Genomic DNA, 72,089 nt, shown 5'->3' on the forward strand with positions numbered 1-72,089 from the left:
TGTTACATGTTCTCAATCAATATAATATATAGATAGATGGGGGTTTTCAGCTGTATGCTTTCCCCGTGATATACTGTGTTGATATGTGTGATTGATGCTTCAATGTGCGCATGCGATTGTTTCTGAATACTGCAAATTGATGATCAATAGTAGAGGAGGTTATGTATTATGCATGCATTCCACAAATAGTGTATAATCGGGATAATCTCTGTGAATAAGTGTCATATTATTCAAAATTTATACACAAACATGAATTACAAACATCCACATAATAGTCTTACAAATATTCATAATCCTTGCACGAAGAACATGTTGGCGATAAGACTTTTGATATTAAGTAAAAGTTCCAAGACACATGTATGCATTGAATACCACTAGCTCCAAGTTCCAAGACACATGTATACAATGAACACCACTAGCTCCAATAATGGAGTGTTAGAGCCACTCCTTACTCCCCAAAAGAACTAGCTTATCTCTTTAATGCCTTGTGGGAGGAGCCAAGGTGAAAATTCCTTTGCTCATACAATGAGAGTGTATATATAACCAATGAGGTGACGCTTCACATTTCTTGTGACTCTTTTGCTACCCTCATAACTCTTTGACTTCCTACAACTTTTTGACTTTACATGACTCTTCATATTCTGAATGTGTCCCTTGGACTTCCACTTTACAATACATTTTTAATAAGTAATTACATAATCCATAATAACGATGTGGCACATGATGATTCATGACATAACATGGCATGGCACTGCTAACATGGACTACATGATGACATGGCTATGTCAAACCATTCTTGTTGTTGCTTGTTATGTGTCTTCTTCAGTACGCTATTCTGTTCACCTCCATATGGCTTAGAGGCATGAAGTCTTCAATGATATCAAGTCTTGAGTTGTGGTCGCAAACTAGTGTCCCTTAGTTTTTACTTGACTGATCAACTTGCATAATCAACTACACATGTGCCTTTCAACATGTTTCCCTTCTTCATCACCCTGTCATGGTATGATAAAGTACCTACATATGCAATTCATTCATGACAAGACAACATCTGTCCAATAAACCACTAGTCTAAGATGGCACATTTTGATCCATTGACTGAGCCGAAATCAAGTTGCAGGATAGGAAAGAGGCTCAATGGTTGTTTAATTGCGCATCTCAGGAGCTCAAGGGTGAAGCTTGAGCCTTGAGACTGCTTAATGTGCAATTCAGGCTGGACTAAGGAATGAAACTGTGCAGTTTGGGAGGTCAGTGTGACAGGCTGAGGGGATGGGCACTGGTTCAGCCTATTACACAGTTCGAGAAGGTAAAAGGAGGTTGGGTGATTGCGCAATTTTTGGGGCCAAGGTTTGGGCTTGAGCACTGGAACTGAATAGTGCGCAGTCATGGGAGGCAAGAACTGCACATTGCCAGTGTTAAGGAACAAGGCTACAACTTGAGGGTTGAAACTGCGTAGCTGGGGAAAGCCATATGAGGTTAGGTTGTTGGGAAATTTTTGAAAATTAGCTAAGTGTAGGGTCAATGAACTAATGTGATCAATGACATTACTTAACTGTGACCACACACTTAGAACACTTGACGACAAAAAATCATAGATCATCTATGACAAATGAACCACACATTTCCCTCAGTGCGACAACATTGCGATGGCTTACGAGAAGTGCGACACTAACGATACGCTTTGCGACGGCCATGACAACATTTGTGTGACAATGCTTAAAACTTTGGGAATGAGTGCGACAAATGTTTACATGGTTAGATCAACTAATTAACACAAAGATAACCCCTTGAAACCACCAAAACAAGCTCATACATATTATGCAACAACTAACATGTGGAAAAAAAAGATGACATTTTGCCTTTCTTACATTATGAGTTTGTTGTAGTTCCATTTGGTTTAACTAATGCTCCAACTAATTTTATGTGCTTAATGAATAATGTGGTGCGTCCTTATTTGGACAAGTTTGTTATTGTGTTCATTGATGACATATTGATATATTTTAAGAATGAGGAAGAGCATGCCAAATATTTAGCAGTAGTACTAAGGTTGCTAAGAGAGTATCAGTGGTATGCCAAGCTTATAAAATGCAGTTTCTTTCAGACATAGGTACATTGTTAGGACATGTTGTTTCCAAGAAAGGCATAACAGTGGATCCATAAAAGATAAGGGTTATCATGGAGTGGGGATTCCTAAAAATGTGGATGGAGTCAGATCATTCATGGGGTTAGCGGGTTACTATAGGAGGTTCATCATGAAATTCTCACAAATTACTTATCCTATTACATCATTGCAAAGGAAAGGTAAGAAATTTGAATGGACAAAGGAATGTGCAACAAGTTTTGAATAGTTGAAGTAGTTGTTGACAAATGCTCAAGTTCTTAAGATTGTAGATATAGATAAAGAGTTTGTGATGTGCACCGATGCTTGCAAGAGAGAACTTGATGGAGTCTTGATGCAGGAGGGATAGGTTGTATGTTTCAAATCAAGGAAACTAAATGAGCATGAGTAGAATTTTGTTACACATGATCTTGAGTTGACAACGATCATCCATGCTTTGAAGATGTGGAGGTACTATCTTCTTGGCAGGAGGTTTGTATTGATGAGAAATCACAGTGGATTGAGATATGTGTTTGACCAACCAAATCTAAATGCCAAGCAAGCTAGATGGTTGGCCATGATTGGTGAGTTCAAATTTGAGATAAGGTACATTAAGGGAGAGGAAAAAAAGGTTGCAGATGCTCTTAGCAAAAGAAGCAATAGGTGAATCATGTTGCAACTATGAGTTCATACAAGACAGATCTACAAGATCAGATCTTACTAGCAGGACAACAAGATGACATGTCTAGGGAGCTTATGCACAGGTTATAGCAGGGTACATGTGAACAAGATGTGGACTATCATCTTACAACAAATGGTTTGATCAGATTTAGGGACAAGATCTATGTGCTGGAAACCAGTGAGCTCAAGAAGATTATCTTGAAGGAATTTCATGTTAAAACCGTATTCAGGTCACTCGGGCTATCATAAAACATTGACAGTTATGAACAAGTTCTACTATTAGCTGAATCTGAAGAAGGAAGTGGCAGAGTTTGTGGTGAGATGCTTGGATTGTCAACAGGTAAAAGTAGAGTGTAAGCATCCAAGTGGATTACTACAACTAATTCTGATTCCAAAGTGGAAATGGGGGTCATTTCTATGGATTTCATTACAGGTTTGTCAAGGACATCTAGACAACATGATTCCATCATGGTTGTGGTGGACATGTTGACAAAGGTAGCACACTTCATTCCAGTGAAGTCTACTTATTCAACTAATGATGTGGCACAAGTATTCATTAGAGATGTAGTGAAGTTGCATGGTGTTTTGAATAAGATTGTGCTAGATAGGGATGCCAAGTTCACTTCTAGATTCTGAAAAGAGTTGTTTGCAGGTTTGGGTATAGAGTTGACCTTCATAACAACTTATCATCCGCAGATAGATGGACAAACAGAGACGGTCAGCAAGATTTTAAAGGGCATGTTGAGAATGAATGTCATGCATCAACAATGAAAGTGGGAAGAGTACCTTCCACTGGTGAGCTATTGTTGAATGTTAGTTTTGTTGTGCTAATTTCAACTTCAAAATTAAAAACAAATGCTTGTCAATTGCTTCATGTACATAGGTTCCCTTATGGTGTTTGTGAATGAAAATAGGTAAATTCTATCAAGTTTTATGTTAAGTTCAGGAGAAAAATAAAATGAAAATTAAGTGTCGAACAACAACAATCAAATGTACAACAAGCCATCAAAATGAACACTTAACACAATGTTTTGATGAAGGAGTTCACCCCTCTTGGGCTACATCTCCTTGGTCCAGCTTCCATAGCTTGGGCCTCTGTATTAGCTCAATAATGGAAGAAGTTCTATTTATAATGCTCTATTGCTCCTAAAACATGCTTCAATGTGCTCAGAACCTCCAAATCAGCTAGGAACACCCTTTCCTAATCCCAATTTGGTTGAAATTTGCAAAAGTTATGACCAAAACTATTTCTCCTAGTAAACCTCCACTAAAATTGGAGGAACTTCAGTTAGTCCCGCTAAAACTGGAGGAATCCCCGAATTTATCGAACCGCCAAAAGTCCGCCAACTTAATCCGCAGTTCACTGTGCATTAATTAAGGGATAAGTGTGGATTAATTAAGGTTTCATCTGCAGTTAATTCGGTGGTTAACGCTAATCGCGTGGTTACATTGATCGTTAGCTGGCGGTTAACGTGGTGTGTTCACATGGGAGCATAAAATGTCACAGTTTGTGGTTACCGTTTGAGTTGGTCGCTAGCCGTTACCACCAGATGGAGTGTTCACATGGGAGGGGGTTGGCTCCCTCCTAACCCCCAACCACAAAATGTTAACACATTAAAATTAACGTGAAACCATAGTCTTGTAAGAACTACGGCGATGGTGTAACACTATGACATGTGGCTTGTTCGGTGCAGGTCCTGGGTTCAACCCCTCAGCTTGCCATAAAATTTTATTGCACGCCGATATATGTGGTCCTTTTGGGAGGGACACATGGCAGCATTCGGGCTTGCCACTTATCCCCTCCTCATTGGTCCATTCCTGAACCAATAAAATCGAGCCACGTCACCACTCCTGTAGAACAATAAAAACATGACACTTGGCAAAACATAATTGGACATTGATCATCCCGTTGACCTACCCAGTCACCTGCCACGTCAGTAGTACGGACCGCTGAATGTGCAACGACTGTACTTTTTTTTGCGTGTGTGTGCAAAATTCCACTGTTTGGAAAAGCAGACAGAACACGATATCTTTCTCATACGAGCTTGGTTTTCAATGAAACAAGTTGCATTGGGATCGTATCGTCGAGAAAATGCGGTCATTCAGGTTTCGAGCAATTTTGAGAACTTTGATTTTTGAGCTAAATACTAAGCACCTGATCAATTGGTAGAGTTAGCTTACAACAATGGGTATCAGGAGTCACTGAGGATAAGTCTGTTTGAGGCACTGTATGGGCGGAGTTGTAATACTCTTATTAGTTGGAGTCATCCAGTGAACAAGGTATTGATAAGACCAGACATGTTAGCAGAGATGTAACATGAAATGCAGGTTATCAAAAAGAATCTAAAGGTAGCACAAGAAATGCAAACAACTTATGCAAATCAACGTAGGTTGTTTAAGGAGTTTTAGGTTGGGGAACATGTGTACTTCCGCATCAAGCCCAATAAGAGCTCCTTGAGGATTGGGTCATGTGCGAAGTTGGCACCTCGATATTATGGGCCTTTCAAGATCCTCGAGAGGATTGGACTAGTGGCCTACAGACTTGCACTGTCTCCGATAGTGAAAGTCCATGATGTTTTCCATGTTTCATTGCTTAAAAGATATGTAAAGGATGTTGATCATGTTATTGATTGGTGTGTATTGCAAGTGGAGCCAAAAGGAGAATTCCAGTTGGAAACTCAGTCTATTTTAGAGAGAAAAATTCTCATGCTCTGGAATCAAGCCATCGAGCAGGTTAAAGTGCAGTAGAGGCACTTTGGGCCTGATGAAGCTACATGGGAGATGGCTAATCAGATGCGGGCTATGTATCCTTCTGTATTCATTAGTTGAGCGAATGCCTTTTGGTATATGTTTTGACATGGTGTTTTGGTTTATGTATATATGTATATGGATGTAAATACCGCCATGAGTTGTGTTCTAAAGCTCCAATAAGCGATATGGGTGTTATGTTGGTTTTCTTTTCAATGGGTTGATCATTGTAAATACTGCATTTAACTAAGTTATAAAGCTCCATGGGCAGTATGTTTTGCTTTTCAGTGGTATTGTTGGTTGTAGGTGTCATTGAACACCGAGGATAGTGTTCCCCTAAGGGGGAGGGGTTTGTAACAACATCGGGTTAAAAATCTATGTAATAAAGTTAATAAATTCAAAAATAAGACCAAGGTCATGGGACACTTAATCCAAGCTGAACGTTGGGCAAAACTAACTAGTGTGGGTGTTCATTTGGTTTATTATGGCCAGGGAAATAGGCAAAGGCAATGACAAAGACTTTGAAAAGTCAAGAGGCATTTATTGGCATTGTATTTATGAAAATAAGGGAAATTAGGAGGAAAGGAAGGTGAAAGGTCACAGGTTGCATGTGAGGAGGAAAATGAAGGAAAATAATGGAAAATTGAAGAAAATAGAGGTCTCATTAATAAAAAGGTTTATGAGGATCAGTTCACAACCTTTTGTTAGTTCAATTTTGGAGCTCTCTCTCTATTCTCTCTACTCTCTCATACTCTTGCACACTTAGAGTATTCTTGGAGCACTCTAGCATTGGAGGAAGAAAGGAAAAAGAAGGACAAGAAAGCAAAGGGAAGCAAACATCAAGCAAGGAAGAGCGGGGTCAAGCAGCAACAATGGGATTACTTGCAGGTATTGAGTTGCATGTATGATTTACTTGCTATTTTTGGCATGCATGGTACATGCATGTGTGTATTTGGTTATCTTCCTATCTTTGGCATGGGTTTTTCCAAGTGTGGTCGTGGTTTTCAGCCTCACCTTACCATTTCCAGATAGTGATGGTGTGATGGGGTTTTTCTTATTTGGTTGAGCTGGATTGCCAGATGGTTTCAAAATTGAATGGGGTGGTCGCAACGGAGAAACACAAGGCCTACAAATTCCTGGACCGGTGAAGTTGGGATTGCGGTAAAGCCTGATTGTGTATACCCTCATTCAGCGTAGGAATCCTCGACCGATGAATGGTGGGATACACAGTAAAGCCTAGATGTTGGAGCCTTGTTGGGCCTAGGAATCCACGACTGGTGAATGAAGGGATATACGATAAAGCCTAGAGGTGGAGACAAACAAATTCCTCACGGTTTAGGTGGAGAGACCCGGAGGCATCCATGCTTGTATAGGCCTAGTGGTACTTGGACAGATATAGGTGGGATTGTGGTAAAACCTGGTAGTGTATGTTTTTGGTTTGGGCCTAGGAATCCCTTGGCAGAAATGCAGTAAAGCCTAGTTGTATAAATGAGGGCTTGGGCCTAAGAATCCCTTGGTGGATTGTGGTAAATCCCGAGGAATCCCTGGTTGTTTTATTGTAAGTCTCACATTCATGGTTGGAATATGGCACGAGGGTGATTGGCTGAAAGAAAGATTTGGTTCAACCCAATCTATGGTCGGGTGGTACGTGGAAGTCCTTGACCTAGTTGCATTTTGCATATGTTAATAAGATCTCTTTTCCTCTTGTGTATTATGTGTAAATGTGTTTGTTATTATGTGGTTATAATGGTTGTTCTATCATTGTTATTATGTAGTTATAATGGTTGTTCTATCATTGTTATTATGTGATTATAATGGTTGTTCTATCATTGTTATTATGTTGGTTATAAGTATAGTTTATGACAAACTTGAGTTATGGCTCTCATATTGTTTTGTTTCGTAAATGAAATGTTAATGAATGTATGACCTAATAGATGATATTACAACTATTATGAGAGGGCATTAGGCCTTCTTGACAAATCTCAGATAAGTATGAAGTCCCTATGTTCAGATATGTTGTTATGACCTGTAGATTACATGTTCATGATGTGTTTTGACAAAATGTCTATCGTGGCTAGGCCTTGTTAGGTCAGGTCCTTGTTTAAGTTTTGCACTAGAGGCCTTGTCATCTTGTTAGTTATCATCTATGGAAGTTTCATGAAGTTTTGGGCAGAGCCCGGAGTCTTGGCCTTGAAAAAGTGGCTCAAAATCTAGGGTCGCTGGCACAAAATTGCTTGAAAAAGGTCACAGTCGCATGGGGGCCTTGCTGTGGGAGCGACTGGAGGGTCCAAGTTGCATGGAAAGCTTGTCATGGGAGTGATTAGGGGTCTAGTTCAACTAAGAAGCAAGTTCTCTCAGGGGTTGGACACCTAGAGGGGTTGGTTGACTCCTAAAGGTTTTGTAGCTCCCGAGGACGGCCAGTTTGGTTTTGGTTTGTCAATTCCACTTCCTTAACTGTACTTGGGGAGTTGAAACGTATCATAGTAACTATTCAACACATGTTTACCTTGATAGATCGGTTAGTTTGGGTAAATGTGGGAGGAGGGTGTTACACTTCTTCCACCCTTCATGGAAATGGGCTTGCTTTGACTATCTACCATCATTAACCCTTCCTCACTAAATGCTTCTATAGTCAACATTTCCTCATCGATTTAAATCTCCCTTTTTTGGATCAAGCAATTGTATCTTATGGTGTATTAGCTTCATTCATATTCACACTTTTGTCAACATTCATAACCACTCAAAGGAAGCTTCAACACAAGCATGTGAGAGACAAGGTAATTCATCGAGGGTATTTGATTCGTAAACTACTGTGGATATTCCACTAGACAATTTATCATAGCAGATATGATAAAATTATACTTAAAAATCCAAAAATATACACTATTACAATTTTATATCTCTTTAGATTTATAGATTTGTAAATGATTGCTAATAGCGTATGCATGTGAACCAATATTATGCAACAAATAGAGAATATTGAAATAAATCTCACACACACATTTGACACAAGATATGACTTGGGAAACCCTTGCAAGAGAAAAAGCTAGCTGGAAGGTGAGGTTCCTCTGCTCTCTTTCTCTGAATAGAAAATGTCTGCAAGTACAAAGAAATATGGCTTGTGGGCTACGGGTTACTACACTACACAAATCCTCTGTGTGTGTTCTATTTCCTATCCTTGTTGGTTATTTTTGCCCAAATATGGAATAAATGCACTTAAAAGGATGAAACCTCTTTTCCTCCTAGTGGTTTGATTATAACACAACCCGATAGCATACTAATGGTTAGGTTGGACTACCTCGATTCTTATCGAGAGTTACAATATAGACTCTTTTAGAGTATTCTTCATCATAATCACGTGGCTAACAACCTCTTTTTTCATGAATAATGGGGGCTAACATGGCATTCCCTCAAATTATGGCAGTGAAAACACGAAGGTCAACTTCTAAGTGACATAACTTTTGCATATGAACTTTGATTGATGCGATTCTTTCACCAGGAAGGTCAACTTTTGAGTGACATAACTTTCGCATACAAATTCTGATTCACACTAAAGTGACAAAGTTTTACCCCCAAAAACATCGCTTGATATCTCAAAACACTCCCGTAAGGTTTCAGACCCTATGTTGCCAAACTCGGTCCCGTTAGTAAAAAGGGTCATGTGAGACGATTCCTCCACTTTTTCCACTCTGAAAGCATCGAGATGGATGACAAATAATATAATGATCCAATTCAGATGAATATTATGGGCCATACTTGCATTTCATAGTTAGATTCTTTTACTTTTTTGGCTTGCTTATTGTTCTCTTACTTTAACTATTGGAGTTTGATTATCCTTTGCTTGATTTTACCAGGGAAGATGAACTCTTGGCTGTTCACTATTTTTTCTCTTCACGAGGGATGAGTAATTGTCTCATATTAGTTCGGTGTAGGTTACAATATCTCAAAATCTTGTGAAGGGTTTGCATCCACCTATGAAGGAAATATAGTGTAGGATCTCTTCCCATTTGCTCTTATTTTGAAATTGCACTTTCTTTTCAAAAAATTAATTAGATCACCAAAGTTAAAGAGATAGTAAATCAATATTGTTTTTCTTGCATTATCAATTATTGATTAGTTTATTTGTAACTATTAAACATCCTAATTCTACCCACATTTAAGTGTCCAATCAATTATATGTCATCAAAACAATTAATCCCCTTAACCTTAATTAACTTAGTGGCTAACCCCTTCTACCAACTTTGTTTTTTAATTCCCAAAGTTTAAGTGCCCACTCCAATCCATTGAGTCTAATATTCTTAACTCAATATGCCGTAGTTTAATAGTGTGTTGGCATTCCCTCTAAATCTAGGTTCTCTTCTCATTTGCTAAATACCATTAGCCTTTTAATTAAAATATATTGATCTCACCTTTTCGTTTCAAAACTTATGTTTCATCCCTCATTTGGGACACTCTCTTTATTGCAACAATCTATAATCAATCGAAAGAAAACTAAAGTAATTTCAAATCATAAGTTACCTACAATCAAAACCAAGAAAAAATAACTATCAAAACTAAGAAAAAATAACTATCAAAACTAAGAAAAAATTAAGAAAATTAAAAAACATACATTTCCAATAAAAATAATATAAACTAAACTTTAAAATCTAAAATTTATTTCAAACCACACATGACCATTCATTGTAAATAAAATTGTTCTACACAAAATAATTTAATTTTATATTATAGAAAGAATTAAAAAACACACAAATATTAGAAATATCCCACTCAGCTTTAGATTAAAACATGGATCCCACCTATACACCTAAGAGGCCCATGTACACACCTACGAGCTGAAAGTAATTCAGATTTAGTATTTTCCTATTTATGGCGCGGTCAAATTTAAGCTTTTACCAATCACGTTCCTGTGGCCGCCAAACAAGGGATTGCATTTCCACATGGATTACATATTGAAATGAATAACAAATGGCCAAAGCAACCAAAAACCTCGGGCAACTCATGGGGCCTATAACAATATCTACGCCAGACAGCTCCTTCAAGTTTCTTTAAAAATAAAATCCAATAAAACGTTGCGATGCCGGCAAAAATAAACCGGCCGGCGATAACGAGGGTTTGTCTTTCGTTTTTCAGAATGCGTGTCAGGGCGCAGCAGCTCGGAGATCTTTGATTGTGAGATATTTGTCCCAAATCCGCCCATGGATCGATCAACCTGTGCATATGGAGATGCATAAGCGGGGACGCAATTTGCTGTTTTCTGCAATGAAGAAGGGATAAAGATCTTCAACCTTCGCAGCTTTCAATTTGTCCGCGGATTGCGAATTTGCGGCACATCTACGTCCACAGTTTGAAGCTCGGGAGATCCACGGTTTTCAGATGTCAATCCGGTATTTGGTGGCTGTCTGCCTGAGATCTCTCTTCGAGTAGAGCATAAAAGCGCGAAAATCGCGATATTGGGCGTGAGTTTGAGTTTTTATGTTTTGTTTGGGTGAGTTACAATTTTTAGGAAATTTTCAAGGTTACGGAGAAATTGTTTTCGAAGGCTTTTGGAATGCTTATTGTATAAAGAATTGGTTAGATCTATGATTTTTGGTCTTTTAGCTTATGGATCTGAAGATTTATGTGTATTTGAGCTGGAATTTAGTAGCCGTGCTGGTGGGCAATGCTAATAACTGAATTTGATGGGGTAATTTTTGGGCAATTTAGGAACCGCGGGGCAGCTATTAGGTTAAATAATCGAACGAATAGGGAGGGTTTTGATTTCGTTTGCATTTGGCTGTCGGATTGCAGAGCGTTGTTGAATTCCCTAGAGCGGTTGTTAGAAGTAAATAAAAAATAGTTTTTGGAGAGTGAGGCTGGGGATTCCGACTGCAACGACAGTTTTGTCGATTTGCTTTTTATGTCTGATGGCCACGTCTCCATTTGATATGGATGGTCAATCGGATGAAGATTTTTTCGACAAACTCGTTGATGATGATTACACGATCACAAAATCCGATTATTCAGAGGATAAGACTAACAGTTTTCAGCTGGAATCGGCTCATTCTACACAGATTGCTGAAGATGAGGAAAGTTCTACTAGCGATGCGCTGGCAAAACTGGTTTTAGATGAAAGTGAAACGAATTTGGTAGCTTATAATGGTAGTGGAAAAGCTTCAGGAATAAATGAGCTTTGCCGGGTTGAAAGTGTCCCTGCCGAGGAGCAGAAAGCCGAAGATGGTCCTGCAGAGGGTTTGTTGTCGATGTCAGGACAGGAATTGGCCTTTGCATTCGTTGCAAAGGGGGGAGTTGTTGACGGATCTGCAGAATTCGATGCCCTCAATACAACTATAAAGCCTGTTGAAGCCGAAAAGGTGGAAGTTTCTAATGGTGACGGTGACGATGGAAACTACAAGAACCAAGATTTGGGGGATTCATTATCAAGGCAATCTTCTCATAAATCAGAAAGTGGTAAAATTTGTACAAACGTAAGAGAAGTGCAATGGAGTAATTTTAACTCGTTATCCACACAGGGTGACCTAGGTGGCTTTGGCTCTTATTCAGATTTTTTCAAGGATTTGCCTAGTAATTCTATGGAACAAGCTGGAGAGTCTGGCCTGGATTTTTTTTCAATGGTGCCTCAGGTTGAAGACAACTCGGTCTCATTGGGGCAGCCTATTACTGATCTGACAACTTATCAATTATCACAAGCCTGGGAAGAGGGAACCCTGGAAGCAACAGCTACTGCTGTTACTCAACCAGAACTGAGAAGCTTTTCGGAAATTCAGACATTTAATGGACAGACAAATGATATGCAAAATTATTACAAGAATGGGCAGCTTGAAGAGCATTTTGCAGGTTCTACTTATGCAGATCAGTCTCATGGCACAAATTTGGAGCTGCCCTCAGCAGGAGATAATCAGCATGCGTACTACAGTCAAGATTGGGAGAATGCTTATCCAGGTTGGAAGTATGATCATACAACAGGAGAATGGCATCAAGTGATGGAGGGGTATGAAGCAATGCCAGTTGGGGAAGTTGGCAATGGGGAAGTTGTATCAGAGGGCAACTCACAGTCCACTCAGAGTACTGTTAGTTATTCTAGCTGGCAGGCACAGGGTAGCCAAAGTTACAATGGTGGGAATGCAGGAGATTCTGTTCACCATGTTGAATCAATAATTGGAGAAGTGCCTCATTTACTTCAAACTGGCAGCACCAACAGTAGTTTAGCACAGGTATCTACAGGGCAAGCTGTTTCTACAGAGCAAGCTGTCCCTGGGTGGGAGCAGTTCTCGCAGAATGTTGCTCAAGATCAGCAGAACATTTATTTTGATCCTCAGTATCCTGGATGGTACTATGACTTAGTTGCACAAGAATGGCGTCAGGTGTCAGATAATGGTGGGAATTCTTATACCAGTGGAGCTTCAATAGCATCATTTGAGCAACCTGAAGTAACAAAACTCTCAAACAGCGCTTATGCTTATGATGATCTCAGTTCATATAGCCAGAGTAATCAATTTCATAGCGTCCACACACAAAGCCCTGTGACACAGTTGTCAGAGTCTTCAAATGATTATGCTATGAGTAATGGAAAATGGGAAGTATCTGCTCCTCAAGACAATATGTATGGTACTATTCAGCATCATGGAGGAGTTTTTAATAATAATCTCAGTGGGCAGAATCTCAAGGATGGATTCATTGGAAATCAAAGTAAACTATACCATCCATCTGCAGGCATACAGGGTGAGCTAGATCAGTCAACCAATTTTCAGAGTCCAAGTTCTGTGTTTCCGTATGACCAAGTGAATCACAGTTTCTCTAGCCATCAGAATGATTTTAGTATCCCAAGTTCAGACTCTGGTCAGAACGTTTACTCATACAGTTCTCCACAGGTCAGTCAGAGTCATGGTTTTGAGGCCAGCCATAATTATTATGGAAATGTACAGACGGTAGGTTATCCTCATCAGATTAATAAGTTTGGGCAACATGCAAATCATACAACCCCCTTCCTTGACTCTTTTATGGAAGGTAGGTCATCTGCAGGTCATCCTCCACATGCCTTGGTGACATTTGGCTTTGGTGGAAAACTCGTGGTTTTCAATCCAAATGATAGGCTCAATGTTACTCAGGTGAGGTGTGGACTTGCATAGAATTTTAAATCTATAAATTATGTTTTGTATACATGAATGGACATAAGAAAACTCATGCCAAACATTTGTTTAGCAGGATCATAGTGGAGTTCTTAGGGTGCATAGCTTGGGCCAGCTGGTCACAGAAAAATCGGGTAATGAAAGTGGAGGCACTGAAAGTGGTTACTTCCACTCTCTCTGTCGGCAAGCATTTTCAAGTCCTCTTGCTGGTGGGAATGTGTCAAATAAAGAAATGTTCAAGTGGATCGATGAGAGGATTGCAAGCTGCGAATTTGCAACACCAGCCTGTAGCAATCCAGAGCTTATGCACATGCTCCTCTGCTCACTAAAGATATTCTGTAAGCATTATGGAAAGCTTCGTTCCACGTTCAGTGTTGGTGGGGCTTCACAGGTAATCTTAATTTTTCTGTTCTAGCTACAGATGGTATTTCCAAATATCCTCTTTTGAGATTCACTGGTTTCAGTTGCAAATTCATGTGGTACCCATTTCAATTTTTTTAAGCATGCCTGAAAAATTATGTTAGGTAGATTAGAGTCCTGAAGATGGACCTGGGTTTGGGCTCCACAATGTCAACAGAAACTTATCATTCCGTGGAACATGATTAAAAGCCAACACCACAGAAGTCTTAAGATTAGAGTCTTATTTTCTGAAGATAATTGGCTATTGAGCATGGTATTAAAAAAACTGTTCTGCTACCACTAGTTTGACTTATTCGGTTCTTCCAGACCTAGATTTAGGGCCTTTTCTATTACTAAATTGAAATCTTTTAATGGATTTTTGGTTGGGGATTCTTGCAGCGATTTCTCAATAATTACCGTTTTTTAACTACCAATGCTAATCTCCTCAGTTGTCTACCTGACTAGGAACATTATTATGCTGTCTTTTCTGCCTTGTAAATATGGTATTTCAGTTTCCAATGTTTCTCTTGTGATAACTTACTATGCTTAGATATTTCTGATATGCAGGAAACTGATGGACCTGAGGTAGATCTTACCAAACTTTTCGCTTCTGCAAAATCATATGGTTCTGGATTGAATAAGTTCAGTGCTAGCACACAGTGTCTGCAAGCAATGCCATCGGCAAATGAATTTCAGGTTGTTAGCTAAAGCCTAATTCTGAATCTTAGCAATGACGCTGTATCAATCCTTTATTTATATTAAGGGTTTGCAGCTGGTTGCATGTTTATTGTTATTCAGGTAACTGCACTTGAAATGAAGAATCTCTTAGTTGCTGGGAAAAGGAAGGAGGCCCTTTTGCATGCACAGCAAGGTCAACTATGGGGTCCTGCTCTCGTTCTTGCTTGGCAGCTTGGTGAGAAGGTTTGTGACTCTTCTTAGGTGGTTCTTTTATATTTCTGCTCATATCTGTTATATTATAAGTTCAAGCTTGAAAGTTTGAAGTGTGTTAGGAGTCAGACACATTGTTTTCTTTCACTTCAGATTGACATATTGAGTCTTAACAACATATGAAAATCTATTTTTGGTTGCCAGGCATTAATATTATAGTTCTTGTTGTAATTTTTTTTTTTTTCATAAAACAAGGAAAGAAAGTGACACAGTAAAACTATGAATGAACCAATGTTCCAAACATCGGCATCAGGATACAATTAATAAGGGTCCAAAAAATGGAAAATCTGTAAAAATTTGGAAAAAATCGGTAAAATTTGACAAATATTGGCAAAATTAAAAAGTCCAAAAATATTCTTTTTTTTTTCAATTTTTTTAGCATCTAAAGCATCCACAACATTAAATAAATGCATTACGAATAAATATGAAAATAAAACTAATACATAAGATGTCATCACACATCAACAATGAATCATGTCCTGAATCTTGAGTCCTATCTCAACCTCAACAAAAAATATAATAAATGCATCTCATCATCATGAGTCATCTACAATGAAATTAGATACGTAAATTACTAACTATTAACTATTAGATACGTGTTGGCATTGGACTCTGATTTCATCTAGAAGAAGAAGTAGGAGGTAAACTATGTGCTAGGCGGTGTCACCTCCTCCTCTGTTGCACCTCCTCCGCCTCTCTACCCCCTGAAGTTGCTACCTCGTCCTCTACCTCTCTCTCCCCTATAACTGCTACCTCCAATTCCTCCTCTAACCAATTAGGGGCTGATTCCATGACAGGTCGCTCGGCCTCAACACTCCATGCAACAGTGGTGTCAATCCCATCCAATGAGATGGCCTCCATTTTAGGTGTTTTTTCGAAGTTGCCTCACCCACAAATTGGAAATTGTAGTAGATGTACACCATGTCATTAAGTTGCTGGACTCCAATCATATGAGGGTCATAAATTATCAATTAATAATTAGAAAAATAATAAATTATAATTTATAATGAATTCAAAATTTTAATTTGAAACTTTTTAATTTGATGTGCTTCTTGGTGTGTATTTTTTCAAATACACTTCAATGGTGATTGCATCCAAAGGAGCTACATGTTTCACTGAGCATTGGATGGCAAGTTTTTGGAGATTGTGTACTCTGTCACCATAGCTTGTCCACCACACATCTAGAAGAAATACAAGGAACATAAGAAAAAACATTGAAATTTGAAAGTTGAAGCAAAGTATGAATAGACAATGAAATGTGAAGCAAACTAAAGCTTACTTGACATTTTGGTCTTCCTATCATGGATGGCCATCTCAAAGCTAATTGTGCCACCTACCATCCTATATATGCCCATTTCCTTAGAAACTCTTGCATGTCTTCTGGAGATAGCACCATCTTAGAAACACAACTAAAAAATCCATACATCACATCAACATCAAATTTGAAACTAGAGGTGTAAGAAAATGTGGGGTTGACATAGATCCCTGTAACTTGAATGAGTTGATGGAGTGTATTGTTCCATTGCTCATAAATCACTCTCCATATGAACTGTTGTTTTTCGAACCCCTCATCCCCTCCTCATAATAGCTATGGATGACTTCTTTGGTCCTATCTATGGCCTCATACAAGTAGTCCATTGTTGGCATGATGTCTCCATCAACAATCGAAGAACTCTTACCGAAGGATCAGTAACGGCACACACCTCCTCCACTCTTGCCCCTCCACTCTTGCCCAAAAGCTTGCCTGATATCAAACTAGCTTGCATATGGCCTCTCCCTCTGGTTTGCGACTAAAAGATAAAACATGCCACTCCTCTGAAAGAAACATTCTTTTCACATCCCACATAGAATTCAAGAGAGATTGAAGAGATATGAAGTTTGTGGCAAACAGTGTAATGGGAAGATGCAATAACTCCTTGTTATTGGTGAATCCTCTCATCAAATTAGGTCCATGTCCATGATTATATGCAAATTTTATTATGGCAAGATGCAATAACTCCTTGTTATTGGTGAATCCTCTCATCAAATTAGGCCCATGTGCATGATTATGTGCAATTTTGTTATGTTTTTGGATGATTCAACAATATACTTGACATAAGGAATTTTCCCTATATCCTCTATCATTAAATCAATAGAATGTCCAACATAAGGTGTCCAAAACAAGTTAGGATACCTTTCCATAAGCAACTTTCCAGCAACAACATAATTTGTAGTATTGTCTATTATGACTTGGACAACATTATCTAGACCTACCTTTTGAATGAGCACACACAACAAATCACCTAATAAATATGCGTCTCTGATATGTGCAAATGCATCAATAGATTTCATAAATAGTGTCCCCTTCGGATAATTACCCAAGAATTTAATAAGGGTTCTACCCTCTGTTACATGGGAACCGCTCCCTATAGGTGGGAAACCCGTTCCAGTGGTTCCTGCGCTCTCAGAAGCTTTGGAATTGTATGGGAATGTTCCCTTTTCTGTGGGAGCTGCAATTGGAGCTTGGGAAAGTTCTGGGAGCTTTAAATACTATTTTTTTTTGGAGTTCCTGCATTCCCTGGGGTTGGGGAATACAAAGCATGTAGACAAATATGTTGAACTGCCCACAAAACATGAGGCTTTGTTGAAAGATATCCTTAACACCGATATCCTTAATTAAGAAACTGGAGCAATCTCTTGATGGGTTAAGGAAGTGTGTAACACCTCAATATAAGGGCGACATCTGGGATGTCATGTTGATGAGTATTTTTTTTTTTTTTGTTTATGTATATGTATCGCAGAAGATTGTGTGCATATTGTATGTGGTAGTGAATGCTTAACCATTAGAGTCGCTTTACTTTTTCTCATAAGAATAACTAGAGAAACATAGGTAAAATTGTTCCTTTGTATTTTTAAGGCAGATTGTTTGAAATACTGGTTATGTGTCAGAGAACTGATAATGAACATGACATTTTAATATTTTATATATATAAAAGGGAGAGCCTGGAGAGACTCAGGAAGAGAGACACCCAGAGAATATATTTATATATAAGAGAGATTATATATTTAAATTGATTTTAATATTTTGATTTAATATTATTATTATTATTATTATTATTATTTTATTTTTTTTTTTTCTGAGTAAAGACTAATTCTATTAAGAAAAGAAGAGTATAGTACAATCAAGCTTGCAAGCAAGCGAAGCAGAAAAGCAAGGGAGCCCAAGGAGATAGGCTCCACCTTGCTCCTTGGCGAAGAATCAGGAGAGGGCTATAGAGAGCATGGAATAACAAAGAACTGGAACTAAGCAGAGAGAACTACCCTGAGGGGGTTGTTACTGTCACACGACTTTTTTTTCCTTTTTTCTTGCTTACTTTGACCCATTCAGTGGAGTTTGGCTGAGCCGAAACAAGTTGAAGACTGTTCTGCTCTGGCGGCGGAATATCCTTCTCAGAGTCTGAGGATGAAGTGAAATGAGAACGTTTCTGGGATATCTGAGAGACCGAGGGGTTTGCCGGATCGTCCAAGGGAGCATCCAGCGGAATCTCAACATTCTGCCCATCTGCAACAATTTCCTCCTCATCCGAACTGGAGGAATCTGAATCGTCCATAGGGGGAGGGGGCGCACAGGGGTTCCAACTTTTGGACTTGGGCTTGCGCTTTGGAATCTTCTTTTTGTCGAGGTACTGGGGACAGGAACTTTGGAGGTGTCCTGTCTGATGACAATGGCGGCAACGGAAGGCTGTATTCTCGTAATCCAAGGTTTGAGTCCAATGGAAATCTCCATACTTGAGATTAATCTGATCCGGCAGTCCTCTGCTTATATCTATTTCTGCACAGATTCTACCATATGTGTAGAGCCCATTTTCCCTCCGAGAAGAATCTACAGCCAGGTAGCGTCCTAAAGTTTCTGCAATTGCTATGAAGACCGAGATATGCCATAGATGCGCCGGAAGGTTCGGGAGCCTGACCCAAATGGGAATCTTGGTGATAACAGCTGTAGAAGGGTCGAAGTCTGGAAACCAAGGAGTAAGAAAAAGCCCAGCCGAGCCCCAAAACCAAGGGCCTCCCGTTAAGGCCTTCTGGTAATCTTCATTTCGGTCAAAAACCACAATGAAGAATCCTTTTGAACATAAGTATATCTGGCTTTTTTTAGTCCAATTGGTATGAATCCATTGGTATAGATCTGATGTGCGCGGCCATAGCCCATTGAATCTGCAAACAAGTGCGGATTCTGCAAAAAGTTGATAGCGCTCATCAATCCCAGGATGGGAGAGATTGATGGAAGGAATGTCCTCTGATTTGTCTACCAGAAAAGGCTTTGGAGCCTCAAATGGATGGCCTGCTGATGAAGAGGGCTGTGAATGGGCAGCATCTTTGCGGACAGCATCTTTAAAAGAGAAAGAAGGGGCAGAGGAGGTTTGCCTGAAGGAACCCCCTCTCAAACGAAAAGTAGCTACAATAGAGGCGTCCCTCTGAATGCTGTAATAAGAGAGAGGAAGGGTATTCATGAGTTGCTTACCCTTGTATATCAGTCTGAGGCAAGATGAGGGGATCCCTAGCCGACCTTCAAGATTTTGCAAAAGGTCCTGCACAAGATCCGTTGCGCGTGCCCATTGCATTGTTGTCTTGCCCGAGAGGTTGACTTGGATCTGGAAAACCTGTGAATCTTCATGCAAATCTGGTTCAGATCTGGCTCCTCCTACCCGGCTCCAACACTTACAAATCTCAGATGAGAGAGAGCTGGAGCTTTGAAGGGCCTTCTCCTCCTGAACTTGCCGCAGGGGAATGAGAGGAGAAGAGGGGAGGGTCCAAAGATTAATGAGTCTGTCAATGCGCTCCGCCCAGGAGGGCTTCCGGGTGATCCGTCCAGGCAGATCCAGGAAGCTTGAAAAATTTTGCAGATCTAGAACAGGGTAATGGCTGTTCTGGGGGAACAGATAGAGCGCTGCCAAGAATGGGCTTCCTTCCAGAGCGGAGAAATTCTTCCTGGGGGCCGCTGCCTGAGGATGGACAAGAGAATACTCTGCGCGTTCTTCCTTAGCCGCTGCACCTTCATTCTGATGGGGTTAGTTGGCGCGAGAAGCGACTGCACAGGTCCACGATCTGTCGGCTATAGGGCCGAGGGCTAAACAACTGAGGGGGGCTTTCCGAATATGATGGAAAGCAAGCGTATTAGAGCTGGAAAAAACCAGAAATTCGTGGATGGAACGCGCCTCTCCGAAGGCAGGTGTAACAGAAGTGAGGTTAACCAGAAGCTCGTGGGAGGAACACTCATTCCCTGCGTCGACAGAGCCGTCTCGAGGCCAGACGGCGGCCAAAATCGTGGAGGCGGCGACATTATTAGGGTTCATCTTTCCGCTCTCCCCAACTCAGTTTGATGCCAATAATGCAATAAACCACCAATATGTTCGATTTAATATTAATTTTGATTATTATATAATTATATATTTTTTTATTTTTTTATTATTTAATATTACCGTTCCCGATCATCCATTTCCTGTAAATTTTGGGGAAACCTCTAGCCGTTCCGGACACCCATATCCAAGTTCCCAATGTTCCCATGTTCCAGAAACTCATGCAACATAGGTTCTACCCCTTTGATCAATCCAACCATTCGACACTATAGTGCATCCAATGTGTTCACATGATGCCCTAAATTCCTCCAATCTAGCAGTGTAACCGATCTTTTCATTTTGAAGAATGGGCCCTCTCAACTCATCATAAGGAGGGGCTTTGTACCTTGGGCCAACAATAGCAATAGCATCAAACATTCCCTGGAAAAATGAATTGTTCTTGACAACAGAATGTCACTCCATAGAAAACGTCTACCCATCAACTTGTTAGCTTCTTTCTTTTCCTTCCTTTTTAGCATTGGTCTGATAGAAGGTCATTCACCATGTTTGGTTCCAGGGACAAAAAATAATGAGGTAGATGGGGGCTGGCCATTGTGGAAGGTGATGCTGAAGAACCACTCTCACTTATACCCACTACGCTTGCAATTTGACATTTCACAACTGCCTTGTTACTTTGTTAGAATCTTCATCTTCTAGTGTTTTGATCACAGTATAGATGATTTTTGGAGATGCATCTGGGTAAAGTTGTATGTGATGTCTCGGAATTTGTGCAAGGTGGTATTTCAATTAGAATATTCGCCTTGTCATATGTTTCCCACACAACTGGCAACTCAAATTTTCAGCATATTCCCACTAGGTTAAAAAATTCTTGTTTTTTTTATTTTCCAATGTAAGATTGAACCTAGGGCACAAGAAAAAATTAAAAGATAAAAATCAACATTTTTACAATCAAGAAACCCTCTCCATTCATTGAAATGATAATGGCAAAAAAATACTCTTCCCCCTAGCAAAATCATGGAAAATAAATGGGTGACTGAAAATGAAAAATTAAGGAAAAACAAAAAACAAGGCTGAATTTAATGCCCATACCTACAAGTGCACAACTTGTTGAGGAAAATTGGTCCACAATGCAAAATATTTCGGGTTTGACTCCTAAAAATTGTTGTTTTTCTTCTCCTTCACCCTGGTAAATTTGTTCTACTGCGTTTCTGCTCTCTAACTGTTGGACTCTGTTTGCAAAATGAGGCAAACAAATCTTAAAAATCAATTTATAAATCGACTTGGGCGCAACTCAGCATTTTGTTTGCTTGACTCATGATTTTTTGCAGACTTATAATATTATCACGATAATATTGGCGTTAAAAAATTGCTATTTTTATTGGCTGATATTATCGCTGCACTCAAAATATCACAATACCTTGATGTTTTCGCAAAAATATCACATTGTTGGCAACACTGGAATGAACTAATGTATGCTGGGATCCCCAAGTCAGATAAACTGAATGATTGGAACTTAGAAGACAACTAATTAAAGATGTGATGTAGAGGATTCATAGGTTTATTGATTTGATTAAAAGTCTGTATGGGCCCGTAAAAAAGGGTCATCAACAATTATTTAATTGTATTTACTAAAAGATAATGTTGTCATTTTAAACTATAAACCTGATTTAGAGTCAACACTATGAAAATGAGAAAGCTTGAACTCCAAAGATGATATTGGTGATAAAAATGGCATATGACCGCCATCTCTGTTAGGTGTGGGAACTTCCAATGTAGGGCCCTTGAGTCTTTGTGTAATTGCTTTGCTGTTGCATTATGTTAATTTTACATGCATGGCTACACACTAAGTCACCTGGTTCGAATTTGAAATCAAGTTTGACGACCTTGAAATTCAACAAAAGTTTGCCATTATTATTTTTTCTTCTTTTTTATAAACAAAATGGTTAGATTTTTATTATATAAACTGGATTAAATGGCCAGAACCATTTACATAGATAACCACAAAACTTACTTCTGTTATCTCTGTTGTTCAACATTCCCGTAAATCCATAGCAATGTCTTTTTGCCTCTACGGGCCCTCTGAACTATGATTCTACATTGAAACCTACCATATATTCTGAAAAACTGACCCAAAAACAAAACAAACTTACAGTACATAGACAATCAGAATTTAAACAGGCTTTTAAGGTCTGGTTTCCTATGGTCCAGATCGAAACACCTCTTTTCGTTTGCCCATTGCTGTTCCTGTTGCTACACTGCCAGAATGCTCTTGCCACTCCTCAGCACCAGTGCTTGCCTTGCTGAACACGAGCTCCTGAACATCTGGGAAGAGATCGAGGCTTGTAAACTCTACATTACCGGAAATTAGCTTCTAACCCTTCAAACTTTGCCTCTGTCAAGCTGGCTCTCGTGCTCACTCATCGTCCATGAGGTCTAGCCTTCTGAAGAGGAGTTCCATCCTCCCCACCGTACTGGTCTGGTTGAAGGCTGTGAAATAATAATGGCCAAATCTATATTTGAATTGGCCATAAAACCAAAGAAACCAACGAGTTCCATATGGAATCATGCAACTGGCAATGGGGACCACTTAAACTCAATTATTTTAGAAAAGGATCCACCAATGGGTTGTGGGGACTCAGAGAGTAACATTTAACAATGATGATGCATCTTGGATGGAGTTGGATCCACTTCCATAGCTAGAGGATGTGACATTGTTGTTAATTGGGTACCTTAATGGCCAAGGAAATCACACTAGATTCCCATTTTTGAGTTTAGTTATGTTGAGGATGTAGATGATGAAAATTTGGATGATTCTTTCATATTATTAGATTGTAGTGTCTAGAATTTAGACTATAGTTTTTAATTAGTACTATGCTTATTTTTAGATTGTAGAGGCCATTTAGAGCCTCTTTGTTATATGTTTTGGTTTAGATACATATTGTACTCGGTGTTATTTTGATTATATGCTTCTATACTTGATATATGAGAAACTTTATATATGTGTGTAGTGGTTTGGATACACATGAATATATGTATGTATATTCCTTTTTTTTTCCTCTATTTTCTTTTCAAAATTTGAATATTTAATTTAATTTTGGGTCGATTAGTTTATGGTTCTTGTTTGATTTTAGTTTTTGGGGTTGATCATTGTGATGATTGGTCTAGTTTTTATTGCTTTTCTTTCAACAATTCAATGTATCTAGCACATTGCCAATATTTATATAGATAAAGAAATTGAAAATGTTCCAATTGTGTAATTGCAAGAAGGTGAAATAGTTCAACTTCAAATAACAATCATCAAATGTTGTTGTATTGACTATTTATTTGCCATGTCAACACAATCAGGTTGGGTTAGATATTGATATTAGTTGTTGGTCAGGACTAATATTCATGTCATTCAATCAAGCCAGAGTTGATGTTGATTGATCAATGTCGTTGTTGATCATAGACTTGAAAAAAATTGTAACAATGGTGATCTCAGTAGATGTCAATGTTGAATTTTGATCATTTGTTCCTCTTTGGTGGCTCTTTGCTTTTCGATTATCTTAATTTGCTTCAAATTGTACCAATTAGATTGATTCACATATTTTGTTTTTTTGATAATTTAGAGTGAAGGCATGCCAATTTGGCATGTATGCATGATTTGTATTTCAATCTATTTTGTTAGATGAGATGCCATAAGAGGAGGTTGGAACAATGGAAATGTATACGGTTTTGCAAGTTCAATAACAACATTGGACGCATGTTGAGATATGTTAGAAATTTGAGGCGGATGCATGATACTTGTTGCTTTGGTGGATTGTATACAGACCATATAGGGATGTCTTCGACTTTCCATTTAGTGCTTTAAACGTTTCTTTGTACAAATAGAGCCAAACTCTTCCCCAACTCTAAATCGATCATTGTGAGAGGAGCAAGGTTCCCTTATGACTGAGAGTAGAAGGGATGTCAAGCATGCCATTTGTGTCACTTGTGTAATGCTCATACCCAAAAACGAAAAAGACCAACATTTGAGGAAAAATAAGAAAGAATCAAGAAAGACTTAAACATGAGAAAGCTTATTGGTTTGGATTCACATGAATGCTTTTGCTTCTAGTTTTTGCTCGGTTTTGTTTTTTGGGTTGATTGGTTCATTGATTGGTCTCGTTTTGATAACATTGATTTCATCAACTCAAAGAAGTTAGCACATAACCATTGAACAATATTTATATAGACAGAGAAATTGAAAATGTTCCAACTGTGTAATTGCTAGAAGGTAAAATACTTCAATAGCAATCATCAAATTTTGTTGTGTTGCCTATTTATTTGCCATTGCAACACAGTGAGGTTGGGTCAAATGTTAATGTTAGTTGTTGGCTAGGACTAATGTTGGTGCTGTTCTATCAATGTCAGAGTTGATGTTGATTGTTCAATGTTTATATTGATTGAAGACTTGAAAAATTCTAACAATGTTAATCTTAGTAGCGGTCAATGTTGAATTTTGATTATTTGTTCCTTTTTGGAGGGTCAGCTTTTTGATTGTCTTAATTTGCTTCAAATTGTACAAATAAGATTGGTTCACATATTTTGCTCCATTGATTTTAGAGTTAAGGAATGCCAATTTGGCATGTATGCTCATTGCTTGATTTTCATTTCATTGTGGTTGGTACCATGTGATTATGATTTGAGTTTGTTATACGAGATGCAATAGGAGGTTGGAGTAGTGGAAATGTATACGGTTTTAGAAGTTTAGTAACAATATTGGATGCATGTTGAGATATGTTGGAATTAAGGATGAATGCATGATACTTGTTGCTTTGGTGCTTGTGTATGGATCTTATAGGGTTTCTTGAACTTTCCATGTAGTGCTTTAAACCTTTCTTTGTACAAATGGAACCAAATTCTTCACCATCTTTAAATTAATCACCCTAAGAGAAGCAAGGTCTCCTTTGAATCGAGAGAAGAAGAGATGTCAAACTTGTCATTTGTGTCACTTGTGTAATGCTTATGCACAAAAATGAAAAATAAGCCAACATTTGAGAAAAAGACAAGAAAGAGCGAACAACGACTTAACATGAGAAAGCATAAATTAGGATGGTTCCATCTTAACATTGGTCTTTTAAGTAGTAAGAGATTTGCAATTGGGTTTTTTTATTCCTCTTGGTGGTTAATGGTTAAGAGGTTAAGATGGAATTATGCTAATGAAGGGGCATCTTGTCATTTGTTATACTTCTGTTGTTTTTAGGTAAGAATGTCTTGATCTTGTTTATTGTATTGGTAGGTTCGATATAAAATGATATAGTTTATCATATTCATGCACTTTTTGAGGCATCATTGATGTCCAAAGTGTTTGCAAAGCAATGTCAAGGGGGACTAAAGGATAAAATCATGACATGCATGAAAAGTAACATGCCAAAGAGAACTTTTAGTATCTTTTTGTAGGCATTTACTCATCTCAACTATGAGGATGGGCATGGTAATGCATACAAATGTCAACAAGGGCGTAATCAACCTCCATTTGATCACCATTTTAAGAGTGAAAGTTTGTGGACCTCTAAAGCTTGGTATCAAGCATTTTTAAAGGGATTTCCAATTGTAACTTATGAACATGTTTTGTGGTTGAAAATGATAGATGTCTATAACCAAAAATGAGACCAAAACATAGATTGCAAAGTTGAGAGTACATTCAAAGGTTATGATAGGGGTATGCTACATGGGATTGTTATATATTAATAATCTCTTATAAGAATGATCAACTATGAAAAAAACATAATCACATTAATGTTGGGTTAGAGGAAAACATGAAATCCATGTTGATGGACTCTCATGATTGTAAAGGGGCAAGTGAAGGACATTAGATGCAAAGTTTTGTAGATGTTGAAATGTCTTGTTGTGTTAATTCACTTCAAGGTATTGCTTGTGGAATGCAAAGGCTTCTAACATTAAAGTGTGGCCATACAATATGATGCTTTTATTTGTTGTCATTGTAAAATGGTGGCATAGATTGGTGCAAAGGTGGTATAATGATAATTGATTTTGTGAGTCGTCCTTGTGTGGCAAGTACAATTAAGAATGCTATTGTAAGGGGTCTATTTAGACAATTTGCTGCTTTATTACTGCACCCTTTCCAATGTTTGGTAATTGGTTGAAACCACCATAGGAAGGTCATGGTCTTCATAAGTTGATATCTCCAACAAATGTTAATTTTGGAAGAAATGCAATCGCTTGTGATTGAAGTCACTGGAAATCTCTTTATTTAGTATATAAGGTTGCTAATGTCACACTGGTTGTAACTACATATAACTTCTTGTTAGATGTTGATGTAATGTTGTTAATTTTAGTTAACAATGGTATGTTCTATGCTAGTATGCTTAGCACAATTACTTCAATGTTCCTTTTGCAGCCTAATGACTTCCAATTTAGTTTTCCAATAGCAATCATATTAACCATAAATCACATTGACAATAATTGTAGATAGAACATAAAATAAAATGCAGAAGAGAAGCCAAGACGAGAGGACACCAGATTTGGCGGATGCTAGGGAAAAACCCCGATGTGGGGATAACCCTTTGATCAATTCTTCTTATTATATCAAATGTTCAACAAAGAGAGTACAAAAGTCAAAATTGACTTACCAAATCAAAGTCAAAACAACCCTATCAAATCTGCAGTGAACTTCAGTTAAACTCAACTCTAACTAGAAAGCCAAATATGGTCAATGCAACAGTCAAACAATCCTCTTGAAGCTTGGTTAAACCTAGTCAAATTTGGCTCGATAAGGTGGTCAAATTAAACCCAAAACAGTCTTGAAAATTGCGGTCAAACTTGGTCAACTTTGTGGTCAACTCTATGGTGAACCCTGCAGTCAAAGTGCCCAAAAATTCTCGGTTCTTGTGCCAAACTGTATGGCCTGCCAAAAACAATTTTTCCCACAAAAATCATTGTCAAAGGATGAGTCAAAGTGCTTGGTCAACACTGGTCAAACTTGCAACAATCTTGAAATTTGGCCTTGCAATTTTCCCAGAAAATTCGTCCTTCTACCACACGTGTGAGAGAGAGAAGATCTGCCCAATAGCTGTACGAACCAATGAGAGAAGGAGAGAGAAAAAATTTGTGTGATGATGATGCCAAATGAGGTGAGAGGGCACTTGTATTTATACAAGTCGTTGAGGGTGAAGAGTCACGTCCATTGGGCTTCATGAGCTTACTTGATGATGTGGCCGACCTAAACAATTTGCACATGTGTGGGCATAAATTCAAAAACACACTTCTGCTTGTCCAAATTTGATGATATTTATATCAATTTTGGTCCCAAGGTGGAATTTGGTCCTAGTTGCCAATTTAGACAATTTGCAACTTTATTACTGCACTTTTTCCATTGTTTTGTAATTGATTGAAACCACTATAGGAAGGTCATGGCCTTCATAAGTTGATATCTCCAACAAATGTTAATATTGGAGGAAATGCAATTGCTTGTGATTGAAGTCATTGGAAATCTATTTTTTTAGTATGTAAGGTTGCCAATGTCACACTAGTTGTAACTGCATATAGCTTCTTGTTAGATGTTGATGTAATGTCCTATTCAAATTGAGAATTAAGGAGAGACAAAGTAGGCTATCTATCCTTGTAGGCTATAGTCCTCAATAAAGGGGAAAACCCCAAAATACCCAATGTTTGGGCGTGTTTTGGGGCAGTTGGGCAAAGAAACCCAAAATTGGGGATTTGAAGTAAAATTTACTCAATAAGTTAAGAAGAAAAGACCCCTCTAGGAAATCTATAAATACAAGAGGGTTGAATTCATTTTGGATCATCAAGTGTGGATCAATTCATTTGTTTCTTGAGCATTAGCTCTGAGGGTTTTAAGACCCCTTCTCCCTTGTCAATTTTGGTGGTGAAAGATTCCACCCTAGTTGACACTAATCTATCATCTCTCGATTTTGTTTTGGCACAGGAATAGGTCTGGAAAGGCAGTGAATTCTATTGGTTCTTGATATTTGCTTGGCACATAAAACATCATCTGGAGGGTAGCATATTCTCTGTTGGTTTTGGTTCTTTGTTTTGGCATAGTAACATCATCCAGGAGATAAGATAGCGCGGGTTATTGAAGCTTGTTCTGGCACATTGTTCCTCTTCCAATTGGAGTAGCGAAGTTGTCTCATATTTTGGAGTAGATTGATCTATTCTTAGGATCTAGGCAATTCGTTAGAATCTTGTGGAATAGGATGTGGGTCCTAAAACAAGTGGATTGCTGAAGTTGGACAAACTACAAAAACTTGAAGCCAGGTGGATTACAGTAGTTTGAGATGATGCGAGTTTCAATAGCTGGAGATCATACACATGAAGGTAGATAAGGGTCCTGAAATTAAAGTGAGGATTTAATTTATAGGCAAGTTTTTAACTTTGAAAAGTAAGGGTTCCTAGAATATATCTGCACTCAATGACATCTGACAACTTGAACAAGTCTGTGATTGAATCTCCTATAATGTTCATCTTGTGGCGGCTCCTGTAATGGTCAGAGGTTACCAACATCCTGAAACAATAATTCACGCTGTTTATACGTGATCCCTATAGAAGACTTTTTTCATGAATGGTTGCCTTCACTTGAGCCAACATTCTACATAAGTCTCAGACTTCTAGAGGACTAGGAGAATATATGTTAGTGTAATGAATAACCTTTATTATAAGGCATAAGAATGGCACCAAATAGCCACAATTTGTTCACTAATCATTATTCTCATGAATGGATGCCTTCACTTGACCCAACATGCTACCAAAAGTCTTATAGATTTCACCAAGACTAGGAGAGTCCGTGTCAATGTAGTGAATGACTTCATTTATAGAGTATAAGAATGACAGAAATAATGACAATTTGTCCACTAATCATTATCCAATATTCGAAGCTTGATTTCTTTCTCCGCATCTGTCTGGGGATTTCTCCACTTGTTCCCAATTCAGAGTCACAACCATGGCTTTCAATATTGATTGCATCTCCAACATCCTCTCTAGTAAGAGAAAGTAGCAGGGATATCTAGTCTTTGTGGGCTTAAGGAATTCCTTCCTTGAGTGAAACTTGTACATGGCTAAGGAGGTGTGGTGGTTGCAAATAAACACTTGCACATCTCTGCTAATTGTCACTAAGTTGGATGCCAACTCAATCTTGCCAATGTTTTTCAATGAATTGTTGAGTGCATTCACAACAAGGGATCCAAGAAACATGCCTATATTTGCTCCAAATTAATAACCCAATTGATTTGCACATTGTTGTTGCATATGTTACAACCTGCACAAGATTGGTAGGCCCAACCTCCTCTTTAGCATCTCGAACAAGTTCAAATTGGAAAGCTGCACCTTTTTACATTTCGACAACAATCAATAGCTCTAAGAAAGAAGGGTCTGTTGCTGCAAAATCTAGCAGGGCTTGTGGAGGGGTACCCTACAAGGCAATCACTAGACCAAGTGACAACAATGAGTTAGTAACCCACTGTCACGAAAACTACTACCCCTTGCTTTTATGGATTTTCACCAATGGGAGGAGTCTTGGTAGGTAGGTCACCTAGGAGATATTTTATGCTTAAAAGTATAAGGTGACTAAAAGGCCTCTAAGTTAAGTTGCACGATACGGGGAAATGGCATAGGTACGAAATGAGACTCCCCAAATTTTGGAAACGGCGAAACACGATATATATATATATATATATTGTTGGGTGTGGAGCTTGATTATCTTCTTGATTCAGAGGTCATGTTTTAGTCGCGTTTGGATCCCATTCTTTGACTGGGGGTGTGGGGGGGCTTCCCCCACCCATTAGTGCCGCCAGGGGGTGGCAACAATTCTTTGGACCCCCCAGTAGGAATTCGGGGCCAGTGCCCCCGAAGCAAAAAATTAGAGAAAAATTGCCTTGCAAAATATTGCAATTTCGTAATCAATGTTGGCCGTTCATCAGGTGGAAGATCTGAGGTAGAAGTTATGTTAATTTAGGGTTTTTTTCCCTAAAGAAAATGAGGTGAGAGTCTTTTCATAACTTGTGAGAGATATCTAGAAACATCCACAAGTTAATTTAATCGGCAAATAAAAAAGTTAAAGAAAAAAAGAAAAAGAAGCGAAAAAAACACATTTTTTGTCAGAAACACGACCATATGGGTACGAGCCGCGTTTTTGCCTCCGGAAACACATCTGTATGACTTGAAATGTGTTTCAAGCCCGTACCATACGTGTTTCAATGTTTCGTCCTAGTTTTTGGGAGGAAATGCCCCCTTGGCCCACATTTCCTGCAACATAGCTTCTAAGGGAGGACTCAAGTTATGGAGAAGGCTTGAGCAGTGGAAAAGGGGGAACACACTTCCCTAAAACAAGCCAAAATAAGGCATTCTAGACCTAGGGTTTGAATAATAGCTTGGAAAAAGGGAACATCCCAAGGTCAAGTTGTAATTAAAAAGTTTCCAATAATGATCATTAGCAAGGTAAATGCACATGAAACCTTCAATAAGCCCTCAAGTTTAAGCTTTAACCAAACTAGGGTTTTATCCTTGGGTAAATAACTAGGGAAAGATAAATTATGGATGCAAATGGAAAGAATGGCCACCAAGGGGAATGATTTTAGGCAATCATTACAACCCTCGATGTTGAGACCCAAAATTCCTCTTCCTAGCCAATTCGCACTAACCCCTAGTTTGGTCGCTTGGCCTTAAGAGGGCCGAATTAGAGAAGAGAGAGAAAAGTGATTTCAATTTATGGATAAAATGTGACTTGATCATCAACATGACAAAGCTAGTGCCTAGTCCTTGGGTGGATGGAGTCTATGAATTCTCAAGATAAGCTATAACTTGTGAGGGAGTAAGGATGTTTGATGCCCTAACACAAACCCTAACTATTGCCTTTGTGAGGGATGAAGGTCACTTGGGAGAGCTAAAATCCAGATACACCAAGGGGATCATCATTCACATATCATACATGAGTAGTGCATACAATAATGAGACCTAGTTTCTATGTAATTGATTTTCAACAAATTAGGGTTCAATAGAAAAACCATCGATCACCAATTTGTTCCATAAAATTTTCAATAAACAAGCTCACTTACAAGACAATGTTCAAGAACAATCCTTTATTGATCCAAGACAACTTCTCCAAAGTCAAGTGAATAGCTCCAATGGACAAGAATAATCCATAGATTAGATCTTCACCAAGAAACAAGAGGTCGAAATCTCTCTAAGTAGAGCCAAAATAGTTCAAGAGATGATGATGAATTACAAATGATTTTCTCCTCTAATTATATGAGGAGGATGAGTTATAATTTTAGCCTAAAAGCCCCTAGCTCTAGAGTTAAGTTAAATCACAATAATACCTTGGGTTACAAGCCAACGCACTAGCATTAGACTAAAAGTAAAAAACAGGCCCACATGTGTGAGCCGTTAGCCCTCTAGTGTTGACATCATGGATGAGAAGAGCTTCAATTGCCAAGCGTTGAGGCTATTAAGTGCCAAATGTGATGTCTAAAAATCACAATTTGAGGGTTGGCCCTCAAACTTCCATCAATATCCCATTGTGTTTGCCATCCCCAAAATCCAATTGGGGCACCACAAAGGGGTCTCTTGGGTCTCCAACTGTGAAAAAGTGTGCATATTTTCTCCAACGCTGAGGGCTTTCCAAGTGTTACTAGCCCTCTCAAGTCTCTGAAGGTGAGACTATCCTCATCTGGGACTTGAATCAACTGCCATCCCTCATATGGTGCTAAGGCCAACCTGGGGGCATGCTGGGTCCAGGTGTATCATCTTGAAGAATCATCAAATGTAGTGCAAAGTGGCAGAATGTCCTGGGTGCAGGAGGTGCCCATGGTCATATGTGATGTGCTTCTACCGCTCGGAGACCCAAGGCTTGCAACACTTCACCTGTGCATGCCAATATACTTCTCTAATGGCCTAGTGACCTGTGGGTAAGGTGCCCAGGATGTGGGTTGCTGAACCACTTAACAATCACAACGTAAAGTCTAGTGAAAGCAACCAGTCATTGGGGACAATAATCATTATTGCATCTAAGTGAACCAAGCTTGAATGTAATGGGTTATTTAACACTTCAAATAAGGATTCCCTTCCAAAATCATTGCCTTGAGCTCACAATGGTGTTTGACCCAAGGCATTATCGTGATTTACTAGTGGAAGAGTTTGACTGGGCTTTCCCCTATAGAGGGATTTTAGCCCTTGCTGAGTGCCTACATTTGGTGTCGTTGATCTTCATGTTTTGATTTGATGGTTGCTTGATGACAAGAAGATAAAAGAAGAACATAAAGTTAATAAGGCTACATGAATATCACAAGTAATTATCAACATAAGAGAATCTTTTTTCCTTTTTGATTTTCTAACAACAATCTGGGGGGGGGTTGGGGGTGAATGGATGCCCCCTTTTTGAGAGGGGACAAAACACCCAAATGGGCCCCTTTTAGGAAACATGCTTCCCCACAATGGGGACATGTTTCCCCATATGTTTCCTAAAAGGGGAGGTGTAGTGTAATGTTTCCTAAGGCATCCCCTCCTACATGGAGTGTGGGAAGTGAGGGGGTCTTGTTGGAAAATGCAAAATGATTTGGTCTTCATTATTTGTACTTGTATGGATATATATTTCTTGTAAAAAGCAAACGGAAGAAAAATAAAATTATTATTATTATATTTCTAGTTAAGCATGTTCCTCATGCTTTTAGGGTTTATTAAGTCAAGAAGAAAATTTATCATGTGTTAAAGTCCCATTTGGACTATTTTGTATCAAAAGAAAAATATTATTTGAGTTTAAAAGAGTCGTTTTGACCCTCAAGACCAAGTTGGCCCTACCAAGAGAAGCCAGCCTAGAAGAGGCATAATTTGACCACATGGATGGCTATAAAAGGAAGAGACTTTGTCCTCATTTGCACACTCACACTCACAAGTTCAATCTCTGAACAACAAGAAGAAGAAAAGTAGCGAAATTCAGAGGAGAAAGAGCAAGAAATCATAGGAGAGTGAGAAAGCCAAAATTTCTTTTTTTTTTTTGCCCACATGTGCAAGAGTTTTGGGGTAATTCTGCAAGCTATAGGTCTGAACTCCAGATCCAAGTTGTAGGGCCGAAATTTTGAGTTTGACTAGATTTGTTGAAGTTTGACCAGTGTCGACTTTGACATGTTTGAGGAAGGTTCTAAAGGAGGGCTAACATGGGGCTTGTGGAAGTCTTGGTCTTGGTCTTTGGGTCTTGGATGCCTCACTTTGATATGATTCTATAAGAAGAGAAGTTGTGTGGGTTTTCCCCCTTGTGGGGTTTTGCATATCTTGAGTTGTTTGTGTTTTTGTGATCTTCATGCACTTTATCTTTTGGTAATTGCTTGATGAAGAAGATATAATAAAGTAATAAAGCCAATAAACTCTCACAACTAATTATCAAGTAAGACGAATCAATCCTAATCTACAAGTACATTGATTTCTCAACGGGTCCCCCACTCACCTTGGGGGATGCGTTCTTGCAAAACACTAGTTTTTCTCTAAGAGGAGGTCCTTATCAAGTCTTTAGCACATTCGCTCTAGTCCTTTCATAAAGCTTATCTAATTGAAGTAGGCTTCTAACAAGTCTTGTTGTTGGTGTTGGTTAGGGTCATATAACTCATGGTGAGCTTTTAGAGTGAGACAAGGGTTTTTCCCCAACTAGTAGATGCATTGACAATGCCACTTTTGTATCTTCAAGGTACTTGACCATGTTAAACTCCCCACAGATGAGGCAAGGGGCGTAGTTGTTAGAGGCATAGATGTTAACTTTACCTAATTAAGGGTTGTCCAAATTGAGCAGAATCCCAACAAGTCTTTGGGATGGGTCAAATCGTTAGCCAACAACGGTGTTGGTTGACTATGGATAGACCAAAATAGCAATGTTTCCTTTTCCCTTAGAATTAGTAGATCAAAAGTACCTATCCACCAACCAAAATACTAATAACACAATGCAAAGTAGGAACACTATAGTTTTGATTTCTTTCAAACCTTGAATATCTCTCCTACCCATAGTTGTCAACACCTAGGAGACAATGCATTTTTTGCAACGTAATTCAAGCCTTGAACATTTTGTGAGGTTACTTCCATTAAAAACTTGTGTCATTGTGCATCTTTGCCACATTATCTATGAGGTCCTAGAGACCAAGGAACCCATTAATTGTAAGTGATGAGTTCAAGCAAATATCAACATGAGTTGCTTGTCATGGTTGTTTCTAGTGGTCCTCATCAGGGACTACTTTGCTTACCTGTGGATTCAAGAATGGTTGCAAATAAGAGTCTCTTTTCCTACTAACTTCATGAATCATTGCATTGTCAGACATTTTTTTCATTAGCTTCGCCAATAATTGATTAGGTCTTGTTGTGGTTGTGGCCTTGGGGTTGACTGTTGAAGCCCTGGAACTATTTCTTCAGGGAGAGGGCTTTAGCTACATCATTCCCTTTATTTTTACAAAGAATTTCACTCCATTACCAATGTTTCAAAAAATTAGTATCAGGGTCAGAGTTGAATAAGGGTCCAAACAAACGTGAATAGGAACCTTGTTTGAACGAGTCAATGAGTTGAATTCTTAATTGAGTTACTAAAAAATACAAAAAATATGAAAGATTTAATTAAAATATGCATATTCATGTATGTCAATGTGAATCCAAACAATTAGACACCAAATATGCAAAGGTTGCTCATGTATATACCATGTAAAAATGGATATAGCAAAATGACACATAGTGTGATGTAGATGTCATGTCCCTTTTCCGAATGATCATAGTAGGGAAACGATTGATTTAGTTAGATTAAATTATGGTAAGGAGAACATGGGGACTTTATAAAGTCACATTATTATGTACTTACTTGCCCATGGTATTGGTATCCAAGAAATACTTACCCATGGTATTGGAATGGCCAAAGATTATAAAAGGGAGCTTAAGATCATTCTATGTTTGGATAACTAATCGATTGTTTACTTTGGCTCATGGAGCTTGCTTGAGGGTTTATAACCCCAAGCATGATGTTTTTCAGTGGAACAATTACCGACCCTAGTTTATTAAAAATAACTAGTCTTCGGTGGTAAAAGATTTCACCCTAGTTAGTCTTGAAGGAGGAATCACTTAGGTTTCTCATTAGGGCATTAACAAATTCATAGGAAAGGTCATTGTCAACCCTTAATATCTTCAACCATATGTGCCATCTTGTTGGTGTGTTAATACGTTCTGATGTATATTCAGATTCATATATGATATAGTAAGGTTGAGTTTGTTGCTTGTGCTTAGTTTCAAACAAGGGTTTCATGTTAAATTGTATGCAACATGTTTGATGAAATGTCCTTACATTAATAATTGGTAGAAATTCATTGGCAATGTCAATTTTCTATAAGTGCTAGTTAAAAATGTTTCGATGGTAATTGTAAAGATTATTGCAAAATTTGGTTTGGGACATTACATTGGTTTCTGAGTTGAGCATCCTGCGAACTTGAGGGTTTTAAAGGGAATTTTCAGTCTCTCATTGGTTCTGAAGTGTTCGTTGCAGTAGTTATTTTCCACCAAGAGGCCAAATTGCTTACGTAGGCTTGAAACACTAGTTGTACTGAGCTAGGGTTCATATTCATGATAATCCTAGATGAAGCTATAGCTTTTATCAGAAAAGAAAAAGGGAGGGTATTATACGCCATGTAATCCAACTGTTGGGCAAAGAAATATTTGTAGCCTTGTGTGAACCATTGGGTGAAGGAAGATCTTGTCAGAATTTAGGAGAAGCTGTCATCATGTGAGACACCCATTGTGGTCTGAATTATGAGATTGCCAAAAAAGTTATTATGAATATAGTCAGTGAGTGGGGTTGCATGTCGATTTTAGAGCATCACCAAAAGATTCACTGACTGGGGTTGCAAGTCGATTTCAAAACCTGTGGAAGACTTACCAAATAGTAATGTTTGTCGTTTGAGCTGCTGCTTGATAAAGCCAAGACACAAATTGTAGTTGCCGAACAAGGGTCGAATTTGTGTTGGCAAGGTTAAGTTTATTTTGCGAATTGGCGAGACAGGCTTGGCAAGTAATAATACCTGGGCCAAATTACTTCCGTGGCATCATGTTTCCTAGCTCGTTGTCTTTGTAGCAGTCAAGGGTTGTCAGACACCATTTTGTTTTCTCGATGAGTTTGAGCCCGATTGATGAGCACATGAATTCCCCACAACTTTGTTGCAAAAGTTAGGGTTTATTGCGAAGCTTTATTAGTAAATTGTGCGAAGGAGCCATTTATGGGAATTGGGCCAGCGAGATTATTGTGTGACAAATCTAATACATGCAATGAAGAAATGGAAGAGAGAGATGTAAGAATATTTCCAGACAACAGAAAGTTATCTGAGCGCAAGTGAGACTCCACAGGTGCAAACGAGAGTTCAATATCTCTCCGGTGAAATTGTTCTCATACAAATCAATACTGATCAAGTTTTTCAAGTCCCCCAAGCTCTCTGGAATAGAACCTTTTGAAAAATTCTTTAGGATATTCAGGTATTTCAGATATATCTTGGGTGATAATGTTCCACTCAGCGTTTTGCATCGCAAATCTAGTTTGACTTCATGGAGGGAGTCATCACATGTGACATATAACCAAGTGCAAGGGTCTTCTATGTCCTCTTCCTATCTTGCTAAAACATTATCTAGAACTTGTAAAGTGCTTCTCATTGCGATTAACACGTGCATCAATGTCCGGTTTCCATAGACAACGAAATCTCTAAGTGCAAACCTTGTGGCTTGAGCAATTGATATATTCCTAGTGGAGTGTGCTCGAGAGTTATTTCGCTACCGTTTGCAGATTTTGTGCTAGTGTGGATAACACGAGCGTTAGTTTATGGTCCTTTGGTGTGATATTTAGCAAGTACTCCAGAGCTTAGGCATGTGTTTCTAGCTTGTGATATTTTACGGTGATGAAGCCATGGGGGATGGGTATGTGTGTTTTCATCTCTCTGTTTCACTTTGGTTCATTTTGATTTCAATATAAGTGGAAAATTTATGGGCAAACAAGTATGTGAAATTTTTGATGTTGCTGTAGAGATCATATAATGGGTTTTCCAATTGATGATTGCAGGTTGCGAGTTCAGTCCCCTTGGTTCATAATTTTACAAAACCGTATGCATCTTTTATTGTCGAAATGAAAAATAATGGTACATTTGCGCCCTTTAAAGAAAACATGTCTTTTTTGGCCCTTCAGGAGGGAATTATGTAAAAAGATTTACGGGTGTCTGTTGCTTGCTGATTCGCTGGCCGGTTAGACAGAGTGATTTCATACATATGTGTGATATATGAACTAGTGAGAAATTTCTTTTAGCGGAGTGATTAATAATAAATATAGTGGTCTATACAAATAAAACAAAACTGCATTTGTTCTTGATGCACTCTAATAACAAATTATGACATCATCAATGTATTGGAATAACAAATTATTACATCAACAATCCATTGTTTGTTCCTCAGATAAGTTGTGACCACAAAGCCTAATAAACATCTTGTTCAGTCTTTGCCAACACAAAGTTGTAGTGAGGAATCAAATCATTGAATAAGATTAAGATGCCAATGTGGAATCACAACTTGTCACTAGACTTTGGACAACAGAGGTAATATAATATTATGCACATGGAACAAGGCTTGTAAATGTTTATGAATCCTGGTTCCTTTGCTCCAGGAACATTAATTTAGATACTTTGGTCTCACATTCTTGGTTGAAGGTATGAAGGTGGACACTACCAAGACGAAGGTGCGAATATTTGGAATGATGTCTCTGTTGTAATAAGAAACATAAATTTATTTATGATGAATGCAGTAATCCCAAGAAAAAATTATGTTATAAGTGTGCTATCTATCTAAAGGGTATATTATAGTTAGATGAGGTTTAACAATGGAAGGTAGATTATTTTTGACGTCAAGTTTCAATACCTTGATGGAGTTTTTGCAGCAACTTTTTAGAGTAGGAAATCAACTTGGACAATTGTCTCTATCCAAAGATGTCCTTCTTAGCTCATTGGAGGTGGTGACAAGGCAATTACAAATGGTGGGATAACCACCTTCTTAGTTGACTCTAGTAGCTATGGTTCTAGCAGTGACTAACTTGGGTGAGTACAAGGTATTGAGGCATAAAGATGGAGAGGAAAGCTTGTTGTTGCACATTGTTTGAATGGAGTTTTAAGGGTTACAACCAGTGTTGCACGAAGTAGTGACATTTTTTGGAAGCGTTTATATATATATTTCACACACAGATATATATATATATATATATATATATATATATATATATTATATTTTTTGCATTTATATTAAATAAGAACATCCAAATTACCTAATTAGTTGTAGAAGATATGAAAACATGCATATTTGTACGAAAATCAAGATAGATATGACATCCATTGTACATCAATGACTAATTATTCAAGTATCAACCATCTAGAATCTAGATTCCTCTCCTTTTGTCTAGCCTTTGCCTCTACTTCGATTCTCTAGGGATATTAGTCAACATTGCCTAATTTTGATCAAATGGCCTAATCCAAGCCTTATAATATGGTAGAGAAAGCTTAACATGCTTGACCAATGATTTGACTTGAGCGAAGGGTACATTTTTCGTAAGGCCATGACAAAGGAGTTCAATAATCAACACCATCAACACTAGGGTACATATAGGGCTTGGGGCTCTTGATTAAATGCCAATCCCATACCCCCATACATGACATAATCAAATGAAATGCCATAATCCCATTGATTCTAAAATCTTGAAAATTGTTAAGTTTGTTGAATTTTGAATGGGATATGAAATTCTATTTTCTCCATATAAAGTTTGATGAAGTTGGAACCACTCAAACATCTTGAATCATTTCATGGTAATTTTAAAAATTTATGTAGTAGGATGAAAATGAAAGATAAAGGAGAATGCCACTTTTACTTTAAGAAATTAATATTACCATTAGGGAGCATCTAGGGGCACCTTGGGAGTATTCGAGAAGCATAGTTCCTCGCATACCAGTTTGAAAATTTCAAAAACAAAGAAAAAAACGAAAAAATCCCCACAAAACCATGTCAATAGTTTTTGGAATCGTGGTGGAATTGCGATTCAGAATTGTCACGGTTCCAGAGGCCTATGAACCACAAAATTTTGGTGGAACCGCAACTTTGTTGGAGGATTGTTGGCGGATGCATTTGGGACGCAAATCTACCTCCAAATCTTGAGCGGGGGAGGGGATGGTTCTTGCAATATTGGTTATGGCTCATGGAATCCTTTATAAAGAGAATATAATGCTGGAAATATTACAGTTGATTGTGGATCAAATGGATAGTCCATCTTTTGGCAAGAAAGCCAAGTTTCTAAAATTATTGACAGAGGTAAGGTCATGTATTATTATGCTTGGCTATGGTTATCACGTTCTTGTTTTATATCTGTTTCATTGTTTCCTTGATACTATCGATAAAGACCATGGCAAATCCGTTCATGAGCACAACAGAACCATCATGGGTACAATTATCAATATTTGTGATGAAAGTGATGTTATTTTCCAGCCCATCATATCTTTATTATGAGGCTTATGGAAACAAAAGCAGGTCACTTCTAGGATTGCTTATAACTTGGTGCTGGATGTGGCCAAATAATGTGAAGGAAAGCTAAACCCTTGCTTGATGAAGAGTTGGTAGGGTTCAAACTAGAGGGAATGGATGAGCCTTGTGTGGAAATTCAATCTTATATGGCAACCATAGCACATGAGGGAGACAATTGTATCACTGCACCACTCTCTTTTACATGACCTTCCAATAATAGTCCTTAGGAATGAGCTCAAGAAAAGATTAAACGTCTTAAAGAAGGCCTTTAAGAGATGAAGGAGAGAACCAAGATGTTCAAGGATACCTTATTACAACTTAAGAATGAGCTTAAGTTCCTTGGAGTTAGGTGTGGCAAGACATTTGCCAATCTTACCCATATTGGGAAACAATTATAGTTTCTATCGAGGCTACAAAAGAAACCTACTTTGGAGCGATAGATTAGCACTTTTCAGTAGTGCATAAACAAGGCTTGCAGTGCCATGAATCCACATTTGCATAATGGGGAGGTGTGTCGGTATGAGGAAGGACGAGTCAACTCCTTCTGATTACTTTAATAGGAAGATCGGGATTACGAGATAGAACTTCAATATATGATCATTGAGTTCCAGTTGAAATCAAAGTGGGTTTATTAGGTTTTTTTTTGGGGGGGGGAGTTTTATCTATTTATTTTAAGTTTGATTTTCTTTGTTTTTTTGGTGGGTGGGCCAGGCAGTGTGAAACAAAATTAGTTTATTTAGTTGGTTTTATGGCTGAGCTAATCACTGAACCAATTTAAGGGTTGCTTCTTCGGAGATGGGGCAAATTGGTGATTCCTATTTTGGTATGGTCAATTTTTAAAACACTAGTTTAGAGTCTAGACACCTTCAACCACATCTGTTGCTCAGGGAGGTTTGGAGGTAGCAAGGATTTGGGTGGGAGAGGTCGCTTATGGGTTGGTTTGGGTCATAAGCAGATAATCATGGATATGATGCTTCACTTTGACAACAAAAGATTGTGCTAGGCAAATTTATGTTTGGACTAGTTGGTGATGGATCTAGTTACCAATATTGGTAGGTACAAATCCCTTGAGGTCCTTGGACAAGTTAATCCTTATGCAAACTATGCATTGAGGTCAGGGTGAGAAAATTGATTTTGCTTATGGTAGATAAGTTATGCTCTATGGCTGAACAGAAGAATTACATTAGGAGGCTTGGTAAATTCACCTAGTTGGGTAATTTTTTTCCTTGAAAAGTCATGGTTCCAGTGGGAAAAAATAATGTGGGGTTTTTTTTATAGATACAAGGGCCTCAAAGCATGTTTTCATAGAAAAGAGTCGGGCATTAAATTGACATTGGAAGAAACCCTTGGTTAGATTGTGGGTATGGGCGCAGTGCTAGCCTTGTGGCTCTCACACTTGAATATAATTATGGATGATTGCTTTTAGGGGGGCACCCTCCTGGCATGGTAACCTAGTATGGAGTCAGCCTTGAACAAATTAGATAACTAAAATACTTTAAATCTGAAAATTAAATATCACATGCGTCACTAGTGACTAGCTTGTGATACACCTTCGAAACAGTTTTTTGGGGGGACTTCAACACCATCCATGCTCTGTAGATGGTAGCATTATCAAGATTCAAAAATGACAATGGCCTTTCAGGTGAGGCCACAATGTCTCCCATTATGACAAAAAAGCTGTGGGTAGACACACCATTTAGGTTGCATTTAATGCGATAAGAGTCAAGACTGCACAAGTTCACTACTACAACACCATTGATTGCAATCCCTCAAGTCATACCTCCTCTCAAAAATCAAATATTTTAGTTTACAATTGATTATTATAGGGCCACTTCTTTGAGTCTTTAAGCATCTTCTGTTATTGTCCCTTCAAGAAGAAGGTGAGCTTCTTGTTGTTTGAGCATAGTCAATTGTTGAATTCTTTAAGTGCCTTTTGTTGTTGCCCCTTCCAAAAAAGGTGAGATTCTTGTTGTTTCCCTTAAAATTTTTATTAAATGGCCATGTGACATGAGGAAAGCCATTAACAAATCTCTTGTAGAGGTTAGCAAGGCCGAGGAATGCTACAGAACTCCATAAGGTCTTATGGAGGATGCTAGACTTTGATGACCCATATCTTCTTTGGGTTAACATGTGCACTTGTGTTCTTTGTGAATCTTCTCAGTGGAGAACAAACATTTTACAAGGTGGGCTTGGTGTTTGTGCCATTCGAATGTTTATAAAACTTATCAAAGGTGTTCCGGTGTTTTATCTAGGTGCAAATGTAAACCAAAACAGGGCTGTAGGGGAGCACCTTTTCCCCCCGAATTCGCTCACGTAGCTCACGCACTTAAAAAAAAAATTTCAGTCACTACTTTTTTGGGAGCGAAAGCGAGAGCGATCGCTTCTGTAGCGAATTTTTAAATTGTGGAGTGGTACGGGGGCGATCACTCCCGACTGTTGCTGCTTGCAAAAAAGCGCTCCTTGCAAAAAGAGAGGCGCGCATGATTTTCGGTGGTGGATGGAGGGGAGGAGCCAAAAGAAATTAAAGGCCTCCTCCCCTCCCACAATGCATCATTTTCATGATTGAGAGAGCAAGAGAGGGATTTTGGAGCTTGGGATTGAAGGCACCATTGGAGCGCCAAGGAGGTAGGGTCTAATTCCATTCTTTTTATTTTTCCATGAAGCATTTGTGTTTTTTATATGTTCATTGTTGAATGAAAGATATTCTCTTCTCTCTTTCCCATTCCCATTCCCCCATTTTATTGTAAGCAAGAAACTATAACTCCACCAAACATGATGGGTATATGGCTTGGCATTCTCGTGTTGGTTCATTTTTCTTTTATGATGGTGTTGGGGAGCGGGAGGAATGATGAAGATGATGAAGAAGTGGCTAGTTGTGGATTAGGAAACCTTGGAGAAGAGTACCAAGAGGAAGAGGAAGAGGAGGAGGAGGATGATGAGAGTGGAGATGATGATGGCAAGAAAGCCAAAGTTAACCAATCCCCCTTGTGGAAATATGTTACTAGGATTTCAGGAGGGAAGGGGGTGGAGCCGCTAAATTTACATGCTGCCATTGCACAATCACTTTCACAGGTTCATATGCCTGTGCCAAAAAGCATCTTTGTTTGAAAATGGCATGGGATGGAAATAAGCAAATAGGATTCAAAACTTGTGGAAGGTGTCAACACAAGAAAGGGCCAAATACACAAGGGAAGAGGAGGAAGCCCAATACAAATCTAAAAGATCAAAGGGTGACTTTGAACATGACACCACCAGCCCACAATCACACAGACTAAAAACTCCAACATCCACCCATGCTAGTGGATACAACACATGCACAAACATCCCTTTAAGGTGTTGAACCATATCAAATTTCCTTGATCAAGGGTGTAGGGATGATGTGGATGCAAGATTTTTCCTTTTTCTCTATGCTTGTGGGATACCATTCAATGTTCTTCGCTCACCTTATTGACATGAAATGGTTGGTGCCATCAATGATCCCCCTAAAGGATACAAGAGCCCTGGGTATGACAAAGCTAGAATTATGGGACTTGATCATAAAAAAGCCAAAATAATGCATGCTTTGGGTAAATTGACAAATTCTTGGAATGACTATGGAGTATCCATTGTATCTGATGGCTGGACAAATTTAAAAGGCAAACCATTGATAAGTGTTCTTGGTGTGTTTGCTACTGGCGCAATTTTCCTTCCAACACATGATTACCTCAGAAAAGTTCAAGATTGCCATCAACATTGTAGAACCATTACTTCAAACAATTGAAAATATTGGGCCATATAATGTCATCAAAGTCATCAATGATAATGCTTCTAATTGTAAGGCAACAGGAGCAATCATTGAGGATAAATACCCCAACATATTTTGGTCTAGTTGTTTGGTTCACACAATGAACCTTTTGATGCATGATATTATTAAGATCAAGGAACCTCAATACAGATGGATTGGTGGTTTGTACAAGAAAGGTAAGAGAATGATAAAATTTATTACCAACCATAGCAATACCCATGGGCTTTTAGTCACTCAAGGTTGGAGCTATTGAAGCTTGGGAAGACTCGATTTTCTAGCATAACCTCACCTTCAGGCGCCTTTTGAAGTTAAGAGAGCCATTGGCTAGCATGGTATCAAGTCAACATTGGCAGGTATTAAAGGACAAGGATCCAACCGCACTTGACAGGGAAGGTTTTGAAGAGGTGGAGACCACTCTTGATGGTCTGTTTTGGGCACGCGTGAGGGATGTTTTGCAATACACCAAGCCCATTTATAATATGATTCTTTTTTAGATATAGATGCACCAGTGATTGGGAAGGTGTATGAGCAGAGGGATAACATGTTGGGGCAAAAAAATATATATATTTTTAGCCAAAAGATCCCAACTTGTATGATCATATTTACAATTTTTTGTGTGCGTGGTGGGATAAACTTAATGTTTCACTACATGCCTTGGCATATATTCTTATGCCAAAATACTACTCTCCATCTTGGCTACGAAAACCTGCAACTAGGGGTGGGGTTAAGACCGAACCCCATACAGATCTAGAGGTACAAAATGGGTATATGACAACATTAGACAAACTAGTCCCTGACTGGGAGTTGTGTGTTAGAGGTGTTGGAGCACTTACAACTTCATCCATAATGTGAGAAGAAAATGTCTCAATGAAAATTGGGCAGAAAGCTTGGTTTTTGTGCACTACAACTTGAGGTTGTTGACACATTATTGTGAGCGGGATTGTGTTGAGACTATCATATACGACTTGGGACAACAACCCAGAGGAAGATAATTTGGAGGATGGAGCTATACATTTAGAAGAATTGGAAGCAAAACTTTTGATTGGTGATGATCAAGCAGTAGCAACAACAACAACCATGCCAACCCCATCGTCCAGCAGTAGTGCTAGAGTTCCACAAGCTTTGTTGCTGCCACCTCCATCTACAGCCTCACATGGAGGTCATGTGCCTTCTGGTTCTGGTTTTGGACATGGTTGTCCGACAATGCGGGAGGAGACTCCCAATAGATCACGAGCGTCTCCGAAATTAGACATTTCTCGTGGTAAGAGCCAGAGGAAGCGGTAGATTATAGTTTTACTTGTCTTTTCTAGTTTCTAGTGGTTTTTATCACTGTTGACTCTTTCATATTTATTATAATATTTTTTGTAAACAATATATGACAATTTAAGTTTGAAGTTTGAAGTTGGCAATTATAACTCATTGCTACTGAGTTATGAAAATGATGCTACGTGAAAGTTGAAACATTTCATTTCATGTTAGATATTCTTTGTTATAGTTTGGTTACTTGGTAATGGTAATGGTTAGAAGTACAACTTTAGTGATCAATGATGACAAATGTTATATATTGAATTTTGAAAGTTTGAAGCTTTAAGATTTGATGAATCACGAGACTCTATATATTTGTATGTTACTAACTTGTGGACATGTGGTTGATGAAGATTATAACTTCTAGATAATTGATGTTATATGGTTTAATCCATGTTTTTATGTTTTTAATATCTAATTCATCATTCTACATGCTTTTGTTGACATATATGCATCAAAATATATAAAAATATATATTATATAAAAATTTGCTCCCGAACTGGGATCTTTTGAAAATGTTGCTTCCTGCGCCTGCTTCTGCTCCTGCTTCTGCTCCCACTCCCAAGCAGCCCTGAACCAAAATGTGATCAAGTTATACTGCCACAAAGTTAATTGTGAACAGCTGGAGGATGTTCATCAAATGCATGAATGTTGCAAGTGTGTTGGCCAAGCCAGAAGACCTAAGCCTCTTACATAGATTTTCTTTTGTGTTGATTGCTGTAATACACCAAATTTATTCCCTAGTAAATAATGTGACCAAGAATACATCTATGTTATACTTCTTTGGTGTGACTTGAATAAATGGGGGTGCATTAGTGAAGGCCTAGTTATTTGGAATTATTGCATAAAGATACCCTATGATGTAATGTTATACTAAAGGAGGAAAAGGGCTCCACTTCCATTCATTGTTTTCACCCTTTGGGGTTTTGAGAAGAGCTCTGCTTCTTGTTGTAGCATTTGTGGGAGGGTAAGCTTTAGATTCTATCCATGGCATATGGGATATTATATCCTGTCGTTCTTGTGGAAGATGAATACTCAGGAATGTAAGCTAGGCAATTTGCTGGCATAATAGGTGTTACTATTGATCTCTGTTGTAGCAGTAATGAGCAGAGAAGACTTGTAACTCTGATCTGGTTTGGGGTGATAGATAGGTTTGGATATTGTGGAGAGAAATGTCCTTTTGTGAATTGACTGAGCTGTGATTGCTCTATGCCTTGGTTGGATCTAATAGGGTTCTTGGCTTAGAATAGTCTTGCCTGATCTAGCATGGCTAGCAAATTTTTTGAGATTGATAGTTACATATTGTGCCCAAAAATTTCTTTGGGGTTGGGTTTGGGAGATGCCATTGGCACACATTGGCACTCAGCCTGGGGGTGGCATCTGCTAGATGTGGGTCTATTTTTGGGTAGTAAATTCTTCCCTGACAATTGTTGCAGATCTTCAAGATAATATTTTTGTGATTTGTGATGTTGATTATTTTGGTTTGTGAGCTCTATGTTTTTCCCAAGGAAAACCCTGTGAGGAAATAAAAGGGATGCTTCCCCACATTTGTCGATTCCTTAGTAAAGCTGTTGGTATAGAATAGCATGCCTTGCCCTAGGGGACTTCAACCTGGCACATTCTGGGACAGAATGCGAGCTTTATTTATGAATCTATGAATGATAAATTCATGCACCAGCAATTGTTGGTTTAGACCTTAAAGATTATTATTGCATTGTTGAGTATTTGGTTTATGAGCTTTATTTCCGATGTTATTTATTGTTCATAGATCCATGCATGTTACATCTAGATCTGTAGGGTTTAATAATCTTTGCTGTGTTAAGTAAATAGTTAGCAGATCCACAGCTGTTCTATGATTTCTGCTTCTGCTGCTGAAAAATATTTAATGGAAGAGTTTGTAAGAGGAAAAATCCAGATATGGCTCCCTATTTCCATGGAAATGCAACGTGTGCATTACAAAGTTCTATTAGTTCTGGATGAGGCCAGGTGCACAAACTTGGTGACTTTGACAGCATAGAAACACCCCTCATGACATATTTCCCAAAAAAGAAGAGTGCTATTAGAGTTTTGGGTTGAGCTCTGCAGCTTTGAGTATGGGCTGATCCAAGTGGGAAAAGTTGCTTGAAAAAGCTTTGCATACATAATGGAGATCAAATCCGGTTCCATCAAATAATGGAAGAAGATCAAGCTGTTGTGATGATAAATTGGTCTATTTGTGGAATCTGGATATCGATGGGAGGAATTAGTTTTCTGACCTGAAATTGTGTCAGTTGCAATTTAGAGCTTCAAAACTGCAGGGCACAAGCTGTCGCAGTTGAAAAATTGACCAGTTGTGGAGCAGACTGACAGTTTGGGAAAAAGAGCTATTGGGAATTGACATTTAAGGGAAACGTTTTGAATTTCTGATATGAAGTTTCTGTTGAGTGAAAAATGGCCTAGGCCCATGAGTTTTGGTATTTGTAGAAAGGGCATGTTAGGAAGTCGCCCAAAATTAAAAGGCCAAGGTTACCAACAGTGAAATTCGGTAAAAGGGGCATATGGAAAGACACTGGAAATTAAAAAAACCAAGGTTCCTGATATGAAACTAAATTAACCTTGGGCTGAAATACAAAATCATCAACAGTGAAATTCGGTAAAAGGGGCATATGGAAAGACACTGAAAATTAAAAAAACCAAGGTTCCTGATATGAAACTAAATTAACTAAGTGACAAGACATTTGGATATCAGGAAGTTGACACGTTTGAACTTTGAAAGCCATTCTTGAGGTAAAAAGTTATGTTTTTGTTGTGGAAAATTGCCAACTAAAGTGAGATTAATTGTCTATCATGTGCCAGTTTATGTACAAAAGAAAAAATTAACTGGGTAGCAGTGGGTTTACTTAGTGATCAGAGAAAATATCCCATGCAGACTGGAGAGAACTGAAAACCTTCCGAGCAATTTTCAGAAGGCAATAGTGATCCTGATGACCAAAAAGCCGACCCCAGAAGAGCATAAGAAGATTTAGAGTGGTGTTTCCATATGAAATGAAAAAGTGAGTTCACAACCTTAAAAGTTGCAAAACTTAGGCAACTTGAAAATAGGAATGTCAACTGTTAAGCATGAATACCATTTGAAATAGGAATGTCAACTGTTAAGCATGAATACCATTTGAAATAGGACATTGGGATATCAGGAAGTTGACACGTTTGAACTTTGAAAGTCATTCTTGATGTAAAAAGTTATGTTCTTGTTGTGGAAAATCGTCAACTAAAGTGAGATCCTGATGACCAAAAAGCCGACCCCAGAAGGGCATAAGAAGATTTAGAGTGGTGTTTCCATACGAAATGAAAAAGTGAGTTCACAACCTTAAAAGTTGCAAAATTTAGGCAACTTGAAAATAGAAATGTCAACTGTTAGGCATGAATACCATTTGAAATAGGACATTGAACTCTTTTCACGGCTACTTCAAGTTTTCTTGTAGTTAGCAAGGATATAGAGATATTTGTAGAACAAGAAGGCACCGTGATAATTCTTCAAGAGTTTTAGAGCTCGCAGATCCAGAACTGAAGTGGCTAACTTTGGGAGGCCATATAAGCTATCCCAGAAGTCCATTCTGGGATTTCTTGTCAAAAAGCATTTCCAAAAGAGAACATCTCTGTAGTTCTCCTGTTCAGACCTGTCACAAGTTGGGACATTGAATCAAACCATGTTAGTCTCGACACAACTTTTGCACATTGGAAGTTCAAAACCAGTAAGTTGCCGACTTTCAAAGGCCATAAAAGATTACAGAAGCATCCAATTTCTATAAACCTGGGCTAATTAGAAAGCAGATCAGGACAAGACATCTGTATGGTCAGTTATCTGAAAATTTTCTAGAGAAACATGTGCAGGTATTTTGTGGATAAAATTGTTTCTCACGGCAATTAACCATCAAATTTCAAAGCCTTAGTTAGAAATATTAACAGTTCGTAATTAAGGAATCATTCAATGTGGTCAGTGTAGCTGGGTGATTGTAATACGGAAAAAATACTGTTGACAGTTTATCATCTTTTGAAGTAATGAGGGGGCCCTTGTGATAATGAACAGTTGTGCAGAAAAATTAAAGCAATGCAATCTTGCAATGCTTGGATTATTGATATGTGTTCAAGCTTAGAAATAAGCTGTACGTGATAATGCAGCCTTGCAATGCTTGGATATTGATCTGCGTTCAAGCTTAGAAATAAGTTGTGCATGATAGGAATTCAAGCCTATTTGGTGTTTGCTAAGTGAATAGGTATTTAATAATTTTTGGCCATGGGCTTTTACTAGTCAGCAGGTGAAGAATGGTGTGCAGGTGGAGAAACTAATTGAACTAAGCGAGGTGCATTTTGCAGCCTAGTATGAATGAGATGTGTAACGGCCATGTCTAGCACTGAGGTGACACATGACATAAGTTAGCATAATATAATATTTAAAAAATTAAAATTTAACAGTCCATGTGCCCAATACAGATGAGATATGTAACAGCTGTCCTTATAAATAAAAATTTACTTAAAAAGCTGTGATGTAGAAAGAAAATCAAGAAAATAATGCTAAGCATTAAATAACACACACACACATGCCAACATATATCCATCTTAAGTCCAGACATTTTAAGCACCAGATATTTGCATCTAAATTTCTTTTTGATTGCACCAAGTACTTGATAAATCTGTGGTTAAGATGGATCCATGCTGCTATACATGTGCAAAGCAAGCATTTCAATTTTCAATGTCAACATTGTGCTTGTTGAGATATTGTTTTCTGGTTAGATGGCTTAACTTGATCTGTAGATTTTAGGAAAAGATCAAGGGCCATGCACAGTTGCATAATTTGTTTCCAGTTGGGAATTGTTTGTATTTCACTGTTGATGATTTTGGTCTTTGTTCTGTAGAGGATGCATTTTGCTTTTAAGCTGCTAGCATTTTGATGGTTTCCTAATTTATTTATGTTCTCTCTGCAGTTTTATGTTGATACTGTGACACAAATGGCACAACAGCAGTTTCTGCCTGGGTCACCTCTTCGAACATTGTGTCTTCTTCTAGCAGGACAGCCAGCGGAAGTTTTTTCTACAAACAAACTGGCATCTTCTACTTATTCATATTCTGGCTCAGTTAATGGGATGCAGCAATCTGACCAGGTGTGTACTTGCGTGTGGAAGTTGCAATTTCCTTTTCTTCTAGATGTAGATATCTAAGAGTTCAGGTTTTCTACTATTTACCATCAATGACAAACAATCCAGATCTAACCTGTTAAAATAAAGGTTGGATGGAGCTGACATTTTTATGTTGTTTGACTATTCTTTTGTGATCAGTCTTATTGACCAATTACACTTTGTTCATGATTCTTTTGCTCATTAGTTGTCAGCTCATATATTGGTTTTGTTTAAAGTCACCAGACTTGACTGCATGCAAGACCCATTTTGGCTAAAGAGTCATAGTTGACTCGTGACTTGTAAAAATCCTGGGGTTGACCGAGGAAAGACTTGTCAAATAGGAAAATATAAAATACACCATTGACTTGTAAAAATCCTGGGGTTGACCGAGGAAAGACTTGTCAAATAGGAAAATATAAAATACACCATTTCTACGCACACTTTCGTGTCCACACACATATTGCATGACCCAAGTGAAACGTGAATCAGCTGAGTTGAAAATTCGATCCTTATTGGGATCTAAGCCTGCCAGGTTAAATCTGAGTCTGGTTGACTTAAACCAGAGTCTGGCCCGTTTGGGCTGGTTCCTGTTGGACCAATCCTGATTTTGATTTTGACCATGGTTTCATTCAATTCAGATCAAATACACCAGGCTGTACAGTTATAGTCATTTAAACTCCAGAAACTTTACTAAATACTCATGTTTATTGTTTCCTTCCACAGGTGATTTATTTTCCTTTATGCATTGCCCTTTTAATCAGCATCTATTCTCTCTGGTCTTACTAGAACTGGAAATTTTAAGAGAGATCATAATTTTTTGAAGCTTGTTGGCATAATCCTACTATAGTTTGTATATACAGGACTGTATGAGTGGGATGCTTAATGACTGGCAAGAGAATCTGGCGATAATTACTGCAAACAGGACAAAAGGGGATGAGCGTGTGATTGTGCATCTTGGGGATTGTCTATGGAAGGAAAGAGGCGAGGTCAGTGGCTTTCAATGTTGCAATTGGTGTTTAACAATCTTATTGATTACAATGGAGTTAAGTAGTATATTGCGGTTTCTGAAGCAGGTTGCTGCTGCACATACCTGTTACCTGGTTGCGGAAGCAAGTTTTGAGTATTTTTCAGATACTGCAAGGTTGTGTCTAATCGGTGCAGACCATTTGAAGTATCCACGGACGTATGCTAGTCCAGAGGCTATACAGGTGACTATTAAGCTATTTGGCTTTGATGCTCTTTATGAATTTTAAGTGGAGAAACCTGTTGGGTGAGTAAACATATTTGCAGGTAGGTCTATATTCAAGGCTGTAAACATGAGAGATTTTAAGAACGATCTCAATATTGACTGTGATGTCTGAAAGGAAATTATGTCAATGTCCACAAATGATCAAAATAGGTCAATTGGATGTCAAAGGAAAGCAAGTAATGGCAGCAATAATAAATATTGCCTAACCAACCAATCTAAACTAAGAGCATATAAGAGACACCATAACAAGGGAACCCAAAATGGGTAGGCTTTATTTTGGCTAGCACCAGAGTTTTGTTGATTGCATGGAGAGTAGCGAGGTTTGTCTACAGCTAATGTAGATGTGTCATATCTGTAACATTAATAAAGTAGATTGAAAAAAAATGAATTATATAGCCAGCCATAATAAAAAACCTTGATTAAATGGACTATAACAATTGTAAAGCTCTGGCATAGATCCATCTTAATCCTGGATCTTTTAAACCTCGAGAGCAGTACATCTCTATTTCATTTGATCCGAAGTTGCACCAAACGAGGAAACGGGTACAAGTTTCCAAAATGGGTACGTGTACGAACGTGACCCCCCCAAATTTTGGAAACGGGGAAACACAATATATATATATATATATATTAGGATATTTAAGAAATATGTGCAATCATAAAGCATATATGATACATTCTAATTTATTACATCATGATTAAATTTTCAATTGTCATTGCATAAACTATAAGTCTCTAAATTTACATCCTCCTACATAGTCGAACGATCTTAGTGCTCTTAGTGCTCTTGATTGGGAGTCTCCTCCTACATAGTCGAACGATCTTAGTGCTCTTGATTAAATACAAGTTCCATACCCTAGTATCCTACGTGCTCTTGATTATTGGGAGTCTCCCCTGCATAGAGGGCTTGCTTCTATTGATTAAATACAAGTTCCATACCATAGTACATGACAAAATCCAATGGAAACATTGCAATCCCCCCAATCCTGAAATCCTGAAAAACAGATAAGTCTGTTGGATTTTGAGTGAGATATAAAATTCTACTTTCTCCATATGAAATCCAATGAGGGCGAAACTACTCTCAAACATCCAGAGTCATTTCATGGTAATGTTAAAAATTTAAGTAAAATGATGAAAAAGTGTCTTTTACTTTAAGAATTTATCATTACCATAAACTGCATATCAACACTAGGGCCGTAGGCTTGAACATTAGGCCGCCCCACTCAAAAAAATTCTCTTTTTTATAACTTGAGAGGTATCTAGAAGCATCCAGAAGATATTTTAGTTGCCCAATAAAAAATTAGAAGCAAAAAAATTAAAAAAAAATACAAGAAAAAGTCAAGTTAGAAGAGGAAACTCTGTCGTACAGCCTGGAAACTCTTTTCCGACTGTACTGGCCATGTTTCCTCCTCGAGAAACGGGCCAGTACAGCCGGAAACACATTTCTATGCCGTACGGTACGAGTTTCCTCGTTTTCGTTTTGTTTCCGGCCGGAAAAGGACCCTTCCCCAACGTTTCCTGCAACTTAGATTTGATCCCTTGCGGTGCTTACTAGATCTGCAGTTAAGATTGATCTGTGCTGGTGATTATATTAAAGCAGATGATAGTCGTGAATGACTATCTAGACTGTCTTGAATGACCTTGTATTATAGTTTATTCCTTACTTTCATGTGATATTTGATTTGGCATTGTGCAGAGGACAGAGTTGTACGAGTATGCAAAAGTCCTTGGAAACCCACAGTATATTTTATTGTCTTTTCAACCATATAAGCTAATATATGCCAGCATGCTGGCTGAAATTGGAAAAGTTTCCGACGCACTGAGGTAAATTGCTTGACAATACATGTGATTTCTGTTTTTATTTGTCCTGTTAATGTTAGTAAGCTTTTATTCTCTTTACCAAGTTTTCATCAATTACTTGGTGACATTAGGTATTGTCAAGCTGTTTCAAAAATTCTGAAGAATGCTGGGCGTGCCCCTGAAGTTGAGGCATGCAGAGAATTTGCTTCTTCCCTGGAGGATCGTATACGTGTTCATACACAGGTCCGTTCTCCTGTGGGAAATGTTGGATTATTATTTAAGAGCTATGTAGGTCTCAGCTTTAACCTTGTTAAGTTGATGTATCCATACAGGGAGGATATAGCTCAAACCTTGCTCCTTCAAAGTTAATGGGCAGGTTCTTGACTACCATTGATAGGTCCATTCACCGAATTATTGGTGCCCCTCCACCTCCAATGACATCTGATTCACAGAGTGGCCTTCAAATCAGTGATTTAGCTTCATATTCAAGTGCATCAAAAGTGGCAAATGCTTCTCATCCTCCAAATGCAACACCACTAATGCCATCTGTATCAATGGAGCCATTAAGTGAATGGGCAGCTAACAATGGAAAAACTGTTATGCAGACTAGAAGTGTTTCAGAGCCAGACTTCAGTAGAAGTCCAAAAGAGGTATTTCCTCCTCTTCTTACCTTAAATTTGTTTGTTCCTTCCAAGGACGATTTCTTATCTCTCTGATAGGTGAGAAAGTAAGCATTCGGATAGGATCAAGAGCTTTTAGGTTTGATTTTACACAGCCTTGGTAAATGTAACGATTATATGAAGATATCAAGAAACTTATTGTATTTGGACAGAATCAATCGAGCTTTGGACAGAATCAATCAAACTTTAATTCAAAGGGAGAGTCCAACGCGTCTAAAGCTAATAGCAAAATAACAGCTTCTAGTGGACAAAGTCGCTTTGGTCGCTTTGGTTCTCAAATTTTTCAGAAGGCAGTGGGTCTCATTGCTAAAACTCATAATAATGAGGTTAGTCTGAAATTTATTTTTATGGATAGGAATTGCCACTTAGAAATTCTATATAGGTGCTCATGGAAAACTCTATATTATTTATTGTGTCTTGTACACAGGCCAAATTGGGAGACAAAAATAAGTTCTATTATGATGAGAAACTCAAGCGTTGGGTTGAAGAAGGGGCAGCACCACCAGCTGAAGAAGCAGTATTATCGGCCCCTCCTATCAGTGCTGCATTCATTACGAATGCTCAGACCCCAGAATCAAGCTATAACATAGGCAGTGCTCTTAATGCTCAAACAATTCATAATGAAGGAGCTGAAATTAGAAGCCTCTTGTCATCGGAGAAGGCTTCAGGAATGCCCCCAGTTCCACCAAGTGTGAACCAGTTTTCTGCTCGTGGTCGTCTCCATGGCGTTCGTTCAAGGTCTGATGTCTGTTGTGCTTTATGTTATAACTTATATTAGATTAGGAATGATACTTATCCTTGAAATGCATGGTTAAACTAATGACAAATTTGGACATACAAAGTTTGGCATAGTGTTTATTTCAAATGTCCTAGAGAAATTTAAGTAGATAGCTTTCTTAGATTATATGTTCCTTCTCTTGTTTTTCTTCATCTCTATTATTTGACGCTTTGAGTGACATTTCCTTATCCATAATTATCTGCACAATGTATATGGAAATTCAAGATATTTATTGCAATGAGATTAATGCTCTATTTATAATAATGCATTGTTACCATGCTTTTTGCTCATAGATATGTTGACACGTTCAATAAAGGTGGAGGGTCTACACCAACGAAGTCATTCCAAGCGCCAGTTATTCCTGCAGCTGGACCTGTAGGATTACCTTCAAAAGCCAATTTTTTTATCCCCAATCCCGCAGCTTCTTTTGATTCAAACTCTAATGAAGTAGCTGGGATTTCTGATGAAAATGGATTGGGAGCAACATGCACCTCTGCAACCGAAGATTCTTCAGGTGTCCCAACTGTTTCCCGTCAGGAACCTGGATCAGCGGAGACATTGCCTAGAGGTGTTGGATCCATGCATCGGTATTCAAGTGCAGACAATGTGACACAGTTCGCTGAAAATAGAGTGGGTCATGCTGAAAATGGAAGTGTGATGCTTTCTTCACACTCGAGGGCTGCTTCATGGAGTGGTGGATATCCAGATTCAATCAAACAATCTGAGGAACCCGAAGCTCTCAGAACACCAGAGGGAAATAAACTTTCAAGGTTTTCAAACATGCCAGGAAGGGTCCCTGGTTACTTTTCTAATCCTACAAAATTAGATGCAGAGAGGCCAGGATCTGGTGGGTTTGTGCATGCATCCTTGCCTTCGCCGCCACCTATTGAGCCTCCACATTCTACCATGGTATTCAAACAATCGTTAGTTGCTGATGGAGGAAACACAAACAACATATATAAGCAAATGAGTCATGGTTTACAAAGTGGCATTCCGGCTGATAGTTTTGGAGATGATCTTCAAGAAGTGGAACTCTAACCAGTACCACAGTATGTGCGAATGCAATCACTGTGAATGTTTATTATAGACTGCACGTTTGACTCGAAGCAGTGATTAGGTGGTTTATCTTGCAGCAATTACATTATATTGTACTTTACATCAGATGCAATGAGCCAAAGCTAAATCAGGGAATCTGCAATTGGAATTTCCCATATTTGATCTTTGCTGATTTCATTGTCGTGGTTGGGTTAACTCTCGAGGGATTATCGGGTTAACTCGTCATAATATACTATTCCAGATTCACTATATGTAGAATTTGTTAACTCTCAGCGATGAGGGGTGATTCTGTGGGGTGCACGAGGTTCTTGTGCTCCATAAATTCATGATGTGCTTTTGAAAAGGCGACTCTGTAAATGTACATGCTGGAGAGGCTACACGTCTCCAATGTATCTATTTTAGTCGGTATGACGACGTTCTGCAAAAGGAACTTGGGGCCATATCCCTGAAGGATGCACTCAAGACTCTATTTGGCACCACTTAAGACAACTAAATCTGCAATTCTATTCTTTATGTTCAGTTTAATCAAATGGCATGCTGATAATAGCTTTTGGTTGTCCATCGATGCAGTTCTTTGATCGGGAACTACACTTATGTGATGATTACTTTTACAAGTATGGCATTTCTAAAGGCTAGCAAATGCTATCGAGCCTCTTGCCACTGTATGCAACTCTGCGATTGGATTGTTGATTGGCCATAAACAATCGTTATTTTGGGTGTTGGTTCTGTTCTTCCAATGCCCTGAAAGTGATAATATTTCATGTCAGTTCTTTGTATGCAAATAGCTTAATTGGTTGCTCGAGTCAGTTTGGCCATTTAGTCAATTACACTAGCAAAAATGTAGGTCACTTCCGTGACCGGGATGCGGTATGGTGTATGGTGTTTCTCCAGAGGCAACATTGAGAAAACCCATTGAGCATACCTTGAATTGAATGCAGCTTACGCCACCTTACATCAAGGTTTGGGGATAGGGGGACATGGGACAAAGATATAAAAAATTAAGGAAGTTCAAACCACGATAATTTTTTTAAAGAAATTCAAAAACGTGAAATGATAAAAAATTATAATGAAATTCATAAACTTAAAATCTAGAGAACTGAATAAATATAGAAAGTGAAATTGAAAATGTATAGATTTTAAATAGAATAAAATTCAAAGTTAAAATACAGGGAATACAAATATTTCAAATAGAATAAAAATTAAAATATACAGGTTTCAAATAGAAATTAATTAAATTAAAATATGGACAATATCGAATTTGATAATTATAAGATTATGAGTAGAATACCATGATAAATTATTTCAATGTCATTCATGAATTAACTTAGCCTAGATTCATTTTAATTATGGATCTATTAAGCATCAAGAGGGAACACATTTTTCAAGGTGCAAATCACTTTTTTGGGTGTCAAAGGTGCAAATTACTTTTTTGGGTGCAAAATTTGAGGAAAGGCTAGCATTTTGAGACATTTGATCTCTCTCATAGTTTGATATATCCAGAGTTAAGATAAATCTAGGCTGATTTAAATAATAATAATAATAATATTTTAATTTTATTCTTATAGATTAAAATTAAATTTTTGTTTTGATTTTTATGTAATTTGACCAAGTGAAAATGTTTAACATAGTCTAATTTTACATCTCTTTCACATTGGGCTGGAGAGTCTCTAAATGCAATGAGGAGTTAAATATCAATTTCAGTTATATATATATATAAAGTTAAACTTCGATGTCAGTTCCCCATATATAAAAGTAGAATTAAACATTAAATTCATTCATAAATAATGGTAAATTAAATACAATTTTTCCTGGAGAGAACAATAAAATATTATGAAATAACAATAATATTTTATGAGTTGTTGAATTGATAACAACTGCTCCATCTCTAGATAAGAAATTTTGTATTTCAAAACTCTATTTCAAAATTGGAGATAAGAGCTTTTCAGTGAAAAATTAATTCTTCAATTTGTTTTAATGAATATCAATATGAAAAATTAATTTCTCAATTTGTTTTCAAAATTTAAATTTTGTAGTTCTGAAATTTGTTTGGAATTTGGAATAAAATGTGTTTTTATTAGAATGTTAGATTAATAATAACAAGTTTTTTGTTTTATTGAAACCAAGTGCAATCAATATATTCTCCTTGCATGATTCTCTTTAATTGGATATCAACAAATAAAAGGTTATCTTGTATCGCATCTTTTATTTTTATTTTGGTAAGCTTAGTAAGACCTTTCATTCATTTATTTGCAAAAATCAGTTTACATCCATGAAAGACGTTCATAGCCTCAACTTGCTGGTGGGAAACCAGGTTTGCTGGCCATCAGAGCGCATTATAATCCATCCAAAATCTGAGGATTTTAAGTTTGTCACACAAAGCCTTGTAAGACTAAATGTCTATAAACCAGTTCACCTTTAACATGCTAACATAAGTACTACTAACTGACATATACATCATCAAAATAAACAAAAAAGAAGACACTTACTACTACTCAATAGAGGACTCCACTGGAGCTAGGTCCTTAGCGCTGGAACCGACTATCTTGTATCACTTTATTTTATGGTAAGTGCCACGCTTATTTATTCATAAATATAAAAATGGAATTATTGCTGATTTTATTTGCAGAAGCACATGACATCTTTCCTCATTTAAAGTTTAGGTCATTTATATATTTTGGGTATGTCAATAGCTATTTTTTAGATTGTATTTCAGAATGGTACTTCAAATTTGTATGCAAACTATTAACTTTTGCTGTGGCCAATTTTGGAGAGAACTTAAAGTGGATTACAATGCTGTGGGCAATTATGGAGAGAACTTGAAGTGGATTAGAACGCTGTGGGCAATTTGGAGAGAACTTGGAGTGAATTAGAATGGAATTGCAGTGTATATCATTTGAATGACTTGTGGCTAAACTAGAAGCTCATCATACTATGAAGTTCTCCATAAATTAAACAACCAAATTGGCGCATGTGTTGTATTCTTTGTTTCACAAAAAAAGGGTCCTCATACATCAATTTGGTGTTAAATGAGGTTAATATATCTTATTATTATTATCATTATAGTAAAGAATGTTATTTTTACAAAGTTTTTTGTGAAAATATCAAAATACATGCATTTTTTTTATATTCTAAAATAAAAATGGTGAATTTATATTACAAAAGGTGCAAGTACACCGTACAATGAGATGTTGCAAAAAAAGTGTTGTCAAAGAAAAACTAGCTATGTACGCAGACAATGTTTGTCAAAAATAAAAACTTCCGGATCATACTCGTTATAGCATCCAGAGAAGATTGTTGGCTTCATTGTGTCCAATGTTGGAAGATTGGTATGTTTAAATATCTAAGTTCATGTCCTCCATCATGTGGTGAATGGGATGCCTAAATATCTAAGTCCATGTCCTCCATCATTTGGTGCTTTGTTGAATCCTTCCATGGTTGAGTTTATTAACCTTTTGTAATTGGTGTTATTGCTATAAGTTTAAATTATCCTCGTTTATAAGAAAACTTCAAAGTTTATATAGTAATTTTTTTTTTTTCTTTTCTCTAATTATAAATGAGATAGTTAAGTCACGGTTAATAAAATTCTAGAGGACTTAAATTACAATTGAAGGATTAAATTATTGGAGTATGATGCCACTTAGAGCTTAATTGCTTAATTAACAAAAACCAATGCTCAATTTTGATGGTTAGAAGGGTATGCCAATCAACAATTTATATTGATATCAGAGGTTTGTATGATGGGAAATTAATGGAACAAATAATTCCAATAACCAAAAAACCACTTTTTGTATACATGTCATGATCTCATTGAAATCTGAACATTTTTAAACATTTCTAAGCCACATTTTCAATATCCGACACCGATTAGTTTGTTAGTTGGAAACATCTAATTTGCTGTTGGTTGAATTTACTGAGGATAATAGTTGTGATATATGTACTGTTTTGCGAAAAGAATTGATAATCATTATTTTGAACAAAAAAATGATAGTCACCTTTTGTTCAATTATTCAAATGATAAAAATTCAAATATAGTGATTGTATACCACAGAATCGGAGTGGTTTCAATGGTAGAATCTGTTAGAAAATTGGAAAGGCAGAAATATTTTCTTATATTGATAATTACTTGTGATATTATTATGTTCTTATTAACTTTTTTCTGTTCTTCCTTTCTTCTCATCAAACAATTATCAAAAACAAAAACATGAAGATCATGGACACCAAATGTAGGCCCTCAGCTAGGGTTAAAACCCCTATATAGGGGAAAACTAAGTGAAAGAACTTTCACTAGATTCAAATGAGATTGACCAAGACCTTAGACCAACAAACCTTCCTCCTCCACCAAGTTAGCCTTCCAAGATGATTTAGTAGTCTCTTCTTATCCAACGACTTCAACCCAACAACAATCCTTAAATTCGACTTCCCAACTACAAAATTTCGATCCCCAACAACAGAACATCGACCCAACAACAGAACTGCAATTTCGACCCCTCCAACAACTCAACAAATCCGCACGTGTGTGTGTGTGTGTGTGTGTGTGTGAGATAGAGAGAGAGAATTTCGACTTCTAGTGCTTGAGAGAGACCTTCCTTTTTTCTAGCCTTCTTCCTTGAAATTCACACTTTTTTGGCCCAGAAGATACAAATTAACTTGGTGAGTGAGTGCTCCAAATGAGGTCGAGTTGCTACCTTTATATAATTGTTTCTGCCGACTTGTCTAGTTTCAAGCCCACTTGGTGGAGGAGGCCTAAAAGAGCTAATTTCCATTAAAATAATTTTATTTCTAGACAAATAAATCCCAAAAAGGGTTCCTTACATTATGACATGGACAAGGACACTTGACATAAAGCCTAGAAGCATGCAATGGAGGCTTTGACCTATAAACAAATGACCCAAGCATGAAGCCCATGTTTTAGTAAGCTAATTTCTTTAATAATAATTTCTTTTCTTTTCTTTTGTTTGATAAATAAATTACATCATGACTCAAACACAATTATGAAGACCGACACTAGGTACATTTTTCAACACTCCCTCTTAACAAGGGAGGTATTCATTATTACATATATATAAAGTTACATGGAAAATCTTCAAAATGATCTATGAAGAGTTCTAGCACAGTGAGTGCTATGGACTAGAAACCTGATTAGGGTATTATATTTGGGTGGGACTAAGATGGACTCAAGTTTTCTGCTAGTCTAGGTACCACCATGCTTACTTGCTAACCATTAACCTTGGGATCTAGGTGCGTATCCAAGATCGGAGCTCTATGAACAACGCCACCCTCCCTCTTCGGGATCTAGACATCAACACATAGGCTGACCAGATGTCCTCCCACTCATCCGCCATTAGATGCTTCATCTCTCTTTATAATCTAAACCATATGTATCCATTTGTCCAAGCATGCTTCCCAAGTGTTCGTCCTTCTTTATGGAGAGGTTTACCTGTTCAAACACAAACCCCAATCAACAATAAACTTTCAAATATACATATACAAGTAAACACAAACCTTCGGGGTTCTCAATCATCTTGATGCCACTTAGTTATTCATATTCAACTATTGGAAAGTTTTTCTTCTTTCATTTCTTTCTAAACACCAAGACATCCTCAATACATTGAAAATTTATTCATTCTCAGATTTCTTTTACAAGGTATCCATCATGACTCATAATATGCCCTCCCTCTCAATTGGGAATATGTATTCTTTTCTTCTAACCATGCTCCTTCTTAACTTAGAGAGATCAACAATTTCTTCTTTCATAACATCAGAGAAGCTTCAACCTTTCACGACTTCCATCAAGGTCATCTTGATCATCATCATCCTTATATCTTCCTTCATCATGGTTATCATTATTTTTCAATTACGAATATCTCCAACATCTTGAAGATTATGTACCTGCAAAATTTTAATAGCAGGTACAACCAAATACATATAGGAGCATGAGGCTAATTATGCCAAATTCTTATAATGGAAGCATTAAAGCATTCCGACTTTAGACATCAAATACCTAAACCTAGTTAGGTTCATAATTGATAAGAGACACATTTATTTGCATATTAGACTTCAACTTCTTACTAGGGTTTTGTTACAAACCCTAGATTCCATTTCGAGACACAAGACCTTAGATAACAAATCAAATAATAATCCAATCACAGTACTATACATCTAAGGTTTCAATACTATATTTAATGACAAACTTTATTAGGGTTTGTTCCAAACCCTAGATTTTCATCATCAAAACTAAACATATCAATAATATCATCAAGTTTTAGAATATCAATTTCTACTAGGGTTTTGTTACAAACCCTATAATTTACAAATTAAAACATGAGTATCAATAAAGATACTCACATATAACTAGGATTTCATAATCATGCACTAGCATATCACAACAATATCTACTAGGTAAACCCAAGACACAAACATCAATAAATTAAAGTTAGATATAGAACAATTTTGATCAGGCTTGGGTTTCAATTAGACAAACGAACATACACCTAGGGTTTCGTTCCTAAGATCTTACTACAACTATCACATGGGCTTTAGCTTCTAGACCCAAATTTATCAAACCCTAAAGATCTAGGGTTTAGACATTAACAACAAACCCTAAAGGACTAGGATTTTGCCATAACAATACAAAAACCCAAAATATCAAAAGAATATGATTTCTAAATTTCATTAACAACCCTAAGTAGACTAGGGTTTCATAAATATTGACATACCCTTAGGTTAGGGTTTTATAGAACCTTTTTAGGGTTCCACAAGAATGATAATATAACGAGGATAGATTCAATCTAATGATTAATTACCCTAACAATAATATTTTACGATTCAAAACCCTAGACATAACAATAATAGTAATGTAAAGCAAAATCTAAAAGAAGAATGATCATACCTTGTACATAAAGAGAAATTTATAACAAATATTATAGTCTAAGACATACCTTGATTTGTTTCTTAACAAACCTTGTAGGACATCAATCCTTGAAGGGATTTCTTTGTAGTAGAACTCCTTCCATGCTTCAAGTCTGTCCTTTGAAGTCTCCTCCATAACCTTTGAGTATTTAGTAAGCTTTCCTAACCAAGGAAAATATAAATGGAAGGTTATTAGCATATAATACAAACACATCTTAATGTGAGTAGGAAAGCAAACATAAAAATGAAACAAGAAACAAGATACTTATCTTTTGGTAAAATGGTGAAGGCTCCGTCTTAATCCATTCTTTGAGGTATACCGACAACTAATCAAAAATTTAAAATGTTCTAACAAGACATGTCAGACCTACAAACTCTAGAAATCAAAACATAAATGAAAACAATTCAAAACTTAAATATAGAATATTAAGAGAAATATGAGGGAGAGGACTTAGTAGTATAAGTCGTTGACTTTCGATTCTTCAATCTTGCTCTTCTTTAATGGAGCTTCATCAACAACATTCACATGTTCTATTTCTCTCTTCTAATTCCTTGGATCTTCACGACAATGAATTTTGTAGTGACCAATCTTGTGACAATTGTAACATTCAATCTTGGATAGTTCAACTTTCTTCCTTGGTCTTTTGAACTTCCTGAAGTTTCCCTTCTTCTTGTGATGAGTAGAATAGGCATTAGAGGTTTTTTGTTCTTTATCCTCCTTTTTGTTTACTAATGATACTTGAGCATCCTCTCGACTACATGTATTTCACATTTGTTCAAATGTTGGAGTATCCTTCCAACGGTTAAGTCTTGATGCAAAAGCACTCCAAGATTTGGTAGTCCTAGAAGAGCAGTAATAACAAGCTCCTTTTTTGGGACAATTTCATCTATTGCTTGGAGTTCATCTATGATTCTAGATATCCTTATAAAGTATGATGATACAATATCATCTTTAGTCATTTTAATGTTGATTTTTGGTAGCATCAGATGTGCTCTAGCCATGAAAATTGGTGGAGAGGCTAAGGCACATGAGATCTCCAAGACCTAGAAATCGTTTGGAGAAATTCCACTGGATGAAGAGATAAAATAATTAATATTTTTAATGAGACCTTAAGTCTAAACTTAAGAAAATTAAAATATTAATGTGTATTAATATGATATGGGTGCGAAAGTCCTAAATAACGAGGATCAAGATAGATCTAATCTTAGCCATTGATTAGAGACTTAATCTCGGCCGTTGAATCGTCAACAAGAAAAGTATAAGAGGAGGCTTGAGGGCCAGTTAGAGACACACCAAGTTGATCTAGAATTCGATTTTCTGGGGTAGGGTTTGCTGAGGAAATTGAGTGAGTGATCAGTTGTAGCGAGGGGTAGTTCAGCAAGGGATTTCGATCCAAGGCTGAAGAATACATATTGGAGAGGCAGCAGAGTGCCGGAAGAGGCAGCGTGAGCCTAGGATGGCTGACGCAGAGGCAGCAAGGGTTGACACATAGGCTAAGGAGGCCAACGCAGAGGACACCGAGGCTAAGGAAGCTGACGCAAAGGTCGTAGTGGCTGACGCAGAAGACGCAAAAAGCTTCAGAGGCTGCGCTGAGGTGATTCAGTGAGACACACTGAGCGCTGATTAGCTAACGCAAAGCTGAGAAGGTGACACCATTCCAGAGGAGTGCGTGGATTAGCTTTCGCTATCTAGCACAAGGAACAACCAGATTCATTGTGGGATTGTTCATCCGGCTGCTGATCAGCCGAGATATTTGTCTCCAGATAGAGGTATTGCTGCCAAGGATATTCTCTGAAGGGTGAGCCATTTATGGCACCCTAATTTTATTTAGAAATCTACTTAATAATAAAACCCTCATATATGCTGCACCAGTTTTCCCGCATTGGGTTTTTCTGGGGACGATTGTCCAAAAATAACAGTGTCCCTTGTGTTATCTTAGTTTATTTCAGTTGTTGATCTGTATATTTGTGAAGGCTGCAATTGTGTTTATTTCGATGTTTATATTATTAAATAACTTGTTAATGTAAAGGACAAGTAGGAGATAATAAACCAGAGATTGCAGTAGGGGTTTCTGATGTGTTAGATTCAAAAATTTTCATTCTTAATAGTCCTTAATTCATTCTCAAGGCTTGCTATTTGACCAATGTTCTTGATGGTGAATAATTTGGAGAGAGCCTCATACATTTCTTAAGCGAAATTTATGTTGCATATGTATGGAATTAGGTTGTCCTTAACTCCATCCACTATTAGGTTCATAGCCAAGATTTCAATTTAACTAAACTTTTCTTTTTCCGCTTCACTTGATTCATCTATAGGCTTCTTGATTTTTCCTTGAACAAGATCCAAAACTTTGTTCTTTTCGAGAATGATATCTATCATCTTTTTCCAGGCCCTGTAGTTGGAGACACCTTCTAGTTTGTTTTCTCCCTTCATTGAGTTTGACACAGTTCTTGTAGGTAGTAGACTTATTTCCTTATGATTTTTTTCCTTAATAACCTTCCTTTGATTTCCTTTTCCTTAATGTATCTTCAACCTACCTTTTTATTTCTTCTTCGCCTTAGCTTTGATACCATGTTAGAAAATCAGAAAGGCAGAAAGGTTTTCTTATATTGATAATTACTTGTGATATTATTATGTTATTATTAACTTCTTTGTGTTCTTCTTTTATCTTCTTCTCATCAAGCAATTATAAAAAAAACATGAAGACCATGGACACGAGATGTAGGCACTCAACCAAGGCTAAAACCCCTATATAGGGGAAAACCCAGTGAAAAAACTCTTCCTATAGTAGATTCAAAATGAGATAGACCAAGACCTTACACCAACATACCTTCCTCCTCCACCAGGTCAACGTTCCAATATAATTTAGTAGTCTCTTCTTATCTAACAAGTTCAGCCTAGCAACAATCCATAAATTCGATTTCCCAACTACAAAATGTTGACCCCCAACAACAAAACTTCGACCCAGTAGAAAAACTGCTGTTTCGGCCCCCTCCAACAGCCTAGAAAATCCACACAGGAGAGAGAGAGAGAGAGAGAGAGAGAGAGAGAGAGAGAATTTCGACTTCTAGTGCTTGAGAGAGACCTTCTTCCTTTTTTATAGCCTTCTTCCTCTTCATCCTTGAAATTCACACTTTTTCTGGCCTAGAAGATACAAATCGAACTTGGTGAGTGATTGCTCCAAATGAGGTCGAGTTATTGCTTTTATATAGGTGTTTCTTCCGACTTGTCGAGTGTGAGGCCAACTTGGTGGAGGAGGCCTAGAAGACCTAATTTACATTAAAATAATTTTCTTTCTTGACAAATAAATCCTAAGAAGAGTTCTTTACATTATGACATAGACAAGACACTTGACATAAACCCTAAAAGCTTGCAATGGAGTATTTGACCTATAAACAAATGAACCAAGCATGAAATCCATGCTTTAATAAGAGATTTTCTTTAATAATATTTTTTCTTTCTTTCTTTTGATAAATAAATTACATCATGACTCAAATGAAATTATGAAGACCGACACTAGTTACATTCTTCAACATAATCAAGGAGTAAATATTTTAATTTTCAAAGAAGAAAAAAGTTTAGCATGGGAATTTTCAAATAACTTAACCTAAAGCATTTTTAATAAATCGCGCAAAACATTGAATAGGGTATTTTAAAGAAAAACTTATAATAAATTATTTGCATAGGATTAGATGGTTCAGAGGAAAAGACTTATGGTTTCTCAACAACTGATGTCAAAATCTGGATTTCAAACAGTTCACTAATAAATAGCTGGACGTTTTCAAAACAAAGTTATCGAGTAAAATGATTGAGAAAATTTGAAACTTCATTTATATCATGTTATGTATTTGAAAAATTTCCATATTAAAGTTTCCCTTGACTATCAAGAAAAGTTTGATGAATCTAAACTAGCATGGAGGTTTTGAATTTTGTAGATATGGTCGATGTTCATAATTAATATTGTAATCATTGATGTATTCTACAAAGCATGTTCTTCATGCTATCTTTGTCAAAATAAAAATGTAAAAAAGCATGTTTTTCATGTCCTTTGAAAAAGAAGAAAAAATAAAATTTTAAAGTTGAATTTAGTGGCTCCAAAAGAGGCCAAGTCGGCTTAGTCAGAGAAAGGCACCCATTCAACCTTCAAGATGACTATATATATGAGGCAATTCGACCACTCATTAAGAAATAATGTCGATCTGTCCGAGGCAAGCAAAGGTCTGGTTTGAGGGAAGCAAGGGAATGTTTGGTCTAAGGCAAGCCATGCCAAGGAGGCAAAATAGTGGATGAATTTATGGGTTGAAGGAAAAATTCTCTTTGGTAGCATTATGTATTGGAGGACTAAAATTACTCTGTGAAAAGGTTGAAACTCTGAGGAACAAAGAAGTGTAGGATAAATATGTGCCAAAAAAAGTACGACAAGAGTTGTAGGACCAAGTTCTATGGATGATGTAGGAGGAGAAAATTCTTCCCTAACTGAGCAAACCAAAGCGAGTTTCTTGGGAAAGTGACTTAAATAGAAGAGTTGGACTAGGTTTACCTAGCTAAATTGTTGGTCTATTTGACCTTGTATTTGACTGATGTATCTTTGTTGAACTTGATGATTTCTCCAAGGAAAAGGTCGCTGAGATTTTCCCCCATGTGGGTTTTCCTAGGGTAAACTCTTGTGTTCTTAATGGGGCTATCTCTTCGTGATCTTATTGTCATAATATTATGTTGTTGATGTCTTCTGTGTAATTTCTTAATGATGGAATACTGGATATGGATGTGAAAAATATTTAAATCATTTGAAGTAATTATAAGTGTAGAAGACTATAAAACTCAACATGGTATCATAACTATGGTGAAAGAGAAACCATCCTCTAGGGCTCATTTTTTTCAAGTAGCCCTAGATGCCTTAGTTCAAAAATCAAAGATCAAGAATTGACCTCCCTTTTGAAGAAAAGCTACATTCTTCCAAGTCAATACAAGGTTGAAAGTTTGGTAAAGGAGTACTTGAAAATGATTTGTCTATGCTAAAGATGGCCAAAGCCTTAAAGCTTAGACCAAAGAAACCTCAGAGCTTATCTCAAAGAGACCGAGAAGCATTAAGGCTTAGGTTTCAAATCCAAAGATAGTCTCTATTCCAGTATTAAAGACAAAGATACCTTTTGAATGACCTTAGAGAATCTGAAAAATTTGAAATAATGGAAAAGCATGGCTACAATTTTGTTTTGGTTTATAAGGTACAACTAGGTCATGATCGTGAGGAACTTATCTTGTTTATAAGGATAGAATATTGTAATGAAATATGTAATTTACTAAGTCTCTGTGATTAAGGGTGTGAATACGAGAATTTCAGTTTCAGTAGGAAGAAAGGACTAAGAGTCTCATATTTTATCTTAGTAAGGCTAGATGGCCTCAGTTCGAAATATCTCAGGAGTCTGAATTTATCGTAGGCCTAATATAGTTCCAGGAGGACGAATATGGTTGCAGGGGACCAAATATGGTTGCAGGAAGGCCTCCGAACTTGTTTCATTCCAAAAACCTCAGATCAAAGATTTAGAAGGTTGAAGAAATGTTTCAATTCTATCTCAATCAGACCAAGAAGCCTTGTGAGATCCAAGGAACTTCAATCAATTGTCTCAGTTATTGGAAAAGCCAGGATCACTAATGCATACCATGTTCATCATTCATAAGTCATGGAGCATAAGCCAATCTACAAAAGTTTTTTAAATATTTGGTACATGGAAAAACACTAGAAGAAGGGTAGACATGTCATCATAGATTTCAGGTGTTGCGTGTCTGTCTTGTTAGCTCTGCTACATTCTTCAGCATTTGGAGGACCAAATACTAGCTTGGCTATGTGTTTACGCAGAAGAAGGGAGCTCGAGTGGTCGATTTCCTTCTCCTCCTTCATGTTTCATATACTTCCATAGCCCCATTGTCTCTATTTTCCTCCATTTTACCTCTAAAACGCTGTGAAAGTCCATGTTCTTTCGGCCCCCGAGCACTAAGTTTGAATCGTCATATAATCGGAATCACCTGACCGTGTGATTTTCCCCGTCACCACAGCCTTTTTACTGTGCGCTAAACCCCGTTTATTTCCCCGCCGTCCGATCGTTTGCCACGCGATCCGACGGCACACCTCCTGCGCCCGTAAGATGCCTGCGCATTAACCCGCGGGGAAAGCAATTTTCCATCGCTCCCATCTGCCACTCGTCATCACCTGAATGGAATTGCTGGCCTCTGTACGAATACCGCTCATTCCCCGTAAGCGGTGCGATCAATACCGCCCTGCCACGCAAACCATTTTCCCCGGCCATTAATCCCCACGCATCTCTTCCACTTGATAGCCGTCGGATCTGTCCGCCCACGATCCGATGGCTCACGTTCGTCCATTCCTGTTTCCGCCCAATGCCTCCTGTAAACTGATCTCCGCCGTCCATCTGCGAGATCTGACGGCTCCTAATCACTCCGCCCCGCTTCCTCCCAATGTCTCCTGCCGATAGATCTCCGCCGTCCATCCATGTGATACAACGGCTAACATTTATTCCCTGCCCTCCTTTCATTCCCCATGCAGTTTTTGTGTCTTTGGCCTGTCCCGTGCATCTGAAGGAAGAAGGCGGCCATTATTCAACACTCTGCGTAGTTAATCCTCAACCTCTGCATTCAAGAGCAGTGTGGCCGAAGGACGAGAAGGACATGCCTCAAGTAGATTATGGCATTTATTAGTTATGGAACTTCTTCAATATAACACTTCACTTGCTAGAGGAGTACAACAGAGTACCAGAGAATGTCAAATTCATTCATTGAAGCAGCAGATTGCAACAGAGACCCATATCAGATAGTTAAAGTGGTTGGTGGACCATTATGACCCCTCCATGCATAGAATAGCAGAGCATTTTTGTAATCAACCTCTATATATACCTAGAAACAAGATGTGATGAGGGTTGATGGTTGTTGTTTTGATGTAAGGTTCAACTTCTAGAGACTGTAAATACTTTGATACTTGCAGCGTCTGGTCTTCATTTTCAGCTAATACAAGCTTCTTTAATTGCTCACTTTCCATTTCTGCTCTGTTCTAGGTTGTACCTGTTATGCATTTTTCATGTGCTCTTGATGTTTAGCATTAGAGGGGTTGTCATCCCACCTCTGTGTTAGAATCTAGTATGTATCATTGAATGTGTTATGCAGGTTTATGTTTACTTAGTGCCAGAGAGTTGTCATCCTGTCTGTGCATTAGAAAATAGATTTGCAGACCTCTTTACTGGTTGCAGCCAACCATCACATGGTCTTGTGCATCTACTAGTGTGAGAAGTATTCTCCATGTTCACCTAATCCTCAAACTGTGAGTAATTGGTGGTCTAAAGCCTTGTAGTCTGGGGGTGCTCACCCATGTCTAGAGTTAAGCATAGTAGAAGTGGTTATCTGGTTTGAATATGCATCATTACTTCCATTTATCCATCTCCAACATTTTGCTGAGTTTGTAATGTTCTCGAGCATCTCTGAGATACAACCTAGGAGAGTTTCTTGGGGTGATAATATTAGTTGGCGCCGTTGCCGGGGAGAGGAGATTGAAGCTTAGCTTCCCTGGGAGAATGACACAGTTTCAGATTTTGATGATAGACAAATTCTGGGCACATTTCTGGTTGTAATCATCTATCTGGCGACTCTACTGGAGAACCTACCTGGTGGTGACTCCACGTTTCAGTTCTGGCTCAGTTTGTGAGGCATACCCGGAGAAATCCTCAGAAATCACCAGCTGACCCAGTGCCTGACCCTGAGAAGATTGTCAAGTTGAAGAAAACATCACAGAAAGGAGCATTAGGATCAGGAAAGCCTAAGAAAACTTATGCATCCCTGAGAGATAAGGTTATAGCTGAGGATATACAGTTTGAAGATTTAGAGCCCAGCACTATTAGTAAAGAAATTCTTTCAGAGATTAATAAAGCTCCTTGTCCATTTAGTTCCCCTTTGAATCTTAGTCCAAAGAAAGCTTCCCATACAGTCTAGAGCATCCCGTTGCTCTATCATCCATTACATTGCTTCAAACTACTCAATCTGCCAGCATCCTCCCACATACCCCAGTCATGGTAGGACAACAAGCACCTACGAAGATGGAAAGAATTATAGCTGCTAGGTATGGACCCCTGGTCTTGCCTGCTCCTTTGAATGCCATCCCTGTAGGAGAGTATCAAAAACATATGCCCAAATTCACTGGTATAGAAGGAGTAACAGCTAAAGAACACCTTGAATCTTTTTATAGTTATGCTAATAACTTAGATATCAGTGAAGATGATGTGTGGATGAGAGTGTTTGTTCAGAGCCTTGATGGAGAAGCTACGAAGTGGTTCAGAGAATTACCCCATAGGTCCATAACAGACATTGAGGTGTTGGATGATGCATTCCTGAAGCAATGGGGAGATAGAAAAGACCTGCTCTACTACCATACAAAGTTTGGAAACCTAAAGAGGGAAAAAGGGGAATCTTTGCCTGATTTTAATAAAAGATTTAATCGTATGTATAGTAAGATACCAGCTAAGGTAAAGCCTACCCCTACCTCTGCCAAATTCACTTATGCCAATTCTTTTGATTGATTTTTGCCTATTGTTGAGAGAAAGAAGATGTGCCACTCTAGCCGACATGCAGGATGCAGCACTAGAGGTGGAATCCAATATTATGGCTGCAGAAAAGCTAAAAAGTCATGCTGATAGAAGGAGGCAGAGAGGTGAGGCTTCTTCTTCCTCTGCTTCATCTTCAGAACCCAAATTAGACAAAATGACTAAGATGATAGAGTCATTGGCTGCTGAAATATTTAAGTTGAAGGTTGAGCAAAATTCAGGAAAGACAAGGCTTCCAAACACATTTTCTCCAAGAAATTCGAATCCATTCAGAAGAGTAAATGAACAGTTGCAAATCATTCAGAGGGGTAAAGAAACAAATGAAGAACAAAAGGTTAAAGCTCCTTTCCAGAATGTAGTCATGGAGGAGGAACAGTTTGAAGATGAGGATGAAATTCACTGCATGGAAGATAAAGGCAGTGCTGCATTTTTGACATTGGCTGCATATGAAGAATCATTGCTGCAGGAACAAGACAGTCAAAGGTGGGACAGAGAAGCTGTTCTACAAACTGAGGAGCAGTGGAGATATAATCTGAGGTCAAATGCAAAAAATGTCAAGGAGAATCCTGCCCAAAGAGCTGTTGTCCAAACAGAGTCACAGAATATCAAACAGAGAAGACCAGCAGCTGACCCAGTCATCCTCAAAGCACCAGTTCAAGAGGTAAGAGGTTCTGACAAGTTACCTTCCTCTTTCAACTTTGAGTCAGAAGTCCAGAAGTTAAAAATATCTGTGCCTCTAGTAGAGTTGGTAAAGAGTGAAGTGTTTAGAAAGCATATCCTTGAAGCTCTTGAGCTGGAAACCACACATACCTCCATTGACTCTATTAATTTGCAAGATAAAAAGCCTGTAGTTGTGCTTAGCCCTATGATCGAACCTGCTGATAATAATTCTC

General features: G+C 37.9%; 1 protein-coding gene across 4 annotated transcripts; it reads left to right on the forward strand.

Annotated features, from left to right (window-relative positions):
- Positions 1 to 10,517: 10,517 nt before the first annotated feature.
- Positions 10,518 to 56,459, forward strand: LOC149157807 (protein transport protein SEC16B homolog). Of its 4 annotated transcripts, none has more exons than XM_089436024.1 (14): positions 10,518 to 13,629; positions 13,727 to 14,041; positions 14,617 to 14,745; positions 14,848 to 14,970; positions 49,929 to 50,105; positions 50,981 to 51,106; positions 51,191 to 51,328; positions 53,066 to 53,193; positions 53,301 to 53,412; positions 53,502 to 53,672; positions 53,775 to 53,819; positions 54,002 to 54,175; positions 54,277 to 54,587; positions 54,921 to 56,459. In XM_089436024.1, exons 1-14 carry the CDS (start codon positions 11,428 to 11,430, stop codon positions 55,663 to 55,665), a joined length of 4,896 nt encoding a protein of 1,631 aa, XP_089292150.1. In that variant the 5' UTR covers positions 10,518 to 11,427; the 3' UTR covers positions 55,666 to 56,459. The 4 variants fall into 4 exon arrangements, with proteins under 4 accessions (XP_089292150.1, XP_089292148.1, XP_089292147.1 ...); XM_089436022.1 differs by having other exon boundaries at positions 10,519 to 11,009; positions 11,312 to 13,629; positions 53,502 to 53,819; XM_089436021.1 differs by having other exon boundaries at positions 10,519 to 13,629; positions 53,502 to 53,819.
- Positions 56,460 to 72,089: the final 15,630 nt, after the last annotated feature.

The sequence above is a fragment of the Pinus tabuliformis genome, chromosome 5_2 (genome assembly GCF_031772625.1).
Source record: "Pinus tabuliformis cultivar Carrire ecotype Pingquan chromosome 5_2, CPIR1, whole genome shotgun sequence".
Classification (NCBI taxonomy): Eukaryota; Viridiplantae; Streptophyta; class Pinopsida; order Pinales; family Pinaceae; genus Pinus; species Pinus tabuliformis.

What these genes read in the sequence shown, in the direction of transcription:
- LOC149157807 (XM_089436021.1), top strand. Translation starts at nt 11,428, where the DNA reads ATGGCCACGTCTCCATTTGATATGGATGGTCAATCGGATGAAGATTTT. An exon ending in AAAGTTTCCGACGCACTGAG is followed by an intron (nt 53,194 to 53,300) that starts GTAAATTGCTTG and finishes TGGTGACATTAG; the next exon opens with GTATTGTCAAGCTGTTTCAA. An exon ending in CTCCATGGCGTTCGTTCAAG is followed by an intron (nt 54,588 to 54,920) that starts GTCTGATGTCTG and finishes TTTTGCTCATAG; the next exon opens with ATATGTTGACACGTTCAATA.